This window comes from Mobula birostris, chromosome 13, assembly GCF_030028105.1.
Source record: "Mobula birostris isolate sMobBir1 chromosome 13, sMobBir1.hap1, whole genome shotgun sequence".
Lineage (NCBI taxonomy): Eukaryota > Metazoa > Chordata > Chondrichthyes > Myliobatiformes > Myliobatidae > Mobula > Mobula birostris.
Window position 1 is genome coordinate 55,159,090 of NC_092382.1, and position 72,089 is coordinate 55,231,178.

Sequence of the window (72,089 nt, forward strand, 5' to 3'; positions counted from 1 at the left end):
TTGACCGTAAGCTTGGTGATTTACGGTTGTTGTCGCTGAAAACTGATTCCTATCTCCGAATGCAGTTTAAGAATGTACTGAACTGTTTATTTTATCATCATCGGCGTGGGTATTGTACTGTGAACTCAATTATTTTTCAAAAGTGATAACATATCTGCAAACAGAAAGATTGCGAAAAGGCCAGGAGATTCTCACTGCGATGCATTGATTTGGTTATAAAAGAGGATCATCGGTGCGGGTAAATAATATTTCGTCAGGAATGGGAAAAATGCGTAAGAATGGAGGAAAATGCATTAATAAGGGCCAGTGTTTCTGAAGGGGAAAAAATACCAGGAATTATTCCAATGGAATAACTTCTGCATAGTTAACCTTCGGTCTGTGATCACGACATTTGGTGCAGCGAAGTCAGATTGTCCACTCAGCGTGTCCCGGACAGTCCACCACTTTCTTCAAGCTTTAGGTCAGATGTTTCGAATCAGTTAAGGGTCGTGTGAAACTTGATTAGATTCCGCTGCCCTGAGTCACCCGCTCAGTGAATGAATTCAACCGAACTACTGACAGGATGACCAAAGTTAGGATGCCCCAGACCTTTGCACAGTACTGCAGTAATTTCATGCATTGCACTCTAATGCTGCTGTAAACAAAATCGCTGTCTTCTTGACATAAGAGAGTGATGATAAACCTGATTCCGATATGAGTGTCTTTTGTGGACTGAGAGAGAGAAGGAGGCAGCGAGAGGGGAATGGTAGTTGAGAAAACGAGAAGGGAGAGTGGAGGGAGCGGGAAGCACTAGGGAGGCATTTTGTAATGATCAATAAAACAATGGTTTGGTATCAAATTACCTTGCCTGGTGACTCAGGGTTTGGGGTGTCTTCACCGCGCCAACCCGCCCCGGCACTCCTTCTCTGTCACCCGGCCCACATCTGCACCCTCTCCTTTACCTACATCGCTTGCTACCGCCATATTTGGAAACACGCTATCTGCTCCACGTTGACAAATATAGTCGTGGTCAAAAGTCTTGGGCACCCCAGCTATATTACATATGTTTAAGACTTCTGCACATTACTTTATCACGATCCGGGACGAGAGACTGTCTTTGATTTTAACAGAGTCAGTATTGCGGATATTTATTTAATGCAAATACGCTTCTGCGGAGTAGGCATTTAATGTCCCGGCTATCTCTTTTCCGTCATTTGTACGGAACTGGCCAATAATCAGTGATCGCTATCTGTGTTATTCAATGCTGTTTTTTGGGGAAATATTCGCAAATATTCCGCTCGATTTTTCACTGAACGAATTTTTGATTTATTTCTAATAATTAATTTTGTCTACGAATTGATCTTGTCTTCCTGAGATGCAATGATTTTCCAACATGACTAAGCACAGTTTCAAATGAGATGAATTATATGTCCATTGAACAGCGAACGCTTCCCGATGTGTATCTACGCATTATTTTCTGCTCTTTACAGTGAATCTGGTGACGATTTTAATCTTGTACCGAGGAAAATGCGGTCTGTCCAGGGTTGTCACACGCTACCTGCTTGCCATGGCAGCGGCGGATCTCCTGGTAGTTGTCCTGGACCTGATAATGAGCAAGATTCCGAATACTTCCGCGCCACTCGAAGTTTACTTCTGGTCTCTGGCTACACCGGTGTGTAATATCCATACCGTCCTGTTTTACGCCGCCACAGACTGTTCAGTCTGTTCCACCGTTACGTTCACATTTGATCGTTTTGTGGCAATTTGTTGTCAAAAGCTGAAAGCAAAATATTGTACAGGGAAAACCGCGACTAGGATTCTGGGGTCAGTGACAGTGATCAGCTGTTTAAGGAATATTTACTGGTATTTTCGGCTCTCAGGGTATTATGCCCTGATGATTGCTCCACTTATTTGTTTGGGAAACGGGTATTGTTTCTCCTTATCTATCATGATGTCTTTAGATTTATTGAATTATATCCTCACCCCTGTAATCCCATTCCTGCTGGTTCTCTTGACGAATGGCTTAACCGTCAGGCACGTTTTAGTCTCCAGCAGAGGACGCAGGAGACTCCGGCGTGCTGACAAGGGGCAAAGTGCCAGGGACTTGGAGATGGAGAGCCGCAGGAAATTCCTCGTTTTACTGCTGATCATCTCTGGCGATTTCATTCTGCTGTGGACACTGTACGCTGTGTATTCTGCGTGGAACCTGCTGTTAGGTTACTATAAATCGACTCCTCCTCCCGAATATCTGCCAGATCTGGGCTCGATGCTGCAGCTTCTGAGCTGCTGCACAAACACGGCTCTTTACGCCGTCTCCCAGACCAAGTTCAGGGAGTAACTGAGGGTCGGATTAAAATACCCAGTGGTTCTCATTGCTGCGACATTAAAGCGTCAGCGATGCCTAATTTGGAGTCCAGTGTGCAAATTTGTCATTTACCGTTAATTAAATCGATGAAGTGCAGACAAAAAGTTCAAGTATGCTACCAGGAAAGATTAGATGTTTAATTTATAAGGAACAATTGAATAGGTTATTCATTTATTGCTTATTACGTCGATGATTGACGGGACATTCGAAAGAGGTTTACAATTATGTGGGGCATAGATAGTGTAAATGCAACCAGACTTTATTCTGCTGGTGTGTGGGGGACTACAACTGGAGGTCATAGGTTAAGGGTGAAAGGTGGAGTAGGGGGCGAGCGTGTGGAACGAGCTGCCAGCGGAACTGATGTATGTGATTTCGATTTCAAACTTTAAGAGAAGTTTGCATAGGTACATAGACTGGAGGGCTGCATGGATTAGTCTGGCCTTGTACGATAAATTCTTCCCACATTGCAGGCAACTCCTGCACCAATGGAGCCGGAAATATCCCTTGTTCGACTGAATACTCATCCGCTTCACTGTGATCCGTCACTCTGTTTCGTGAATGTTCCTTGTAATCAAGATCGGGAAAATATTGTTAAAAGTACTAAAATATAGCAAATTCAGCTCCAGGGTGGTCAGAAACTACTCCATATTACCCTATAACCATATAGCAATTACAGCACGGAAACAGGCCTTCTCGGCCCTTCTAGTCCGTGCCGAACTCTTACTCTCAGATAGTCCCACCGACCTGCAATCAGCCTATAACCCTCCATTCCTTTCCTGTCCAGTTTAACTTTAAAAGACAACATCGAACCTGTCTCAACCACGTCAGCTGGAAGCTGGTTCCACACAGCCATCACTCTCTGAGTAAAGAAGTTCCCCCTCATATTACCCTTAAACTTTTGCCCTTTAATTCCGAACTCATGTCCTCTTGTTTGAATCTCCCCTAATTTCAATGGAAAAAGCCTATCCACGTTCACTCTATCTAACCCTATCATTATTTTAAATACCTCTATCAAGTTCCCACTCAACCCTGAACGTTCCAAAGAATAAAGACCCAACTGGTTCAACCTTTCTTTGTAACTTAGGTAATGAAACCTAGGTAAAATCATAGTAAACCGTCTCTGTACCCTCTCTATTTTGTTGACATCTTTCCCATAATTTGGTGACCAAAACTGTGCAAAATACTCCAAATTTGGCCTCCCCGATACCTTGTACAATTTCAACAATACATCCCAACTCCTATACTCAATGTTCTGAATTATAAAGGCCAGCATACCAAAAGCTTTCTTCACCACCCAATCCACATGAGATTCTACCTTCAGGGAACTATACACAACTATTCCTAGATCCCTCTGTTCTGCTGCATGCTTCAATGCCCTATCATTTACCATGTATGTTCTATTTTGATTCGTCCTACCAAAGTGTAGCACCTCACATTAAACTCCATCTGCCATCTTTCAGCCCACTCTTCTAACTGGCTTAAATCTCTCTGCAAGCTTTGAAAACCTACCTCATTATCCACAACGTAAACACGAGGAATTCTGCAGATGCTGGAAATTCAAGCAACACACACCAAAGTTGCTGGTGAACGCAGCAGGCCAGGCAGCATCTCTAGGAAGAGGTACAGTCGACGTTTCGGGCAAACGGATGTAGAAACTGCGGCCCAAGCTGTTAGTACCATCGAAGATATCCTCATTTCCTCCCTTCTTGACCTCATCCCGTTAAAGCACTCCTATCCATGGTCTGTCCAGTTACATTTTGAATGTTCTGAAACACACCCTCGGGCAGCTCGTCCCATACACTTACCCACTTCATTGGTCAAAAGTGGTCCCTCCACTTCCTATTAATGCTCTCTCGTCACTTTAAATCAGTGCCCGTTAATAAATCATTCTCACTGGTACGTCTGCAGACACAACTTTAGTATTAGTCTGGTCAGTGATGGGCCTGGATTACCAATGTCGTCATCATCATGGTCAGCAATGCCATTGTCAGTGTGTGTAGTCATCGTTCTGTAAAACAGCAATTAAAATATTCTTCACGACACGAAACCGCATTAAAGTTTAGTTGTACAATATAAAGCTCTACACAGCATTGTACAGTAAGTGATTCAGTGAAAACACTTCTCAATTCCCAGATCAGAACCATTACCTCTAGTCACTGAATACAAGTGGCACATGTTCATACAACGCCCGTTTCTGTTTCCACTGATATGCGGATGAGTCCAGATTTCAATTAAAACTGATAGGTCACAATAATGAATGTGAGAGGACTTCAGTGTAAATGTACCATATTGCGTTTAGTCTTACGAATGAAAATATGTGTCTGAAGTTGCGAAATGACAGCAGAAGAACTCAAAGAGTTGAACAAGAAGGAGATCTCTCACACCTGTTTTGATCTCTCACCTTCTAGAGCTTGTGCATATTCATGCAGTTGTGTTTCGGGTTACTGGCCTTCCTGCAGAGACCTCCTTATTGTCTTCTTTGTAGGATCTGTCTCATTATTTCAAAATCTTTCAAAAACTGTCTCAATTTTATGTACACAAACATACAACTGAGCGTTTCTCGTAAGTCTCCAAGTGCCAAACTATAACGGGTTAGCTACATCTCACCTTGACTGTAGTTCATCTGGTTGGTGGTGTGAAATAATTTTCTCTTGTTGTTCTACAGCGCCTCCTTGAAACAACAAAAACATACACATTTATTCGCAGCATTCAGCACATTGTTTTCAAAGGTTAAGTACACCTAACGAATGTTTACATGTATACAAGTCATTTTAGCTATTATATTCACTATTTTATTCCTGGTATTAGACATCAGAGGAAATATCGGTTGTGTAAAGGTGCAGCTGATGAAGACTAGACATTCTTATGCCCCCGGTGTTTCCATTATCTGAACCGACCTATTTTCGTCATTGCGGGTCTTTATCTGCGAACCCACTGAACAATGTCAGGATCTTTTTTTTTTTCTCCCCCGTGTAAGTATGTAACAGGACTTGCAAATAAATAACGCCGAATTTCATTTAGACATACGAAAATAATAATTTAAAAAAAGTGCCGGTTTCTTGAAATAGAAACACAGCTGAATCTGATGATGGAAAAGAAGAGTGAATATTTATCATTATCGGCGGGGTCACAGCTGAGATGAGTTCGAAAGTAACAACAAAAGCCGAGTTTAAATGTTATCATGTCCACTGATGTTTCGGTCACTCTTTGGTGCATTGATCGTACAACTCTTTCCTCTGAACGATAAGTTGCATGGAAATTCTGTCGACAACACATAACCATCTCCAGCTGTGCAGGGTACTGAGCCGTTAGTAATCCAATGCTGGTTGTAGTTGATGATATTTAGCATTATGAATGTTTGCGATATTTTATGACCAGTACAAAATCCACATGTTCAGGGTGACAAGGACAGTAATTGTATTCGCCGGAGAGACAGTATTTGGAATTCTGTTGCAGGGTTGGCAGAACAACACTTTCTAGCCGGTTATTATTACGTCGGCCTGTGTTCTCAGACACTTCCTATTGAAGATCCAGAAAAAAAACATCCTCACACGCTTGAAATGTAGTGCATTCTCATTTACTTCAGAGAGTAATCATCCTAATTCTGCAGGGTTCATTGTTGTTTTTTGCACAATATTTGCCTGACCATCGACTAACTGAACAACATTATCACCCTGAAACGTGTGAGAATTTCTCGGTATCTATGTCTCACCTTCTGGAGAATTTACACTTACCTTCTCCAACGTCATAGGAACATAGAAAACCTGCCGCTCAATACAGGCCCTCCGGTCCACAGATCTGTGCCGAACATGTCATTATCTGAGAAATTACCTACAGCTACCCATTGCCCTCTATTTTTCTAAGCTCCATGTACCTGTCCAGGATTATCTTAAAAGACGCTATCGTATCCGCCTCCACCACAGTCGCCGGCAGCCCATTCCATGCATTCACCAAGCTCTGCGTAAAAAATAAATACCCCTGACATCTCCTCTCAACCTACTTCCAAACACATTATAACTGTGCCCACCCGTGCTAGTCATTTCAGCCCTGGGAAAAAGCCTCTGAGTGTACCCACGATCAATGCCTGTCATCATTAATATTACTGGTTTTTCAACTGAACCCACAAACATTCTTCAAATCCCTCGCCCTCCTTCTTTCTTCAGTCCTGACGAAGGGTTCCGGCCCAAAACGTCGACTCATCGTTTCCACTGATGCTGCCCGACCTGCTGAGTTCCTGCAGCGTGCTGTGACTGTTGCTCCTGTCATCATTATATCAGGTCACCTCTCATCCTCTGTCGCTCGAATTAAAAAAAAAGCCAAGTTCACTCAACCTATTCCCATAAGGCATGCTCCCTAATCTAGGCAAATCTTTGTAAATCTCCTCTGCACCCTTTCTGTGATTTTCACGTTCTCCCTATACCTGGAGAGAAAAAAAATCTTCATGTTGTTACCTAACACGCCTCCATCATTCGTCCTCCGTTACTTCCTCCGTCTTCAACGGGAATCTTACCACGATAAAATCCCCTACACGGCCCCCAGCCCCTTCTGCAGTTTCTGCAGGTATCACGTCACTCCCTTGTCCACTATCCCTCCCGACTAATCTCCTTCCTGGCACTTATCACTGCAAGCGTTACAAGTACCCTAACTACATCTACACGTTCTCCCTCATTCCACATTGGTGAGACCCAATATAGATTCCGGTGCCGCATTGTGGAACACTATCGCTTCGCATTCACCCTCTAAATATTAGCCTCCTTTTACATTGGCGAATGAACGTGTAAACATTCCCCGGTGTTCCTATCCAGATGGATCTGCGACCGGTCTATAAGAATGGAGCCCACTGAATCCCAGGTAGATTGGCAAAATGAATTTCAAACTGTCTTGAAACAGGATGCATAGATTCACGGTGGAATCTTGCTCTGTGACTCTCCTCCTAAACTATCCTACTTTTTGTCCACAGGTGACAAGGATGAAGAGTATGATGGAGCATTCCACACTTAAATCTTCAGCAGGTCAATACGGATGTTGATGCCATCCAGCAAAGCACCCGCTTCATCACATTTCATTCTGCTGTGCGTACCGTGTTCAGTGCTCACCCAGGCAACTGGACCAATGACCCCAGTTACAGGGCAACTCGCCACCTCAGAGTACCCGTGTGAGTCAGAAACCTGCTTTGCAAAGAAATATATCTCCTCACGTCACTGTTATTCTCTGCCTCTTCCCATTCGCCACTGGAAAGGCTGCAATCCTATAAAAGATAAGTGAATCATTGCCATCGGAGGAGCAATTGGAGACAGACAATAAATGATGCCTTGGTAACAACACAAATATCGCAGAAATCAACAAAACTAGAGCGAGCGTTGATGTATTGATCAATGGACAGGATGCATTGATTAATGGCCCAGTGAACAATGAAATAGCTGAGTAGGAATTGAAATGAATTTCTGTCGCAACAAATGGTAACTGTTTCCGAGTTACTGATAGAAAGCAATTTACAAGAAAAGGTGCATCACACTGTGGGACCAGCGCAGTCAGCCTCACAAATCGAATTCAAAGTGTGAGAGGAAAAAGCGTGTTATCAGCGCTGAGATATTCTCAAAGAATCCGAGGGCCACGCATCGGTACCAGTCCCACAATGGATACAGAGTGGCGAGTCAGCCCACAGTGCTAATACCAGTTCCGCACATCGCGCATCGATACCAGCTCCACGATAGATGCACACGTGAGACTTTCTCCAGGCTGCCGAAGGCTGTACATTTGTACAAGTTCCACACTGAATGTAGAATGGTCAGACTTTACTTTTCCAATAAGCCGAAGGCTTCTCATCGGTCCGAGTTTCACAATAGGCACAGAGTAGTTTAGTTTGTACTACAAAAGCAGAAGGAAATGAGCTTGAAAGGTGAGCTTGACGACATCCTCTGTTCTGCACATACTTAGGTTTTCGACGAAAATGAATCATAAATAGTCGTGAAGTTGCAGATTATTACTACAGAGAAATAGGCACTTCCGTTCATCTGGTCATCCCTCTGTGATCATCCATATATCTGCACCCTCTGTCCCACTCTCATCCACGTACCTACGCAAACTTCACTGAAATGATACAATTGAATCCGCATCTACCAGTTACGCTTGGAGTTCCTTCCACACTCGCTCGACCCTCTGATTGAATAAGTTCTAATTCACATGCTTCTTGCATATTTCAAATTTCTGCCCAAGCCTATGAACTCCAGTTGTAGATTCACTCAAAGGATGGAACATAGAACATAGAAATCTACAGCATATTAAAAGGCTCTTCGGTCCACAATGTTGTGCCTAATATGTAACCTACTCTAGAAACTCCTTAGACTTTCCCGAGCGCATAGCCCTCTAATTTTCTAAGCTTCATGTACCTGCCTAAAAGACTCTTAAAGACTCTATTCCATCCGCTTCCACCACCGCCGCCGGCACTGCATTCCATTAAAACTCCACTCTCTGTGTGAAAAAAAAACTTGACCCCTGTATCCCTTGTGCACCTATTTCCAAGCACTTTAAAGCTATGCCCTCTTGTGTTAGCCAATTCGGCCCTGGGGGAGAAAAATCTCTGACTATTCAAGCGATCAATGACTCCCTTCATCTTATACACCTCGATCAGGTCACCTCTCATCCTCCGTCACTACAAAGAGAAAAGGACAAGTGCACTCGAGCTGTTCACCTAAGGGACGACCTCCATTCCAGGCAACACCCTTGTAGATCTCCTCTGCACTCCCTCCCTAGTATCCACGCACCCTCTCTATAGTGTCTATCGTATAGAACCTGGATGGGGAATCACTGTTCATTTCCCGAACTCTTCCTTTCAAATTATCGCTGGACATTCTGAAGCTTGTTGAGATTTCCAAACTGTAAGCAGGTGGCCAGAACAGCCCACGATATTCTATCTACGGCCTCACCAACGTGTTGTACAGCTTCAGCAAAACGTCCCAACTCCTGTACTCAGTGAACTGATTGTGAAGGACACTGTGATCAGAGCTCAATACGAGCCGATCTGCGCGTGACACCCGATTTCCTGGAATTATCGATCTGTATCGCCAGGTCTCTTTTTAAATACTGCGCAGTAACTCCACATATTCAATACGTGTGTCGAAACCTATTGTATCTTTCCTCACAAAGCAATCCATCTCACATTTGTCTGTATTAAATGCTATCTGCCATTTTTCAGCCCATTTCCTAGCCAGTCAACATCAAGCTGCAGCTTGGATAGAGTTCCTGGCTGGAACAACGCCTATTACTTCGGAGTCGGCCGCAATCCTTCTGATTCAGTTTTCTACATCAACACCTGAGTCATTAACATGCATGGTTAAATAAATAAAAAAATCCCTGCACTACACTACACTGAGTGAAAGAATCAACCATCCACTCTCTGCTAATCAAGAAAAGACCGCTCATCAATCCGTCCACAAGCCGCGTCTAAATTCGTGTGGGCGCGGAACATTTTATTATCAAAGGTCCCTGGAATATTGCACTCGATCTCTTTTATATGCTCAGAAGAACATACGTACAACGTCTTTTATTGTGATATATATCATTAGCTATTACTGTGACTTTCTTGATTCAAATAACGCGAAATGACAAAAACAGGCGACAGTAAAAAAATGATCCTGTCTCCCCCCTCAATAAATTGTAACCTATTTCACCTGCCGAGGTAATGTCCCGCCCTCAGTGACAGAAGGGAATGTGCTCCGCTGAATGGGACAAAATAAATGTGTTTGAAGTTGATTGTTCAGGATGATTGTCTATGTTAGAAACAACACTGATCAGAAAATATCCCATTTTAGCAGCTGACGTCAGATGTCTTGGAAAGTACATTGGTAACGTTCGCATTATCTTTTATTTACAAGTTAATAACCTGTAGCATCCCTTGGGGATATGAATTCATGGCACGGTGCCAGAGTGAGAAGAAAACTTTAATGTCAGTGTTTGTGTAGCTGGTTGTCCCTCATGCGGCTGATGTCATTACCACACTAATTGCCTCAGTGGAATTACTCTGAATTGCATATAACTCTGTAAAACCTGCCACCAGTCTGTATAAGCGTTTGGAAGGTTCCGTGCATCTGAACGCTGCCTCAGACGGAATATGGGATATCCAGCGATTTACTACATCGCGGGCATTTTCTATCCTGCAATTGTAGCGATCGGGATCCCTGGTAAGATACTGGAGCTGGTCACTCTGTGTACGGTGCCGTCGACATCTTGATTTTGTTCCGCTGCACTGTTTCTACTTTCCCTGAGCACAGGTGCTACCTTCGTCTGAAATGTGTTTCCAGAATTGAGGTTTCAAGCACTTGATAGATTTGTTATTTAGAATCGATATTGTTTCTATGTGATGCTTTGCATTTCTTTTGTCAACGACGTTGGTGCCGATATTGCCATAGTTCCGTAGTTTCATCTTGCTCAGCTTTCTGAACCGACAGTGGTCGCATTTCCAGTTCAGAGGCTTTTTCATCTGACCGATCAGTCAAATATCGACACTCAGGTCTGTTCTACCCTAAAACGGTAAATTATAACTTATGCATTAAGTCTCATGATCTCAGCTATTTCACCTCAAATAATGGAAACTGGTGTTGTTTATGGAGCGATCGAACTTCACCGGTACGTGAGTGGTGGAAATCAGACGCCCGTTTCTAATCTTTCGGAAGGTCGCCAACCCACTGCTAATTCTGTCCATTATTGTCCAGCCGGAGTGCACGGACCGAGTCCGCACAAATTGAATTTCTGCTTTTCACTTCCAAAAAAAGCATTCCCTGCGGATCTTTGGAAAAATGGTAGCCATTCAGATATTTGCAGCTAACGGTAATTCTGTGTTGATTTTTATTCTCTCCAAATTTCTTCTAGTTAATTTAACGGCGATTGTGATCCTATCTCGGGGAAAATGCGGACTTTCCAAATGCATCACCCGTTACCTGGTTGGAATGGCAACAGCGGATGTTATGGTGGTTATAGTTTTCGCTTTAGTGGAACAGACCAACAACATCTACATTTATTCCAGATCCCTGCTCATCACTCCTGTGTGCGCTGTGACAATTATATTATTTGTTGTGACGAGGGACTGTTCTGTTTGGTTTACGGTCAGTTTTACCTTCGATCGTTTCATCGCAATATGTTGTCGAAAGATCGAAAAACGATACTGCACTGAGAGAACAGCAACAGTGGTCATGCTGGCCGTGGTGTTAGTGAGTTGCGGAAGAAGCGTCCCGTTTTATTTTACAGTTGAACCTTACGCCATCATTGACAACGTGCCGTGGCGTTGTGTCCTCACAAATGAATACGCTACTTCACCCGTGTGGAAAGGAATCGAATTACTAGATAGCATTTTAACACCCTTCCTACCAGTCGGCTTAATTCTTATCTTCAATGGATTAACAGTAAGACATATAATTGCGGCAAATAGAGTCCGCAGAGGACTTTGGACGAGCAGCGATAAACAGAAAGATACCGAGGTGGAAAACCGCAGAAAATCGATTATTTTATTGGTTGCAATTTCAGCTAATTTCATATTATTCTGGATGCCCTATGCAGCTCATTCCCTGAAATGGCAAAGGGAAAATTACTATTACTTGGACAGATATTTGAGTTCTCCGGTATACATACTGCAGCAATTTGGGTACATGTTGCAATCTCTCAGTGTGTGCACCAATACTTGTATCTATACACTGACCCAGAGGAAATTCAGACGAGAACTGAAGGGGGGAATGAAGTATGTGTTTACGTTAAATGGCCGTCTGTGTAAATAACGCCCACTTCAATTGCAATTCAGAGGAGTTTTAAAATAAAACAGTTCAAAAAATCATTAGACTTGAGAAATATGTCATAAATTCAAACAAGCATGCGCCTGGTTATCCTGAAATGAATTAATTCCAAAATATCGTAGAGACTTGACAATCATCCAGGAAACGGTACCGCAGCATAAAAGCCAGGGCCAACAGGCTCCGGGACAGCGTCACCCACCAGGCCATCAGAGTGATTAACTCACGCTGATTTGAGTGTTTTTCGATCTTGCATTGACAGTTCTATTTATTCTAAATTATTATAAATTACTGGGATTGCACATTGCACATTTAGACGGAGACGCAACCTAAAGATTTGTATTCCTCGTTTATGTGAAGGATGTAAGAAACAAAGTCCATTCAATCACAAGGGGAGAAATGACATCCGGATTTACCGGGGTTCAAATGTTTCAAAATGTTCATAGTCCGGTGAAAGAGAGTAAAGGGAGAGCCTTTTAAACACAGGGCGAGTGTGATGGTATCACAGCTGCGGAAAGAGAGGACATTGTGGTGGGATTGCATGTTAATAGATAGTGAGTGGAACTCAGAAGTGAGAAGGTAAGAAACACTCGTTTGAGAGTATTCCGTACAGAGCTCCCATCACCAAAACGAAAACAACACACAGAGACAGTGACAGATCGGGAGACAGATTTTGCACAGGTGCTTAGATAAACACGGCTGTTGTCACAGGTAACTGAAACTTCACTGATATTCATCGGCAATTCCTCAGTTTAAAAGGTTTAGGTGTGACAGAATTTCTCAGTTGTGTACAGGAAGGAGACCTGGCACAAGTAGCGAGCAGGAGGACTAGTGAACAGTCCATCTTGTGCTAATACTAGAAAGTGAAATGGGTCAGGTAACTGATCTCTCCGCGTGTCAGCATTTCAGAACGATAGAGCACAGCGATTCGACATACCTTACACCGGGATAGCAGCAGACAATATGGAATGTACTTATTGATACTATTGGGTAGGAACGTGGGAGCAGATTTAGGGAAGCGATTTGTTCTTTCAAGTGCACAAGAGAAATATGGAGATTGTTAATGGAGCACTTGATTGGAGTTCAGCATTGGCTTGTTTCATTGAGGCGGGAATCGGATGGCTCCGTAAAGTGACCCTGGTTGATAAGAGATATGGAACATCTCTTCAAGAAGAAAGAAACATACTTATGGTTTTGGGAGAAAGGATCAGGCAGGACTATGGAAAGTCACAATGTAGCAGGGAGGGATTTAACAATGACATTAGAAGAATTAAAAGGGGACATCAGAAGTCTTGGGAGAACCGCATTAAGGTAGGTGAAAAACAGGAAGATGACGAGAGAGAATGGGAGAGATCAGCGACAAAAGAGGAAACATGTGTCTGGACTGCAAGGACGCAGTGAAACTATTTTATGATACTTTGCTTCGGTAGTGACCAATGAGTGAGATCTTGAATGTGGACACAGCGAAAAAAGGCAGGTGAGCTGAGGCATGCAGAAGCTTAGAATTACGACCTGGAAACTGGGAATACATGAATATAAACCATTTCCCGGTCCTAGAATGTATGCAATCCAGGTTATTAGAGAAAGTGAGAAAAGATATTGCTCAAGAAATATAATAAGGATAGTCTTGAGAAGTACAGGCCAGTGAGACTTCGGTCAGTAGTGGGTAAGGTATTGGAGAGGCTTCTTAAGTCGGAATTTACAGAGAAACCTATTCTGGTTGGGGATAGTCAGAATGGTTTGTGTCCCTCATGAGCCAGAATAAATTCCATGAAAAAGTGAAAAATAAGGCTGATGAAGCAGAAGAGTCAATGTGGAGTATATTGATTCTGTAAGGTGTTAGACTGGGTTCCCTATGGTGCACGCATTCAGAAAGTCAGGTGGCCTGGTATCTAGTGAAACCCGGCTGCATAGATTCAGAACTGGCAAACCAAGGGAAGCCGATGGGGTAGTGGATGGAGTGTATTCTGCCTGGAGGACAGTGGCTGGTGATGTTCCGCAAGGAGGGTATAATCTTTACTACACTTTACAAACTATATCAAGACACTGCTATTATAGTGTTTTGGGAGGCAGGCTTTAATTTGACCATCCTGCAGGACGTGGATAATTTACGGAGTTAGGGGGGATTTGAAAAGCAAACTATTAAAATCGGACTGAACAACAGGAATTCTGCAGATGCTGGAAATTCAGGCAACACACATCAAAGTTAATGGTTCACCAGCAACTTTGAAATTCGGACTGAAATTGCACGCTATCTAAACTGAAATCACGTTTACCTATTACAGGGCAGATGCCACGAATACATCAAAACATTTTTTTTTCCAGTGGAACTTTGCAAATCAAGATCAGCATTTCAAAATATTCAGCAGCACCCCTTGTTGCATTCCAAACGAACCAGCTTCCAAGAAAGCGAATTTAAAATTCCCAATTCAAGTACACACGAATTTGTCTTATGTCAATTCACCTTTGAACAGTGGGTTTATCGTACCCGGAATAGATACACTCATACCTCGGTCCATTTAACCTTGATTTCACGTGGCCAGTGTGGAATCCGTGTCTCCCTCTGAAATCAATACCACAGCAAACAAGCCCAAGAAAGCAATCGAAATACGCAGGTAAGGCAAAGCAATAATCTAAGCTCCAACGTTTCTTCCTTCAAAACTCTCGCTGGTAACTGGCGTATATAGAATAAACAGTTAATTCCTGGAGTGAAAATCCTTATCAAATATTCTAAAGAACAAAGGGAAAGCAGATGTGTGTGATTGTGGCCCCCATACACTGAGACTTTATACAATTTCGGAAACAAAAGCGGTCTCTGATATTCACATGTTCCTGCAAATTTATTTCAACCAATGAAACAGACATTTGCAGACAGTGAGATCCTCTTGTGAATAAAAAGAGCAATTCAAACATCCTTTCAGTACGGTGCTAACAATCACATGGCTGCCTTCCGTTCACTCACGCACACATTATCTCTGTTTCTCTTTCAACTGAACTCACAAATGTCCAGTCATTGTGCAATATTTTACATATTCAATGGATTCACACTTTAAGCAGAAGTTTTAAGTGTTGAACAGTCTACAAATAATCTATAATTAGAATCATACAGCATTTAAGAAATCCTTTCGAGTCTAAAGCAAAGGGACGCTGAAAGTTATGCATCATCCGCAAATTATAATTCAACATATCTGAAAGATGACGTCACGACGTCACCAAATCTCCAACGACTGAAACGTTTTCTCACCTCCAATCACGGATCAAAGATACGATTGAGATGGAATGAAAGATTTGTTGTGTATTATCAGGTTTAATAATCCCTATCACCACCGTTAAAGTAACAGATTTGTACACTGTACTGGCGCCTTTGCCACACACCCCCACATCCCAATCAAGAACTATGTCCTTTACTGCTTTAATGATGGAGTGAAGGTATATTCTTTCAGTGTGTTACCTCCCTTATCATCGGAGGGTGAAGCTTCGGATGATGGCGCCTCATGGAGACTCGTTTGCTTGCATCTTCTGATTCAGCTCTATTTCTATCTTTAATATCTCTTCTCCTTCCCTTTTTGAGTTCTTTTGAAGGCTGCGGCCTGGAGTTACACGATATAGAAACATATAAAACTATGAAAGGACTGGATTAGATTAGATTAGATTATGAGGACACTCAGTTCTCGTTTGTTGTCATTTAGAAATGCATGCATTATAATTGACACAATGTTCCTCCAGAAAGCTATCATAGAAACACAGGACAAACCAAGACTAAAACTGACAAAACCACATAATTATACCATATAGTTACAACAGTGCAAACAATACCGTAATTTGATAAAGAGCAAACCATGAGCACGGTAAAAAAAAAAATCTCAAGTCCCGATAGCCCCATCATCTCACGCAGTCGGTAGAATGGAGAAACTCTCCCTGCCATGAACCTCCAAGCGCCGCAAACTTGCCGATGGATTGGAAGCACCCGACCGCAGCCGACTCTGAGTCCAGCCGAAAACTTCGAAGCTCCGACCTTCCTTCCGACACCGAGCACCGAGCACCATCCTCTGCCCGGCGCTTCGACCATGCCCCGGCCAAGCCAACAAGCCAAGCCAAGGACTCGGGGCCTTCCCCTCCGGAGATTCTGGATCGCACAGTGGCAGCGGCAGCGAAGCAGGCATTTCAGAAGTTTCACAAGATGTTCCTCCGTGCTCTCACGTCTGTCTCCATCAAATCAGGATTGTGCACGGCACCCTTATTGACAGATAACGGATAAGGTCGAGGCTAGAACTTGGGGCATAGCCTCAACTGACGGCAATGTAGATTTTGGACCGAGATAAGGAGGAAACGTTTTCCCAGACAGTGTTGAATCTGCAGGATTCTCTGCCCAATGAAACAGTGCAGGCTACCCCAGGAAATACATTTAAGACTAGGTCGGATAGATTTTTGCAAGTAGGGGAATTAGGGGTTACGGGGAAAAGACAAGTCGGTGGAGATGAGTCCATGGTCGGATTTGCCATGACCTTACTAAACGGCGGACCCGGCTCGATGGGCCAAATGCCCTACCCCTGTTCCTATTTCTTAAGTTCTTCTGTTTTTTATGCTTGCTGCTCGTATGGTTACATTTGGTTAGCACATCCAGCGGTGTCTTCTGCTAATACCCAAAAGTAACTTAACGGCTTCATTAATTCTTCACTTGGTCCTCTATCCTTGTATTTTCGGAAAAGTCGAATGTTACGAATGTAAACCTGAGACTTTATAAAACTGCGATGTGTTGTGCTCTTTTGATATGTTCGCATAGGAACACAGTCCAATCAATTTCCTTTCTCCTGCCGTACCTTGACATTACACGGCTCTCTAGTGATCAGTTGCCTCTAACAGCTCACTATGATTATCCGCGGGCAGCAATGTCCCATTATCATGATCAATATTTCTCAGATGCTGAAGTACAAAGGACGTAGTGCATGTTATAGTCTTCATTCAGATTCCTGCCCCTATTTCCTTCGATTGTGAGCTTCTTTTTAGTCGCAAGTGGGGAAGGGAGTCGGAGTAGTGACAATAGTACTGGTTTCTTTGGTTGTATGCTGGCAGGAGATGTTGGAAACAGGCTGACTTTCATTGTCATAACCATACGGAGCTGTGTCGCTACGTGCACCACCAACCTCGTGTTTCATATGCAGCCCCTGTTTATTATTTCTCTGTGAATGGGGATGTTGGCTCAGCAAATTTCCTATCGGCTGCAGACACTTCATTTCATCTCCAGTGTTACGTTCCTTTTCTGAAAATAATTTCGACATTACATTCAAAATGTGTTAAAATCAGCATACATTTTACTCTTACTTCCACTTCGCTGCAAACGGAAGTGCTTCTTTTCACTCACTCTTTTTCACAAGCATTCTAAAACTGATTCAAATGCATTATTTACACGCTCCTCGCAACCACCTTCCTCGCAAATATGTTGCCTTCTAATTAAGTTCAACAGCTTCTCTTCAAGACGGGTCCCCAGATCATGTAAAACATGATTGCTTCATCTAATCAGTCCCCCTGTACTCCATTTTGCTGCCGCAATTCTACTAAATTCTCAATTAAGCTTCCTTTTGCTCCAGCTTCGTTTAAATTCCCTGCCTCACATCGTCCCATGGGTAATCATCGAGAGCCTCATCACAGGCACTTAATATCCTTGGTACATCCGTGACCAGCGATGTCCCCACACTGAGGAGAGTTCCACGTTACCGTGTAACAATCAGGGTAGAATTCTCAGTACGGAAGATGTTGAGCCTGTCGGAGCAGGTTCTCATTTCATTGTTAATCCAAGGGACTATATCAATAAAAAATACAGTAGATGTCATAAAGGAAAATGTGTGCAGATGCGGCTGAGACTTCAGAAATTAAACTGAAGGGAAATGCTGGATGTTGAGTCAGTTTCAGAACAACGGGGTCGATTTAAAATGTTTATTCACGCTGTGCAGGGAGCTTCCGAACCCAAGGTCGTCAGAAGCACAATAAAAACAATAGATTAATGTTGAAAGTTCAAAGTAAAATTTATTATCGAAGTATGCAAAAGTTACAACCTGAGATCCTTTATTTTCTGCAGGCATCTTTAGCAAATCTATAGACGAGTATATGGATCAATAAATGTATAGGTAAAATATTGAAGAAAACGACAGCTATGAAAAAGAATAGAGAAAAGATAGTAATGATGTTAACCGTACGGCATATGAAATGTGAGAGCAACAGTCAAGAGTTATATTCGGACTCCCAAACTGCAGGTTGAGAAGTAAATTGCCGATAATGCTAAGACTGAGGAGAATAGAGGTTCTTCCTTATCGGACAAATATTAGGAACTGCACTCAGACAGGGAGGAGATCGCTTCAACCAATCTTTATTCGTGATATCACGGTGATCTCTTCCCTAAGAGCGGGGTGTCAGAGTTCCGGAAACAGCTTCAAGTACAGCTTCATTGATACAGTTGAGTACATATCAGTAAGCTCTACAAGCAGGGGTTATCGGTTAGTTATCAGCTGTTCACGCACTCATGTTCACAGCACGGTCCATTGTAGGATGCAGGCCTTGGGGTTTAAATCAACATTAAAGGACAACATTCACAGTCAGGTCCTGATACTTGACATTAGTGCAGCCACACAATACATTCTGTTGCCGTTTGATCACGATAAGGAAGCCGCTCTAGCAAAAATATGCTGATGTGTGATAAAGAATTACAAAAACAGGGACAGACTGGTGCGTTGCCCGCACCCCCCCCCCGGCCCCCAACTCTCGCCTTCACAGGTTTCAGGCATTTATTTGGTTTAGTCCATTTTAACCCTTTGACACTTGAAAATTCCTCCACAAGTCCCTCCTTGTTGATCTGTCTTCCAGATCAATATCCTAGTACGTTGTTTTCTTCTTCGTCCTGAAAAGAGGGTTCGTATCCTTCAGGGAAGGGACAGTCGCTTCTCGGATACACTTTCACCCCCAGCCAATGCTCTTCACTGGCTATGGACCCCAACATCTGGGGAACTACTGGGGTGCCTAAAGGATTTACAATATGTTTGATCCACTGATAACAACACGGCCTTAATGCTCCACATATACAGCACCCGAGAAGACATAACACTACAATTATTATAACTCCATGGATGATTCACAACCTCCAGCTGGAGAACCAGCCAGTAAGCCAGTCCCACCAGCTCGCCGGCCCCTGCGTGAAGCCATCCATGCAATCACATATTTCACCTATAGCATAGGAAATAATATACCACTCGTTCCTGACATGGGTGGTAGATTTATCTCCTGCTATGGCACAGACCCCTCCTTGTTGGGCAAGTTCATAGTCAACGGCATAGCGAGTCTGTTGAGCATACAGCAGCAGCTCTGCCAGTTCTCGGTTGAGAGCATTAAACCCATCTGTTGTACTGTTGCCTAAGATAGTCAGCCCACACATGAGATAGTTTCGATTCTTTGCAGCTATGGTACGATACAGAGAAGATTAGCATGGCCCCTGCGCAAGGATGACACGCAAATTCTCAAAAGTGAACTCAGGCATAGGCATATGGTCGTCTGTGGCCGGACCTGGGGCCTTAGTATTTTGCCCAGATGGCACATCTTTTCACAACCTCAGCAATGACTGGTGTTATTCCTGGCGCATACCATTGCTGTTCTATTGCATGTGGCATCCCTCCTCTGCCCATGTGGGCCGCACATCGATACCAGTTCCAAGATAGATACAGACATGAGACTTTCTCCGGCAACCGAGGGCCACACATTGGTACAAGTTCCACTCTGGAAGCAGAGTGCTGAGGGTTTCGGTTATCTAATAAGCCGAGGGCCGCTGTTCGGTACCAGTTTCACAATAGGCACGCAATAGTTTGTACTACAAAAGCAGAAGGAAATGAGATTGAAAGGTCAGCTTGAACACGCCCTCTAGTGGTGACGAAGTGGAAAATGAGAAGACACTGAATGGGGAAATGGGACAGAGATAGTCATGACGTCACAGATTATTACTATAGAAAATAGGTTCTTCATTCAATCTAGGCCATCCCTCTGTGATCTTCCGCCTCGCTCCATTTTTCTGCACCCTCCGTCCCTCTCTCATACACGTCCCTACACAACCTCCACTAAAATGATACAATTGAATCCGCATCAACCAGTTACGCTTGGAGTTCCTTCCACGCTCGCTCGACCCTCTGAGTGAATAAATTCTATTACATATACTTCTTGCATATTTCAACTTTCTCCCCAAGCTATAAACTTTAGTTGTAGATGTTCTGAAAGGATATGACATAGAACATAGAAATCTACATTATATTACAGACCTTCCGGTCCACAACGTTGTGCCGAATATGTAACCTACTCTAAAAACTCCTTAGACTTTCCCTAGCGCATAGCCCTCTGGTTTTCTAAGCTCAATGTCCCTGTCTAAAGGGCTCTTCAAAGACCCTATTGTACCCGTTTCCACCACCGCCGCCGGCAGTGCTTTCCAGGCACTCACCATTCTCCGTGTGAAAAACGTACCTCTGGTATCCTCTCTGTACCTATTTCCAAGCACCTTAAAACTATATCCCCCTTGTGTTAACCTGGGGACAAAAAAAAACCCTCTGACTATCCACATGATCAATGCCTCTCTTCATCTTGTACATCTCTGTCTAGTCACCTCTCATTCTCCGTCAGTACGAGGAGGAAAGGCCAAGCACACTCAACCTGTTCTCCTAAGGTACGCCCTCCAATCCAGGCAACATCCTTGTAAATCGCCTATGCACTCTCTCTCTCTCTCTCTTCAGTATCCACACAGCCTCTCTATAGTATTGACCCTGGATGGAGAAGATCTGCGCGCATTCACACTGTTCATTTCCCGATTTCTTCCTTTCAAATTATCGCTGCACACTTTGAAGTTTATTGATATTTCAAAACTGTAAGTAGATGGCCAGAACAGCCCACGATATTCTATGTACGGTCTCACCAACGTGTTGTACAGCTTCAACAAAACGTCCTGATTCGTGTACACAGTGATCTGATTGTGAAGGCCTCTGTGATTCGAGCTCAATACGACCCGATTTGCCCGTGACGCCGCTTTCCTGGAGTTATCAATCTGTATCGCCTTGTCTCTTTTTAAATACTGCGCACTAAAGTCCACATATTCAATATGTGCGTCGAAACCCGTTGCACCGTTCCTCACAACGCAGACCGTCGCACACTGTCTGTATTAAATGCCATCTGCCAGTTTTCAAGCCAGCTGACATCAAGCTGCAAGCTTGGATGGAGATTCTGGCCGGAACAGCGGCCCCAACCTTAGAGTCGTCCGTAATTCTTCTGATTCAGTTTTCTACATGGACATCTGAGTCAGTAACATACATGATAAATAGCAGTGGGACTAACACCAATCCCTGCAGTAGACTTGTCACAGTTAAAACATCAACAACCCACTCTCTGCTAATCCGGACATGAACGCTCATCAATCCGGCCCTAAACCGCAGCTAAATTCCTCTGGGCGGGTAACTTTTTATTACCAAAGGTCCCTGGAACATTGCTCTCCATCTCTCTTATATGCTCAGAAGAACATACGTACAACGTGTTTTATTGTGACACATGTCATCAGCTGTTACTGTGACCTTCTTGTTCAAATGACTCGAAATGACTAGAAGAAGCGACAGAAAAGAATGATCCTATCTCCCCGTTCAATAAGGTATACTCCATTTCACCTGCCGAGCTGATGTCCCGCCCTCAATGTCAGAAGCGAATGTGCTCCGCTGAACGGGATAAAATAAATCTGTTTCTCTCTCTCCAAATTTCTTGTAGTTAATTTAACGGCGATTGTGATCCTATCTCAGGGAAAGTGCGGACTCTCCAAATGCATCACCCGTTACCTGGTTGGAATGGCAACAACGGAACTGATAGTGGTTATAGTTTTCGCTTTAGTGGACCAGACCAACAATATCTACATTTATTCCAGATCCCTGCTGATCACTCCTGTATGCGCTCTGACAAATGTATTATTTGGTGTGACGAGAGACTGTTCTGTGTGGTTTACGGTCAGTTTCACATTCGACCGTTTCATCGCAATATGTTGTGAAAAGCTGCGGGACCGATACTGCACTGAGAGAACAGCAACGGTCATCATGGTGACCGTGGTTATAGTGAGTTGCGGGAGAAGTGTCCCGTTTTACTTTGCGCTTGAACCTTACGTCATCATTGACAACATGCCGTGGCGTTGCTCCTGCACACATGAATACACTACTTCACCCGAGTGGAAAGGACTCGAATTACTAGATAGCATTTTAACACCATTGCTACCAATCGGCTTAATTCTTATCTTCAATGGGTTAACAGTAAGACATATAATTGCGGCAAATAGAGCCCGCAGAGGGCTTCGGAAGAGCAGCGATAAACAGAAAGATACCAATGTGGAAAACCGCAGAAAATCGATGATCTTATTGTTTGCAATTTCAACTAATTTCATATTGTTTTGGATGCCCTATATAGCTCATTCTCTGAAATGGCAACCGGAAAATTACTATTACCAGGACAGATATTTCAGTTCCCCGGTATATATACTGCAGCAAACTGGATTAATGTTTCAAATTCTTAGTGTGTGCACCAATACTTGTATCTACACACTGACACAAAGGAAATTCAGACAACAGCTGAAGGATGGAATGAAATATGTGTTTACGTTAAATGGCCTTCTGTGTAGAAAACGCCAACTCCAATTCCAATTCAGAGAAGTTTTTGAATAAAGCAGTTTAAAATTCAGTAGTTTTGGCAAGTACGTCATAAATTCAAACAATCATGTGCCTGGTCATCCTGAAATGAATAAATTCCAAACTATTACAGAGACGTGACAATAATCCGGGAAACTTTACCGCAGCATAAAAGCCAGGACCAACAGGTTCCAGGACAGCGTCATCCACCAGACCATTAAACTGACTAACTCAAGTTGGTTTGAATGTTTTTCTATGTTCCATTGCCTGTTCCATTTATTATAAATTATTATAAATTACTAGGATGGCATATTGCACATTTAGACAGAAACGTAACCTAAAGATGTTTTATTCCTCATGTATGTGAAGGATGTAAGAAATAAAGTCAATTCAATCACAAGGGAAGGAATGATTTCCGTACTTCTACAGGTTCAGGTGTTTCAAGATTCTCATAGTCGGGTAAAAGAGAGTAAAGGGAAAGCCTTTTAAACACAAGGAGAGCATTATAGTAGCACAGCGCGGAAAGCGGGGACAATGTGGTGGGATTGTATGCTAATGGACTGTGAGTGGAACTCAGAAGTAGGAAGGGAACAAACACTCGTTTGAGAGTATTCTGTACAGAGCTCCCATCACCAAATCTAAAACAACACACAGAGACAGTGACAGATCAGGAGATAGATTTTGCACAGCTGCTTTTATTAACACGGCTGTTGTCAGAGGTAACTTAAACTTCACTGATATTCATCGGCAATTCCTCTGTTTAAAAGGTTTAGATGTGACAGAATTTCTCAGTTGTGTACAGGCAGAAGAATTGGTACAAGTAACGGGCAGGTGGACTAGTGAACAGTCGATCCTGTGCTAGGATCACCAGAAAGTGAAATGGATCAGGTAACTGATCTCTCCGCGTGTCAGCAGTTCAGATGGATAGAGCACAGCGATTCGACATACCTTACACTGGGATAGCAGCAGACAATATGGAATCACTTAATTGATACTATTGGGTAGGAACGTTGGAGCCGATTTTGGGAAGCGATTTGTACCTTCAAATGCACAAGAGAAATATGGAGATCGTTAATGCAGCATTGATTGGGATTCAGTATTAGCTTCTTTCATTGAGGTGGGGATCGGATGACTCCGTAAAGTAACCCTGGTTGATAAGAGATATGGAACACGTCTTCAAGAAAAAGAAATAAATATACTTAAGGTTTTGGAAGAAAGGATCAGACAGTGCTATGGAAAGTCACAATGTAGCCAGGAGGGATTTAACAATGGACTTAGAAAAATTAAAAGGAGGTATGAGAAGGCATGAGAGAGCCGCATTAAGATAGGTGAAAAACAGGAGGATGACGAGAGAGAGTGGGAGAGATCAGAGATAAAAGAGGAGACTTGTTTGTAGTCCAAGGAGGCAGTGAGGATGGGAGAATGGCAAATGTTACTTCTTTGTGCAGAAAATGTAATAGGGATAGTCTTGGATAGGACCCTGGTCAGACCCTACTTGGAGTACTGTGCTTGGTTCTGGTCACCTGACTACAGGAAGGATGTGGAGCGATTTAACATCTTAAAGTAGTTTTGAAATTTTGCAGGACACGGTATTTGCTCCTGATGTTTGTCTGGATGGGAACATTTGAGATGTCCGCTCCGGTGAAAACACAACACATCCTCCGCTCTGCGACAATAGCTTCGAACCGCTAATTCTCCCGTTGCGACGTCTACGTCATCCACGAACCGCCTTATGTTTAAATCCGTTTATGGTTTCCTGGAAATTATATATCATTTTTATTATTTTTTCTTTCTTTACTTTACCATTGTCAGGTTTGAAATACAATGTGCTACTGCTGGAAAAGCGGATGTTCATTGTACTTACACCCTGGATGCCCACGACAGTAAACCTGAACACGAACTGAAAAGTTCAGTTTCAAGTTCATCCCAAACACTGGAGCCCAAACGATGTTTCTGCCCAGGATTGAACTGGGGACCTTTCGCGTGTGAAGCGAACGTGATAACCACTACACCACAGAAACTGTGCAAAGCGCTCAATACTCTGCGCTATTGAGCAATGACCCGAGGCACCCCCTCCCCACCCTGCTCTGCAATACAGCGATAAGAACAAGTCATTGCCCACCGTTCCTCTTCGCTTTCAATGACAATTATTGCATTTATGTGACATATACGGTTACATGCATTAACAATTTCCTGTGGGGTGCTGGTCAGGGCGCGACATGTAACAGGTAACTGAACTATGTTGCTTATATACAGCAAGGAATTCAAACAGCAAACACGAGGAAATCTGTAGATGTTGGAATTTCGAGCAACACACATAAAAGTTGCTGGTGAACTTAGCAGGCCAGGCAGCATCTGTAGGAAGAGGTACAGTCGACGTTTCAGGCCGAGACCCTTCGTCAGGACTAACTGAAGGAAGAGTTAGTAAGAGATTTGAAAGTGGGAGGAGAAGGGGGAGATCCAAAATGATAGGAGAAGACAGGAGGGGGATGGATGGAGCCAAGAGCTGGACACGTGATTGGTAAAGGGATATGAGAGGATCATGGGACAGGAGGCCCAGGGAGAAAGGAAAGGGGGAGGGTGAAGCCCATGGGCGAAGGGTATAGTGAGAGGGACAGAGGGAGAAAAAGGAGAGGGAGAAAAAGAATACACACACACACACACACACACACACACACACACATATATGTGTGTGTGTGTGTGTGTGTGTGCATGTACTTTTCTCTCTCTCTTTTTTCTCCCTCGCCCTCCTGTCTTCTCCTATCATTTTGGATCTCCCCCTTCCCCTCCCACGAGGTTGCGCTCCAGCTCACGAACTAAATTCAACGGCGCCTTTAAGATTTCTCACCCTGTCTCTCTCGTCCGTTCTCATCACCTCAGATTACAAGTTAATTGAAAGTGACTGAACAACGTGCCGATACACTTATAGACAACAGGACGCGTTACAAGCCGGAGTTACTTGTGAGATGATACCAGCTGTAGAGTAATGAATCACGGCCAATCGTCACACTGAATCCACACTAACACCAGACACACCATCACACTGATATCTCACTGATGATCATGTTCCAATCTAATCCGTCGGATCGCAACCAGACAAAGACATGAAAGGCCAGTTATACGACCGATTGTGAAGGAAATTTATATTGGGAACAACAACCTTCAGGCAAATAGACCAAATCAAAGGTCGCAGTGGAGGGATCGCATTGCAGCTAGAGGGATCTGACCATTGGAAACGGAATCTCAGCAAGTCAGTAGAATCGGGGGAGGTGTCCTCTCTTTCACAGAGGCTTAGTGAACACGGGACATGTGAGAATTATTTTATAATTCTGTCCTGAAATACTGGAGCTTCATGTTGAGAGAGGGGGACAGAGATATCAGCATCTCGATACCATTTCTGGCCATTGAGGCCACGATTAATATCTCTTTTGTTCGCGTGGGCCTGAAACAATTCGCCGTTGTAAGCGAACATTGAGCTTAATCGACAGCACAGCGAACCAAGGTGAGGTGCAATTACAGCGTTTCTGAGGCATGGCTTCAGGAAAGGTCGGGTTCGTTGTTTCACTGTTTGGTTAATTGAATTGAGAAGACAGGAATATGTGTGGGCTTGTGATGTCCTGATTCAACAAAGAAACCGCCTGTTCAGGCACGTTCAACAAAGGGAAGTGAGGCTACGCGTGTTGAGCGAGAGAAGCAAACACGGAGAATGTTTGCAGCCCCGCGGGCACATGCCTTTTAGTGTATAAGGTCAAAGGTGCATCGCTTCGAAGTTAAATGCAAGTAATAAACAGGGTGCTCAGCTTGAAAAACGCGCAGTCACCTGGGCGTTGCAAGCATTAAAATCACAAGTGCTCTAGGTGAGGCTCGAACTCACAGCCTCGGCATTTCTCCGCCGTGTACTGCCATATAAGTACCGCGCGCTAACCGATTGCGCCACTAGAGCCCAGCGCTGCAAACACTTGGCTGTAAATATCTGGAAAGGAAAACTGGAAGAAATTCCAATATCATGGAGCAAACAGCACAGAAATATACGTGAAAAGGCAGTTCGGCCCACAGTGTATTGCCGTGACATCTAAACAGCAAATCAAAGATACTCAAACTCTAATCCCTCCTTCCTACCTTGTCCATATCCCTCGATCTTCCTGACATCCATGAGGATATCGAGTAATCAAAAGTGCACATCAAATGCCACCTATAAATTTGCTGATGATGCAAACATTGTAGGTAGAATCTCAGATGGAGAAGAGAGGGCCTACAGGACTGAGATATGCCAACTAGCGGAGTGGTGTCGCAGCAACAACCTGGCACTGAACATCAACAAGACGAAAGAGCTGAGTGTGGACTTCAGGAAGGGTAAGACGAAGGAACACATTCCAATCCTCATAGAGGGATCAGAAGTGGAGACAGTGAGCAGTTTCAGATTCCTGGGTGTGAAGATCTCTGAGGACTTATCCTGGTCACCACAGATCGATGCAGTTCTAAAGAAGACAAGAAAACGTCTGTACTTCATCGGGAGTTTGAAGAGATTCGGTATGTCAACCAATGCACTGAAAAGCTTCTATAGATGTACATTGGGAAGCATTCTGACAGGCTGCATCGCTGTCTGGTACGGGGAGTGGGGCTACTGCACACAACCGAAAGAAGCTGCAGAGGTTTGTAAAATTTGCTCCTCTCCATTGTGGATACTAGCCTACGAAGTACCCAGGACATCTTCCAGGAGTGGTGCCTCAGAAAGCGTCCACTATTAAGGACCTCCAGTACCCAGGACATGCCTTTTTCCCGCTGTTACCATCAGATAGGAGGCACAGAAGCCTGAAGGTACACACTCAGCGATTCAGAAACAGGCTCTTCCTCTCTGTCATCCGATTCTTAAATAGACATTGAACCCATGAACACTACCTCAATTTTCAAATATATATTATTTCTGCTTTTTTACACAATTTTTAATCTATTCGATATACGTATACTATCATTGATTTACTTATTTATTATTATTTATTTTCTTCTTCGATATTATGTTTTACTTTGAAATGCTGCTGCTGAGTTACAAAATTTCACGACACATGCCGGCGATAATAAACCCGATTCTTTTTCTGAATTCTGATTCTGCTCTCTTTAAAGCCTCTAATGTTTTTGTTTCTACCACCGTGCCGGGCAGTGCACTCCAGGCATCCACCACTCTGATCAAAAAAGCTTGACCTTGACATCTCCCCAGAATCTACCTCCTCCCATCCTCAATGCATGGCATCTGGTATTATTTACTTCAACCCTGGGAAACCGACACACCCTGTCTACTCTAACTCTTCACCTCATAATCTTCTAAACCTCTACTAGATCTCCTCTCAGCTCCCGGTGCTCCAGAGAAAACAAACCATGTTAATCCAACCTTCCATAAACACGCATACCCTTTAAACCCGGCCGCATCCAGGTAAAACTCCTCTTCAACCTCTTCAAAGCCTGAACTTCCTTCCTACAGTAGGGTGACGAGAATTGTATGCAATACTCCAGAAATAGCCTAATCAGAGTTTTATAAATTTGCAACATAACCCCTTCACTTTTGAACTTAAGGCTTCGACTAATAAGAGCAAGTTTTATCTTATAAAAGCAAGGTTGATCGATGAACCTCCTTATCGATCTTCGCTTTCAGCTCAAGCGGGTATAACTTCAGGTTAAAAGGTACATCTATTATCAATTTATACAAATCGTCTTCTAATTCGGGTGGAAATGAAACCTAGAGGGAAACGAAAGGCAGCAGGATGATCAAAGCACATATCCCCTACCGCAGACGGAGATTAAATTCCTGATATCAGTGGATTCAGCATTAATCGGGAACTCGGGATCATCCGCGTAGACGAGTGTTCCGTAGATTGAGCAGCCAGACTCAGTGTGTTTATTGTTACAATGTTTCTCGTTGTGAACAATGAAAGTACAGTAGCCTCGGCCGGCAAATGTCCAATTAAATCGTCGCGTCATTGCATTACGTCAGAATGAAACAAAGAAAGTCAACACATTACGCGACATCCTCTGAAACCTACACTTCCACTAAACCTGTGTCCATCGTGTTAGATGCAGCTGATATAGAAACATAGAAACATAGAAAATAGGTGCAGGAGTCGGCCATTCGGCCCTTCGAGCCTGCACCGCCATTCAGTACGATCATGGCTGATCGTTCAACTCAGACCCCTGTACCCGCCTTCCCTCCATATCCCCTGATCCCTTTAGCCACAAGGGCCTTTTCTAAGTCCCTCTTAAATATAGCCAATGAACTGTTTCCTGTGGCAGAGAATTCCACAGATTCACTACTCTCTGTGTGAAGAAGTTTTTCCTCATGTCGGTCCTAAAAGGCTTCCACTTTATCCTCAAACTGTGACCCCTCATTCTGGACTTCCCCAACATCGGCAACAATATTCCTACATCTAGCCTATCCAATCCCTTTAGAATTTTATACGTTTCAATAAGATCCCCTCTCAATCTTCTAAATTCATAGCGTATAAGCCTAGCCGAGCCAGTCTTTCATCATATGAAACTCCCGCCATCCCAGGAATCAATCTGGTGAACCTTCTTTGTTGTTGTTGTTGTTGTTCGTCCTTCGTAGTCGGAGATGACCATGGCTTCAAAGTCAAATGGGAGATTGGTGGCTGTGGGTCCGGAGGTGACTGATGAGGCCAATCCGGGCCCTGAAGGCTCGCCCACATGTGGGACACAAGTGGGTGGGTGCTGTCATGGCAGTGGACGCTCCTTGGGCCTTGCTCACAGCACGCTTTCGTTGTGCCTCGATGGTGCGCCTGACTTCAGCTGCACGGGCTCCTGTGGTGATCTTGCTGCGCCAAGCTGGACGGTGGAGGGCAAGCGTCTCCCACGTGTTGATGTCGACACCCAGGCCTTTGAGGGACGCTTTGAGGCAGTCTTTGTAACGTTTCTTCTGCCCCCCCCCCGACTGAGCGCTTGCCCTGACACAGTTCTCCGTACAGTAGCTGCTTAGGCAATTGGCTGTCTGGCATTCTGACCACATGTCCAGCCCACCTGGCTTGGGCTTTCAGCAGGAGGGTGTAGACGCTGCAGAGCCCAGCTCGTTCCAGGATTTCCGTGTCGGGGACTTTGTCCTGCCACCTGATGTGGAGGAGTCTGCGGAGACAGCTCAGGTGAAAGTGGTTGAGCTGTTTGGCGTGTCTGCTGTAGACAGTCCAGGTCTCGCTGGCGTAAAGGAGGGTGGTAAGGACCACTGCACAGTGGACCTTCAGCTTGGTGGTAAGGCTGAGTCCTCTCCGCTCCCAGACGTTCTCACGGAGTCTCCCAAAGGCGGCGCTGGCTTTGGCAATCATGTTGTTGATCTCAGCGTCTATGTTCACTGCGCGAGAGAGTATGCTGCCCAGGTAGGTGAAGTTGTCGACTGCCTGGAGGTTCTGGCCCTTCACCGTGATGTGCGACTCCTGGTATGGCTTTCCTGGGGCAGGCTGGTACATAATTTCGGTCTTTTTGGTGCTGATAGTGAGACCGAAGTTGTCGCAGGCTTGTGAGAAGCAGTCCGTTTCACGCTGCATCTTCTGATCTGTGCTGGCGTTGAGTGCGCAGTCATCAGCAAACAAGAAGTCTCTGATGACAGTCTCTTGCACCTTTGTAACTGCCTGCAGGCGCCTAAGGTTGAACAACCTGCCGTCAGTCCTGTACCTGACGTGGATTCCTTCTTCGTAGTTACGGAAGACATCTGTCAGCATGGCAGAGAATACCATACTGAACAGAGTCGGGGCAAGAACGCAGCCTTGTTTGACGCTATTTGTCACTGGGAAGGCCTCCAACTCGTCGCCATCATCCAGAACTTTCACCATCATACCGTCGTGGAACTGCCGGACGATTGTGATGAACTTGCTGGGGCAGCCAAACTTCTCCATGATCTTCCACAAGCCTTCTCTGCTGACCGTATCGAAAGCCTTGGTTAGATCGACAAAGGTCACGAAGAGGTCGTTGTGTTGCTCCTGGCATTTTTCCTCGAGTTGGCACGCAGCAAAAATCATGTCCGCCGTCCCAAGTTCAGCACGGAAGCCGCACTGGCTTTCTGGGAGCAGAACTTGCTCAAGATGTTGGAGAAGGTGGTTGAGCAGGACGCGGGCCAGAATCTTCCCCGCAATGGACAAGAGGGAGATGCCTCGGTGGTTGTCGCAAGACTAGCCGTTGCCTTTCCTCTTGTAGATGTGGACTATGCTGGCATCTTTCAGCTGTTGCGGGACCTGTCCCTTTTTCCACATGGACTGGAAGAGAACAGTCAGCTTTTGCATCATGACAGGGCCTCCTGCTGTGTATACCTCAGCAGGGATTGCATCGGGTCCTGGCACTTTGCCACAGGAGAGTTGCTTCACTGCCTTCCTGACTTCATCTGCTGTGGGGAAAGTGTCGAGGTTTTTGTTGATCTCTACCTGGGGCAGGCGGGCAATGGCCTCGTCGTTGATGTCGGCAGGGCGGTTAAGGACGTTGTTAAAGTGCTCAGCCCACCGATCCAGAATCTGCTTCTTCTCTGTCCGCAGCTGCGTCTCATCTGCGTTGAGGAGAGGTGAGGAGCCGGAGGATCGGGGTCCGTATACAGCCTTAAGCGCATCGTAGAAGCGCTTTACTCGTGGCTGTCTGCATAGCCCTGGATTTCATCGGCCTTCTTGCTGAACCAGCTGTCCTGCATCTCGCGAAGTTTTTTCTGCACCTTTCTTCTTGCGTTGGTAAAGGCATCTTCCTTGGCTAGCGACGTGGGGTCGTTCTGATGCGCTCTGTAATGTTGATGTTTCTCCGTTAGTAGTGCCTGTATTTCTTCATCATTCTCATCAAACCAGTCTTGGTGGATACAGGTTCTCCTGGAGCGGTCGCAGCAGCGCTGAACGACGAGAAGCAGGCGTGGGATTTGCCATCAATTCTAACCTCGCCCGTAAATTCACCAAGCACCCAGAGAGCATCAACGACCGCCTGATGACACTTCAGCTCCCACTTGCAAACAAGAAGAGTGCTACGCTGATTAGTGCCTACGCTCCCACCATGACCAACCCAGATGACATTAAAGACAAGTTCTATGAAGAACTCGACGCCCTCATCTCAGCAATCCCACAGTCAGAGAAGCTCATCGTTCTCGGGGACTTCAATGCCAGAGTAGGGACAGACTACCAAACCTGGGAAGGGAACTTTGGAAGACACGGCACTGGCAAGTGTAACAACAACGGCCTTCTGCTCCTCAAGACATGTGCCACACACGACCTTGTCATCACCAACACCCTGTTCCGCCTACCCACCCGCAAGAAGACGTCATGGATGCACCCACGCTCGAAGCACTGGCATCTGATTGACTGCATCATCACCAGGAAGAGGGACAGGATGGGTGTCAGAGTGACGAGAGCCATGTGTGGTGCCGACTGCTGGACCGACCACCGCCTCATTGTGTCCAAGTTCAGGCTTCACATTCTGCCCATGAGAAGACCCCAAGGGCAGAAGATTGCAAAGAGGCTGAATGTCTCCAAGCTGAAAAGTAGCAGGGTTGCAGAAGAACTCGTCGATGACCTTGAAGGCAGACTGCCAGACACACCACAGGATGACGGGACCAGCGTTGAGGAACAGTGGACGGCCTTCAGTGACGCTGTCTACACCACCACCCTCGAACACCTCGGATCAGCAACCCGAAGAAAGCAAACTAAGTCTCCATTAATTCCCACGTGGCAGACCAAATGCAAAGATTACTCGCATTGGCAGTCTTAAGACACAAAATGATTCCCAGAGACACAGGATCTACTTTTTACGATCGCAAGTGACCCTCAGAGCGTTATATTCGGGTTACCTTACTTCATAATTTCCATTTGCGCTCACCCCGCCATGTCCCCCCGCCCCATCTATCCCTCTTGCTGACAACTCCCCCTACCTGTCACTTTTCCACCTGGTTTTCACTGCTTTCCATGCGTGTGTTTTTTTCTTCTGTTGGGAACTTCAATACATGGACCGTGTGCAATCAATTTCAGATCATCATGTAATCTGCTCACGGGTAGTGTAGCCGAGTGGTTTCTGTCTCCAGTCTTTAAAGTGAAGGGGCTTCGAATCACAACACAGCCACGGCTCGAATGTCCCCCTGTGCTTTTTCGAGAAGCTGTCGTTGGGCGGATGGTCGCAACCGACATTCACCAACCTACAGTTGTAACAGAAATCTCTCATACCTCTGATGATCCCGTACATCGATTCTCCTTCCACCCCAGCGCAGTAAAACAGTGGCTAAGATTGTGTCACTAAATTGAACGTAGATTGTTTTTTACAAGTGGAGTCCTCATGTTGTAATTAATTTTGGAAAGAGCTGACCATCCACTCTCCAAACAGACTGGCCGGAGCTCTCATCATTGAAGCCAATCTGTTCTTTACATAGGTGAACCCAACGTAAAAGAACAGGTCGAGGAGAGAATCTCTCTGCCCACCAAAGTCCGCCCCTCATTGAAACATGCGATAGAAACACCATTACAGTTTCTCCACGTTGCTAAAATTACCTCTGCATTGAACGGAGTCACGTCCACGTTTCACTCACGTAATAAATATGTGCACTGATCTGCCAGCGTAAATTAAAACAATATACTATCCATAATCCCGATAAAACTGTTCCTGCTGTACATGACATTAAATCAAAGGTGGAGTCCCGGCCGATATGCAAGCTATCAGTTACCCAGCGAAACCGCGCGACATGCGATGTACCCAGCATACGCGCCGCGCCGCAAATGCTTGGAGGACAGTATCAAACTCCACCTTCCAGCACCCTGACATGGGGTTAAACTGGAGGAATTATCCATGTCATTGCGGCTGTCGTTACAAGACAAGGTGAGCGCACGGAATGAAAACTGAAAGGTCCGGAAATGGGCAGTTCCTTGGTTACTTTTCACACTAAACTGTTGAAACCTGAAGTTGAGACGATTCCATTCTGGAACAGAATTATAAATCAGTTCTTCCATGTCCAGTGTAATCCGATTTCTGACTTGCTTTACCAAGCTGCTGTTAAAGAATGGAGCCCTCCACCAAATCTACTGACATGCCGATTATCAGATCCTTCAGGCTCTCTGTGACCTGCGACCTCTGATGTGACCGACTCAGCACTGCTGTAAAATGCTCACATTCCCGCTCTCCTGTCACACGGGCCTCGCTTCCTGATGGTTATTGTGATTAATATAATTTTCCATCCAAAAGAGGTTGTTTGATTATCCGCAGATGAGTGGGTCTGGTTCAGATACGACGGAACAGATTGGAAAATGAAGATTAAGATGGAATTAATGAAACATTAGTGTGATTGTGTGTTTAGTAATAGCTCGCGTGTGCACTAGGCGGGGCTAAAAAGACATTGGTTTCTGACTCTACAGATGCTATTTCCTCTTGTTTTCACTACTTCCGTTGTCTATGAATTATTTCCTTCAATTAACGTTCCGGCGAAAGTGACGAGAACGGAAAATTGGCGAAGACTGGCGAAGAACTAATCGATAGCGAGAAATGTCAAAATTACAGCTGAATTATCCTTGAGAGGCGGGGAGCCACCATGTGGTGACTGAAGGACATTGCAGCGGCCGATACGTTTTTTGTTGCAACACACATAAAAGTTGCTGGTGAACGCAGCAGGCCAGGCAGCATCTCTAGGAAGAGAACCAGTCGGATGTTGTTGGATGTTGCGCCCTGACCAAAACATCACAGCAAATTCGTCGTGAATTTAATAAATATGCCCTATAAAGTTGGCCCTTGTTCCTGAAGTGGGAACGAAGAGTGGGCAAAATTTCGTTTTCTATTGCTTGCGGGCAGAAAAAAATTGTCCTTAAGAGCAGAATGAATAAATAGAGAGTCGGAGGTGCAGGGTGTCTGGTCAGTGCTCAAAAGCGTAGAACATTGAGCTCCTGACAGCGTTTCTGTGGTGTAGTGGTTATCACGTTCGCTTTACACGCGAAAGGTCTCCAGTTCAATCCTGGACAGAAACACTCCTTAGGCTCCAGGATTTAGGAGGCATGTGATCTCAAAGATCCCGGGAACTTTTACGTTCGTATTTACATTTATTATCATGGGAATACCCCTGCGGGAAATTGAAAAGGAATGCTCAAAAATCTCGTGCATAATCTACAGAGCAAGGGAATTGGGAACCGTTTTGTTTCGAGACAAGATGATGATGCGAGATCGTATATCGGTATAGAGTTATAGTCAGTATATTTTAATATGTCGGTCTTGCTGAGTACTGATGCAACATGTAACTACTTACGGAATATCCCACGCGTGCATGCAGATGAGTAATTAACCAGTGATGTTTTTCTTTTCTTCGTCGTTAACGTCACGAATAAGTTTATATTTCGGTTTACACTTTGCCCTGTGACTCAACACATAGCTCCCGATGTTCCCTCGGCACCCTGTTACCTCTATTACATTATTAAAACATAAGGGTCAGTTATCCTCATCAAACCGGCCACTGTTACGTACATTATTCAATGTCTTGATGGCGGATTTACCACTGATGTTCCAGTCTGCCCACAGTCGATATAAAATATGTATCACTGAAGTTGCAGAAATGTCAGTCAAAATGTATCCGGAGGTATCAGCAGAATGGAAGGGAGAAAACATAAAACTGTACATCGGAAGTAAAGAGACAGATGGGTGGGGAAATCACGGTTTAATCGGTGCCGCCCACAGTATTCATGCGCTGTATGGAAATTCCTTCAGTTTGTGTCTTACTTGTAGATTCCTCGCCTGCGTGGCCGCGGTTGATGCATTTCACTTACTCGGTCCGGACGTTGTGCCGCTCTTCTGCTGTCTCCGGAATCGGATGACGAGAACATACTCCGCTCGATCTGTCTTTGATATCAGTTCGGTACACTCGAGTATTAATCGACACCGCGCTGTGTTTAAACGTTTCTGACGCGTGTTCTGCAGGAAGGTTTGAAAATCACCTGCTTCGGGATCTGTGCGCTCAACTCCCAGTTCAGAATTTCCGCATGCACCTCCATCCGCCCTTCATCGTTGCGAAGAGACGTAGGCTGAATGGGGAAACTGATAAACATCGCAACTTATAGTGACACTCACACATTTTCCCCTGTAGGCGCATTTGTACTGATCGTTCAAGGAACAGCAGACTTTGGAACAGTTCAGGAGAACTGGAAAATTGGAAATGTCTCTCCACTCTTTAAAGGGAGAGAAACAAAAGACAAGAAATTTTATTCCCATTCCCATTCTGAACACATCTTAATTCCACGTCCCATTCCCATTCTCATGTGTCTATCGACGCCCTCCTCTACTGTCAAGATGAAGCCACACTCAGGTTGGAGGAACAAAACCTTATATTCTGTCCGGGAAGCCTCCAACCTAATTGCATGAACATTGACTTCTCTAACTTCTGCTGACACTCTATCTCCCCCTCTAACCCCATCCGTTATTTATTTTTATACACACATTCTTTCTCTCACTCTCCTTTTTCTCCCTCTGTCCCCCTCACTGTACTCCTTGCCCATCCTCTGTTTCCCCCATCCCCTTTTTTCTTTCTGCCTAGGTCTCCTGTCCCATTATCCTCTCATATCTCTTTTGCCAATCACCCGTCCAGCTCCTGGCTCTATCCCTCCCCCTCCTGTCTTCTCCTATCATTTTGGATCTCCCTCTCCCCCTCCCACTTTCAAATCTCTTACTAGCTCTTCCTTCAGTTAGTCCTGACGAAGGTTCTCGGCCTGAAACGTCGACTGCACCTCTTCCTAGAGATGCTGCCTAGCCTGCTGCGTTCACCAGCAACTTTTATCTGTGTTACAGGAAATGTTAGGCCCGTTAGTCTTCTTCCGTGTTTAGGACGATGTTGCCCATTATTAAGGATGAAATTTCGGGGCACTTCGAGGCACATATTAAAATAGGGCAAAGTCAGCATGGTGTTCCTCAGGGGAAATTTAACCTGACAAATCTGTTGGAATTCCTCGAGGAAATAACAGACAGGATAAATGGAGAAGGGTCAGTGGATGTTGCTGGCCTAGAAAATCAGAAAGAATGTCACAGGGTGCAACTCTTGAGGTTTCTTAACAAGAGGAGAGCCGATGGTATTACGGGAGTTATACTAGCATGGATCGAAGATTGGCTGAATGGCCGGAGGCAGCGAGTGGAATTAAATGGAGCGTTTTTCTTGTCGGCTGCCGGTGACCAGTAGTTGTTTGGACCACTTATTTTCACGTTATATGTCAATAATCTGAATAAGGGGATTGATAGTTTTCTGGCCAGTTTGCAAACGGTATAAATATAGGTTGATGGTTATGTTGTGTGAGTGTTGATCAACAGGAACTTGGCAGAAGGAACTGAACTGATTAGGAGAGAGATGTAAAATTATATTGGGATGTGTATGGTCGTTCACTTAGGCAGAAGCTATAAAGGCGTGGTCTATTTTCTAAACGGTGAGCATGTTCAGAAAACAGATGTGTAGAAGGAAGCGGGAGACCTGGTACAGGATTCCCGAAAGATCAACTTGCAGGTTGGCTCAGTATTAACGAAGGGAAATGCAGTGACAGTTTACATTTCGAGAGAACTGGAAAAGGAAAACAAGGATGTAATGCTGAGTCTTTATAAGGCATTGGTCAGACCGCAGTTGGAATCTATTGAGCAGCGTGTGTTCCTTAACCAAAAGCGGGCGTGCTGGCATTGGAAAGCGCCCAGGAGACATTCGCGAGAATGATCCTGGGAATTACAAGGCGAAATATGCAGAGCGTTTAATGACTTTGGGACTATACTTGCTGTAGTTTCGGAGAATGACGCGGGTATCCCATTGAAACTTATCGAATAATGAAAGGTCTGGAGATAGTGGACATGGAGAGGATGCTTCTTGTCGTGGAGAAGTCTAAGAATAGAGGGAACTAACCCAGAATATAAGGAAGTCATTTTCGAACTGGGGTAAGGAGAGATTTCTGTAGCCTGATGGTTGTGAATTTGTGGAATTTATTGCTACAGATAGCTGTGGAGGCCACTTCATTCGATATATTAACAGTTTCATGATCAGTAAGGGGGTCACATGTGACGAGGAGAAGGCAGGAGAATAGGGTTGAAAGGGATAGTATATCAGCCTGCTGGAATGGCAGAGCAGACCCGATGGGCGGAATGGCCTAATTCCTCTCCAAATGACCAAATTTGGAGACAAATTCCAATTGTGAACATTATTTTTCATGACTCACAAAGCAAACTATCTGGCAAATATTGGAGACTTGGAAGCTTTAAAGTACAGTAATAGTTCAACAGATGGCCCCTCACATAAAGAGGTCTCGACGAGGATGGGATTCGAACCCACGCGTGCTGAGCACAATGGATTAGCAGTCCATCGCCTTAACCTCTCGGCCACCTCGTCTGTTCTTCTGTCTCTTGTGTTACAAAATTCTGAATTTCTTCACAGCACTTAGAAACTCCGCTTATGTTCGAAATATTTGTTTTCAGATACCATTTCTATTTACTTCGTCTGTAATGCTTACCAGAATTTCTGGATATTCGGAAGAAAGACTTAGTGGGATAGGTGCTAACCATAGGGAAAAACAGAACTCGCTATTACTGGCATTTCAGACACCACCGCCGTGCTATGCCGAATTGACCGATTCCGTGTGCTGTTGCTCTAAGAAATAGTGTGTTTTGGGTAGTGCAGTGAGATAAAATTATATCGAATTTAGTAAACGTCTAGTAACTTGTTTATCAAATTGTTTGATTTCAAGAAACACGTATTATTGTAAATTATCATCTGGCTCCAAAACAACGGCGTTTCGTGTATTGGCAATTATGAGAACCCGATAGCTATTAAATTACAGAAACGCTGAAGAGCACTTAGCTCTGTCTGCGGCAGCAGATCTGAATATCCCAACCTTAACCGACACAATGCGTGGCTGCTCGGTTCTGGTATATGCATATGATATATAAAAAGAAATCACGCCCGATGATGTTTTGAATGAACTGGACCGTTTTGCTGATTCCACTCCCAGAATTTAGGGCCGCCTCAAAAGTCAGAGGCGCGTGCCTTTAAGGATGGCTTTTTATGTAAGAGAAACAGAGATACAGAATATTAAATCGTTGTAAATGAAAGTCACAAAATGTAGTGATATGAACAACATTGGCCGAACGTTCATCTGGACGTGTGTAGCAGCATTGGGCCGGTACCGAATTTAAACGAGAGCCGATGGTGGTACGGCCTGGGGGAAGTATCTGAGGGTGAGACCCTCTTAGTGGAAGCTCCAAAATACCACGAGGGAGGGGAGTTGACCGCTGAAGACACCTCGGTGAGAGAGAGGTCGCGGCGACTGGCCCCTGCAGCCGTGAAGGACGTGTGTGTGGATTATAGGACTCTGACAAGGCGCACTGTCATTGACCTGAATACGGGTCTGACGGCCGAAGACGCGATGGTCTGTCTGAATGGTGCGATGTGGTTTAATGTGCTGGATCTGAGGAGTGGATGTTGCCAGATCCCGATGAGTGAGGCCAATGAGGAGAAGACGGCAGTTATAGGTCCCCTAGGATTCTTCCAGTCCGAAAAGATGCCACAGGGCATATCCGGAGCCCTTGCAACCTTCCCGCGGGGGACGGGGGATGTGGACTTGTTTGGAGTTTTGGTGTATTTGGATGATCTCCTAGCATTGGGATTCACCATGGAAAGCTATGAATTGAGGCGAGTGAGGGATCCCGGGCGACTAGGGATAAACTAAGTAAAACTTTCTTTGGACGAATGCCAGCTCTGGAGAAGGACGCAGATCCTGAGTGTTTGGCTGAGAGAGGAGATTTGTACCGCTGAACTGAACGCTCAGAAATGCAGGATGGAGACTGAGTGCTGCAATTTTGGGACAACCATTGAAGGATTGGAGTCCACGCTCATCAAACTGGAAACGGGGAAACGGTATTCCGAGCCGAAACTGCGGTCATTACTGATGAATTAATCCAAAGAGACGCTGCAATGACCAACCTTCGAAAGGATCAGCAGAAGCTCAAGAAATCGACCCAGAACAGATTGGAAGAAGCTGGTGGTGTAATTGCGTCCCAGATAGAGATGGACACGGAGCGTGGGTCAGAACTGCTGCGACTGCGGGTGGAGGTCGAGGAGTCAAAGAGTCAGAGGACGTCTCGATTGCCGGAGGTTGAAGAGGCCGCAGTGGCAGCCCAGGCTAAGTGCTTCCGTTTGGAGAGCATCAAACAGCATTTACCAATCGAGGAAATGGGGAAGAATATGGATTCGAAGGATGGTGTGCTGGTTGTGTGGCACATACTAGGTGAGAGTAAGCGTTCGGCACGGACTAGAAGGGCCGAGATGGACTGGTTCCGTGCTGTAATTGTTATATGGTTAAATGGTTATAGAAGGAGGTGGGACCATGAGGGAGGTGGTAGGCAGCAGGGGGAGGGAGCAGAGTAAAACTGGGATAGGGGAAAGGCTGGGGCAGGAATTTCGGGAAGGTGGGGAATTCAATGTTCATACCAAGGGGCTGGAGACTACCCAGACGGTGTATGAGGTGTTGCTCCTCCAACCTGAGTTTAGCCTCATCATGGCAGTAGAGGTGGCCATGTATGGACATATCCGAATGGGAATGTGAAGCAAAGTTGAAGTGGGTGGCAACCAGGGGATCCTGTCTATTGTGCTCGACGAAGCAGTCCCCCAATCTGCATCGGGTTTCACCGATGTAGAGAAGGCCGCATCGGGAGCACTGGATGCAATAGTTGACCTCTCATGGTATTTTCTAATTCAAATCAGCCCTGTGTTAAATGTTTAACCATCACGGTGACTGAAGGCAGCTGCAGGTTCATGAGGGACTGTTACTGTCAGATTCTGCAGTTCTTGCGGCTGCTTATCGCACCCAGGAGTGAACCCTGGTCACTGAGCATTGGAGGAGTCTGTTCTGCTGATGTTAGCCTTAAACTAGACTGATGTTTAATATTGTGGATCTGTGAAAGATAAATCAGTTCTGTATGAAATCCCGTGTCTCAGGTACTTACTGTATCTACCACACTCACAATGTACACTAGAGAGGTCAGTCGGCCCATCTGGTCCCTGCCCAGGTTTCTGTTCCATATCAGTATATGAAAATCTATCCCTGCCGTTCCCCTCTCACTCTCCCTGTGATGACAGGTTGCAACTAGTTACTACTCCGTGGGATAGGAGATTTTCTTTGAATTTCATGGAATCATAGAAATCTACAGCACATTACAGACCCTTTGGCCCACAATATTGAGTCGACCATGTAACTTACTCTAGAAACTGTCTAGAATTACCCTACTGCATAACCCTCTATTTTCCTAACCTCCATGTATCTATCTAAGAATCTCTTAAAAGACCCTATTGTATCCGCCTCTACCACCATCGCTGGCTGTGCTTTCCACACACACACCACTCTTTGTGTAAAAACTTAGCTCTGACATCTCCTCTGTACCTACTTCCAAGCAGCTTAAACCTATGCCCCCTCGTGTTAGCCGTTTCAGCCCTGGGAAAAGCCTCTGGCTATCCACACGACCAGTGCCTCTCATCATCCTATACACCTGCATGAATTTCCTGCATGCTTCTCTCCAGGCTGAATAAGAAGATGAGCTCACTGTGGTTTTGATGTCCTTTAGAGCTCTGAACTAAGGTGGTTAAACTCCTCCTTCCCCGCTCTTTTCAACGTTTTCTGTCATTTTCACTCATTTCAAAGGACTGTGCCATAGACAGCTGGGTTGCTGCAATGCACCTCTAAAGTCTGACAGCAGACCAGCGAGTGAATTTTCGATGGAGCAGAGACAGAAACCAAAGAGTTTCCAGCCTGAGTCAGGGCTTTGGGGCTCCAGAAAGAGATGGGGTCTAGAGTTTATGAGGAGGAGGAAGAAGAGGAATCAGACCAGCAGGATGTGGCTACAGAAACATTTGGAAGCTGATTGATTTTTAAAAAGGTGGTTAATGTCTGCAAAATACTGGAGAAAATCAACAGATGAGGCCGCAAATGTGGAGAGGAATAAATAGATAACGATTAGGCCGAGCCCCTTCGGCATGGCTAGACTGTGTACTCCTCTGCTTAGTTGCTGCCCGAACTGCAGAGTTCATCCAGAATAGTGTGTGTGTGTGTGTGTGTGGGTGTGTGTGTGTGTGTGTGTGTCTACATTTCCAGCAACAGCAGAATCTCTTGTGTTTTATATCTGCATTTTGTAAGAGGATTGTACCTTGGCTCCTGACACGCGAAATGCCTGTTGATATTGAGTATATTATTTATGGAAGCTGCTTTCTGCGTGAAAACAGCTGCTGAGTTTTCTACACACAAAACACAGTGAGGCATGGACATGGAACCGGTGCCTGCAGAAACCTAAAGTCACCGTGATCACCCAGAAAGCGGTGCCTTAAAAATAACGCCCGCGCTGCAGCACCGATTAAATGCGCAGGCGTCAGGGTTGTTGACGTTCCCGAATATCACGCATGCGCGCAGTACACAAAAGGCCGCGGAACAATCAGCTACAGGTAAGAGTATATACCGGGCGGGGGGTTTCGACTCTGACTGAGGGGCAATTGCTCCTGCCACCGTGGCCCGCAATCCCGGGGCAGTCCTGTTCTCTTCCCTCTCTCTCTCTCTCAGCCCCAGCATCCGTACACGGGCCCCGGGGATCTTCCGGCTGATGAGGGAGTGGGAACCGATGGATCTCTCAGACAGAACTGAGCTCCAGCTATCTAAATGCAAGGATTGGGAACTCGGGGAAAGGGAACAAAATCTTTTATATCAGTAGTTGAGAAAATCACCTTTGTTCTACCTTCAACCACAAACAAGAGAAAAGCTGCAGATGCTGGAAATCCAAGCAACACACACAAAATAAGTAAAACAGAATTATTTTCCATAGATGCTGCCTGGCCTGCTGAGTTCCTCCAGCATTTTGTGTGTGTTGCTTGTTCCACCTCCTCTTGTTCTGGATGTTTCTACCCGTGGGAACATATTTTGACCCGTTCTCTCCGGGTACACAATGATATCAAACACCTTTGTCCTGGGCAACATACTTTGACATAACAAACGTGCCAGACTCCAAAGAGACAGACTGCTGCCCTTCCCTTCATATTCATTGGCATTGCCATCAATGAGTTCACCACCGTCAGTCACCCGGAGGGTTCAGGAGAAATATTTATGTACAATACAGAAAATGGTGTTACCTGTGTGTATTGTGGCAATGCAAAAGTTGCTGGAGAATTTGCAAGTGGGAAGAAGTGGAGTGATATTGGGAAATCTGACTTTTTAAAGTATCATTTTGCAAGCAAATCAGATATAGACAGCGTGCAAAATTTCTGTTGAGAAGATCCTTCATTATCCGCTACAGGCCTGCTACATAGGTTGTGTGAGAGTGCAGATGAACATGATCAAACCTAGGGGAGATCAAAGTTCTTATTGATTGTGATTTGCTAGCTGTTAAAATCAATACCTCTCTATATAAAATTCAGTGTGCACATTTTTGTTACTGTTAACAATTGCACAGCACAAGATATTTGCACACACTTGTCATTACAAATTTGAGGGGGCATTGGTGGGAAGGTGGGGAGACCTCCAGTGTCCCTGACACCCTCACCTACAAGATGTGTATCCAGCTACACTTTAAGGAGTTGGAACTCAAAATCGATGAATTCCGGATCATCTGGGACTCGGAAGGGTTGATAGATATGACATGAAGAGAGGTGATTTACACCCAAGGTACAGGACAGAGGAAACTGGGTGAGAGTCAGGAAGGGGAATGAGGTTAAATAGCCATCGCAGAGTGCTCTTGTTGCCATCCCTCACAACAGCAGGTAGACCACTTTAGAAACTTATTGGGTGGGGAGGGGGGAATTACCTTGCAGAGGAAAGTCAAAGTGGTGATAGGGGATTCGTTAGTTAGGGAAATAAAACTAGCAGAGGTCTAATATCCTAGTGGTAAGGCTTGCTAGTGCTAGTGTGGGGGTGGGAGTGTTGGTTAAAGTTGCAGGGGGGTGGAGGGGGTGGGAGCCAGAATGATAGAACAGATAGTGGAGAGGGTGAATTGAATTGAATTGATATGATTACATACATCCTTCATATACATGAGGAGTAGAAATCTTTACGTTACGTCTCCGTGTAAATGTGCAATGTGTAATTTATAGTAATTTATAATAAATAGTTTGTACATAGGACAGTCTATATAACATAGAAATACAGTTCTATCAGCATGAATTAATCAGTCTGAAGGCCTGCTGGAAGAAGCTGTCCCGGAGCCTGTTGATCCTGGCATTTACACTGTGGTACCATTTCCCGGATGGTAGCAGCTGCAACAGTTGGTGGCTGTTTCTGTAAATGTCCTGTCAGTGGAAAGTTCACATCTGCAGATTCGCTGTGCTGTCCGCACCACTCTCTGCAGAGTCCTGCAATTAAGGGAAGTACAGTTCCAAACCAGGCAGTGATGCAGCCAATTAGATTGCTCTCAATATTGCCCCTATAGAGTGTTCTTAGGATTTGGTGGCCCATAACAAACTTCTTCAACTGTCTGAGGTGAAAGAGGCGCTGTTGTGCCTTTTCCACCACACAGCCGGTATGTACAGACCACATGAGAGCCTTGGTCCCATGATCCTCTCATATCCCCTTTTGCCAATCACATGTCCAGCTCTTGGCTCCATCCCTCCCCCTCCTGTCTTCTCCTATCATTTTAGATCTTCCCCTCCCCCTCTCAAATCTCTTACTCACTCTTCCTTCAGTTAGTCCTGACGAAGGATCTCGGCCTGAAACGTCGACTGTACCTCTTCCTAGAGGTGCTGCCTGGCCTGCTGCGTTCACCAGCAACTTGGATGTGTGTTGCTTGAATTTCCAGCATCTGCAGAATTCCTGTTGTTTGAGATCCTCGGTGATGTTTATGCCGAGGAACTCAAAGCTGTTCACCCTCTCAACACCAGATCCATTGGTATCAACAGGGGTTAACCTGTCTCCATTCCTCCTGTAGTCCACAATCAGCTCCTTTGTTTTTCTGACATTGAGGGAGAGGTTGTTTTCTTGACATCAGACAGATGTTGTTCAGACCTATGACAAAGTCAGCAATCAGAAGGTTGAGCATGGTGCGATGGATGTGCTGAGCTGTGTATATCGCAATGCAAGAAGCATCGTAGGAAAGCCAGATGAGCCCAGGGCATGGAATTATGATATTGTAGGCATTACTGGGAGCTGGTTGCACCCAACAGTCTGAGGGATTTAGAGGAACAAATTTGTAGAGAGTTCACAGACTATACCAAGAAACAAAAGTTGATATTGTAAGTGATTATAACTTCCCATATGTAGCCCCCGGGTAAGCCTCAGGCTCCCTCAACTCACTTACATCTAGGGGAAGCGGCCTTCAGCCCCGCCAAACTGGGTTTGTGTGGATGCTGTGGCCAGTTAGAAGATGAGGTTTTGTTCCTTCAAATTAATCACGGAAATGGGCACGTGACCAGGCTCTTCTTGTAGCGTATGGTGCGCTGTCTTCTCCAGCATCTCCACCTCCACATTCAAGGATCAGTGGCATTCCCGCAAAATAACAGACAATACACCATATGCCATTAAATGATTACGATTTATAGATATTACTGGAACTATGTAATTAATAGAGATAAAATAAAAAAGGAAATAAAAGGCACCAAACTTATCAAAGTTCAATCCCTTCATGCACAACAGTTGGGGCTCAAGTAGCGGGGTCTTCTTTCCACCATTCAATTCCCTCTGACCACCTCGACGCACTGCCCGGGACCAACCACAGTGGTCGACCAGACGCTCCACACGAGTCTATCTTCATCTCCTCTCCTCGCTGAAGACCCTGGGCCTCGAACTCTGGCTCGGGGTCCATCCTATCAGCCAGCTCACAGCATCGTGTCCACTCTCTCTGACCCCATTGTGCCTTCTGTGCCAAAGCCCGCGCATCACAATAGCTTACAGACACACAAGAAAGAATAACATCTATCCCAATTGGTTAGCAACTGAATACAACTCTCTTTATAACCCAAACAAGCTGCTAGAGAGAGAACTTTCTCAGCAGTTAACATAACAAAGAAGCCATTTTGATTAGCCTACATAGTAACATAAAAGAAGAAACCCCTTACACATATATTGACTGGGACTCCCATACTGTAAAAGGACTAGTTGAGGTAGAGTTCATCAAATGTGCATTAATCAGTACGTAAAATTTCTGATGTTGAAGTGTGCAGTAAGCTATTAGGAAATGGTCCAGGGTTGGTGACAGAAATTAGTGTATGGGAACATGTTGTGTCTAGTGATCATAGTGCCACGAGATTCCAAGTAAATACGGAAAAACAGAGGTATGGACCAGGGGTTGAGATTCTAAATTGGAGAAAGTCAATTTTTATGGTATTTGCAAGGATTTGACAAGTGTGGATAGGGACAGGCTGTTTTCTGGCAAAGGAGTACTTGGTAAGTGGGAGTTCTTCAGAAGTGAAATTTTGAGGGTGTAGAGTTTGTATGTGCCTGCCAAAATAAAAGTTGAATTGTAACTAGTGCAGGGAACCTTGGTTTTCAAGAGATATTGAAGCCCCAGATATCTTGTTCCCGTAAATGCCTCAGGCTGTTGGGTGCTACCAAAACACATTAATGACTACAATATCATATTTCCACACCCTGAGCTCACCTTTCTTTAGTTGTCTTCTGTTGGTTTCTGAAAGCTTCTCAATCTTTTTTACTCATTATTTGCCCTCTCTTTGTTTTTTATGTTGGCTTTGGCTTCTCATTTCAGCCATGGTTGTGGCCTCCTGCCTTTCCAATGCTTCCACTTCTTTGGGATGTGTCTATCACTCAGCTCCCGACTTGCTCCCAGAAACTCCAGCCATTGCTGCTCCATCGTCATTCCTGCCAGTTTCCCTTCCAAACAAGTTTGGCCAGCTTCTGTGTCACAGAAACATGGAGAAAGTCAGTGCAGAAACATGCCCACTCTGGAAGATCCGAATGGTAATTTATATGAGGAGACAAAATAGAAGTGGGAGATTTTACATAGTATTTTTGCATCTGTATTTACTCAGGAGATGGACACAGAGTCTATAGAAGTGAGGCAAAGCAGCATCAACTTCATGGAATCTGTGTTTGCTGTCTTAAGGCAAATAAGCGTGGATAAATCACCAGGGCCTGACAAGTTGTTCTCCTGGGACCCTGCGGAAGACAAGTGCAGAAATTGTTTGAGCCCAAGCAGAGATATTTAAATCGTCCTTAGGGACAGGTGAGGGACTGGAGGATTGGAGGACAGCCAATGTTGTTCTGCTGTTCAAGAAAGGCTTTAAAAATAAATAGGAAATTCTACATTGGTAAGCTTGACATCAGTTGTGGGGAAGTTATTGGAACGTATGTGCAGGAAATCAATATCTAAGTATATGGATAGATGTGGACTGATTAAGGATAGGCAGCATGGCTTTGTGCACGGTAGGTCATGTCTAACCAATCTTATAGACTCTCTCGAGGAAGTTATCAGGAAAGTGGATGAAGGCAAGGCAGTGGATGTTGTCCACATGGACTTTAGCAAGGCACTTGACAAAGTCTCATCTGGGAGGTTGGTCAAGAAGGTTCAGTCACTCAGCATTCAAGATGAGATAGTAAACTGGATGAGACACTGTCTTTGGGAGAAGCCAGACTGTGGCAGCAGATGGTTGCCTCTCCGACTGGAGGCCTGTGACTAGTGGTGTGCCACAGGGATCACTGCTGGATCTGTTGCTGTTTGTCATCTATGTCAGATATCTGGGTGATAACATGGTTAGCTGTATCAGCAAATTTGTGGATGACACCAAGATTGGGGTGTAGTGGACAGTGAGGAAGACTATCATGGCTTGCAGTGTGATCTGGACCAGCTGGGAAAATAGTTTGAGAAACGGAAAAAGGAATTTAATGCAGACAAGTGTGAAGTGTTGCACGTTGGTAGGAACAAGGTCTTACACAGTGACTGGTCGGGCTCTGAGGAGTGATGTAGAAGCAAGGGATCTGGGACTACAGGTCCATAATTCACTGAAAGTGGTGTCACAGTTAGATAGGGATGGAGAGAAAGATTTTGGCACATTGGCCTTCATCAGCCAAAGTACTGAGTACAGGAGATGGATGTTATGTTGACATAGTACAAGGCATTGGTGAAGCCTAATTTGGAGTATCGTGTACAGTTTTGGTCACCTACCTACAGGAAAGATGAAAGAGGTTGAAAGAGTTCAGGGAAAAATCATAAGGATGTTGCTAGGTCTGGAGGACTTGGGTTATAAGGAAAGCTTGAACAGGTTAGGTGTTTATTCCTTGGAATGTAAAAGATTGAGGGGAGATTTGATGGAGGTGTACCACAATTATGAGGGGCAAAGATAGGGTAAATGAAAGCTGGCCTTATCCACTGAGATGGGGTGGGACAACAACACGAGGCCATGGGTTAAGTGTGAAAGGTGGAATGTTAAGGGGAACGTGACGAGAAACTTCTTCACACAGACGGTCATCCGGGTGTGGAATGAGCAGACAGCACAAGTGGTGAATGTGACCTCAATTTCAACATTTAAGAGGTTTGTGTCAGTACCTGGATAGTAGGGATATAGGAGTAGAAAGTTCAAATAGTTCAGCACAAACTAGATGGGCTGAAGGGTCTTGTTCTGTGTTGTACTTTTCTATGACTGTGACAAAAACCTTAAATAGTATTAATATTCACTCTAATTCCTTTTATCAGACCGACCGTTCATCTCAGCAGCAAATTTTTATATGGCGTTAAAACTGTGGCACTTTAATCTAACAGTGCATAAAAAAAAGTCCCAGCTGCAGGTCAACAAAGGCTATTTGTGTGAGAGTGCTTCAGTCACTGTGGAACGAGACACCCATGTAGCTCGGTGGGAAGAGGGAATAATACCAATGGAGAGACTCAAACTGAGGCAAAGAACAGATTGGAGATGGCAGAAATGCCCCATTCTTATAGAGACAGGAAAGGCATCAGGGAGATTGATTCCAGTTAACATTTAATCCTAGATACCAGCACTGTGCCAGTTCGAAGATGAATTCTCTCTCCAACTTGGGTTGACCCTCACTGTAACAGTGTGATGTCAGATCACAGCTTGCTGACTAAAGTGATCTCATCTGAAATGTTGTCCTTCAGCCATTGATGGATTTTGTAAATGTTTTCACAGGTTAAAAACGACAAGGAATTTATCTGCAGGAATCTCGAACACAACACGCCAGATTTTCTGACACTGTCCAGATATTTAAGAATTGGAGCAAGGGCTTCACTCGATCGTCCTTCCTACTCAGACTGGGCAGGGATTCACTCGATCATCTGACCGACTGGCATGCCAGTCATTTTACACTGGGGAGAGGCTGTTCATCTGCTCAGACAGCAGGAATGGATTCACTCGGTCATCTCAACTGAAGGTACTTCAGCAAGTTCACACTGGGACAAGGCCATTCACCTGTTCTGTGGGTGAGAAGGGATTCAGTCGGTCTTCCCACCTGTGGACGCACCAGTCAGTTCGCACTGGGCAGAGGCTGGTCATCTGCTGAATTTGTGGGGAAGGATTCACTCAGTCATCTGACCTAATGGCTGATCAGCGAGTTCACACCAGGGAGAGACCGTTCACCTGCTCAGACTGTGGGAAGGGATTCCATCAGTCATCCACCCTACTGGTACACAAGTCAGTTCACACTGGGGAGAGGCCGTTCACCTGCATCAACTGTGGGAAGGGATTCACTCAGTCATCCAATTTAATAGTGCACCAGCGGGTTCACATCAGGGAGAAGCCATTCACCTGCTCAGACTGCGGGAAGGGGTTCACTCGGTCATCTGACCTACTGGTGCACCAGCGAGTTCACACTGGGGAGAGGCCATTCACCTGCTCAGACTGTGGGATGGGATTCACTCAGTCATCTAAACTGAAGGAACATCAGAGAGTTCACACCGGGGAATGGCCATTCACCTGCTCAGACTGCGGGAAGGGATTCACTTGTTTATCTAAACTGAAGGTACATCAGCGAGTTCACACTGGAGAGAGGCCGTTCACCTGCTCAGACTGTGGGAAGGGATTCTCTCGGTCATCCAAGCTACTGGCACACCAGTCAGTTCACACTGGAGAGAGACCATTCACCTGTTCAGACTGCGAGAAGGGATTCATTTGCTCATCTAATCTGAAGGCACATCAGCGAGTTCACACTGGAAAGAGGCTGTTCACCTGCTCAGACTGTGGAAAGGGATTCAGTCGGTCACCCGACCTACTGGTACACCAGCGAGTTCACACTGCGGAGAGGCCGTTCATCTGCTCAGACTGTGGGAAGGGATTCACTCGGTCACCCGACCTACTGGCACACCAGAGAGTTCACACTGGAGAGAGGCCGTTCAGCTGCTCAGACTGTGGGAAGGGGTTCAGTCGGTCACCCGACCTACTGGTACACCAGCGAGTTCACACTGGGGAGAGGCCGTTCACCTGTTCAGATTGTGGGAGGAGGTTCACTCAGTCCTCCACTTTACAGAGACACCAGTCAGTTCACACAGGGGAGAGGCCGTTCAGCTGCTCAGTCTGTGGGAAGAGATTCACTCGGTCATCCAACCTAGAGAGTCATCAGCGAGTTCACACTGGGGAGAAGCCATTCACCTGCTCAGAATGTGGGAAGGGATTCACTCATTCATTCACCCTACTCAGACATCAGCGAGTTCACACTGGGGAGAAGCCGTTCACCTGCTCAGAATGTGGGAAGGGATTCACTCGGTCATCCAGCCTAGAGAGTCATCAGCGAGTTCACACAGGGGAGAAGCCGTTCACCTGCTCAGAATGTGGGAAAAGATTCACTTGGTCATCCCAACTACTGGCACACCAGTCAGTTCATACGGGAGAGGCTGTTCCCCTGCTATGAATGTGGGAAAGCATTCACTCAGTAATCTAACCTTGTAACACATCACCGGGTTCACACTGGGGATAAAGTTTCAATAAGCTTCATGCTGGATATTTGTCCATCATTGTTTCTCAATGCAATTTTGAGAGCGACTGTCGGTGCTGAACTCTGCAATTATTGCTGCTGCTCACCACACCCAGTTCTGCACCCTGGTCACTGGGCATGGGAGGAGTTTCTTCTGCTGCACATTCACCTTTAATGGGACTGGAATTTAATATTCTGGATCTGACACAAATAAATCAGTTCTATTTTGAAGTCTGTCTCCGGTACTTAGTGAATTTATAACACACCTAATATAGAGTAAAGAGGCAACTCAGGCCGGCTGGACCCTGCCAGTGATTCTGTTCCACGACGGTCCTTTTAAATCCTCCCCTGTTGTTCATCTCTCGCTCTCCCTGTGGTGATGGGTTCCAAACAGTCACCACTCTGTGGATGAAGAGGTTTCCCTTGAATTTTCTGCAGACTGACGAAATCGAGCTGACTGCAGTTGGATGTTCAACGAAGCAGGGTCAGAAACCAGAGGCAGGTCTGCATCACATTGAATTAAACTGCTGCAGGATCCTGGAATGTATTGGATTGTGTCTGGTTTCTCTTGGCATTTTCTGTACTTTCTGCCTTGTTTGTTTGTATTTCATGTATTTTCGATTTTCCCCCCCTTTTTTTAAACCACCTTGTCCTGTATTTCTGCAAAGAACCCCTCATGGAGGGTCATACTCATTCCACTGGTTAATGTTTTCTTCCATAGTGGTGATTCATTTTTCTGAGTTGGCCTCTCATTTAACTTTTCTGGTCTGTATTTCTTATCACGATTGCATAGACACACATGGAGTGCTGAATTCTGTTCATTTTTGATGAAAATATATACTTTCTGTTGCGTGATTTTTTTTTTCAAGTGTGTTATTTCTCTACCTTATTCTGTCCAAGGTAGTGTTAATCTAAGTGTGTTTGAGTGTAAATAGTCTTTTCTAAAGTTTTCTAGAGTTATTTATCTTTGTAAAATTTACTGATTGAAATGGGGCAAAGATATTTTTATATAAAAAAGTCAATGTCGGTATTGATACAAGTGTTTATTGCCTTTGTTGTATTTGCTAACTTTGAACTTTGTTTGGCAGGTTTTTTAAAGCCTTGAATGAAATTTTGTCAAAGGTTTTCCCTATTTTGCACTACTTTCTATTTTCTTTGCTTGTTGATATTCCAGATACATGGATATCAAGAGTCCCGATGAAGGGTCTTGGCCCGAACTGATGATTCCCATCCATAGATGCTGCCTGACATGCTGAGCTCCTCCAGCACTTTGTGTGTAGTTCTCTAGATTTCTAGCATCTGCAGATCCTCTTGTTTCCCAGATACCTACATGCTTCTTGAAAGAACAAACTGGTAGTGGCTTTCTTTGGCTGTGTTTGTAAAATATTAAATAGAATCATTAGAAAGAGGTGGCATAGGGTTGGAAGGTGTAGAACCTGTGGGTAGAATTAAGGAACAGCAAATGTAAAAAAAAATCCCTGATGGGAATTGTATAGAGACCTCCAAACAGTAGTGAGTATGTGGTCCACAAATTACAATGGGAGATAGAAAGTGCGTGCCAAAAGGGCAATGTTACAATAGTCATGGGGGATTGTCATGCAGGTGATTAGGAAAATTAGGACGGTGTTGGTCTCAAGAGGAGGAATTCCTAGAATGCGTACAAGATGCTTTTTTAGAGCAGCTCGTGATTGAGCCCAGTTGGGGATCAGCTATTCTGGATTGGGTGTTGTAATGAACCGGATTTAATTAGGTCACTTCAGTTCAAAGAACCCTTAGGGGCAAGTGATCTTAATATGATCAAATTCACCCTGACATTAGAGAAAGAGAAGCTAATGTCAGATGTGCAATAAGCAGAATTAGAGAGGCATGAGAGAAGAAAAGATCAAAGTTGATTTGAAAAGAACACGGGCAGGGATGAAAACAGAGCAGCAATGGCTGGAATTTCTGGAAGCAATTTGAAAGGCCCAGGATATATAAATCACAAAGAGAAAGTAGTATTCTAAAGGTGAGGTGACAAAACAGTGACTGATAAGAGAAATCAGAGACAACATAAATACCAAAGAGAGGGCATGGAGCAAAAATTACTAGGAAGTTAAAGGATTAGAAAGCTTTTAAAAACCAACAGAATGCAACTAAAATAAATAAGTAGGGATAGATGGAATACATAGGTGAGCTAGCCAGTAATATTAAAGAGGATACCACATTTTTCTTCAGGTACATATAGTGTACAAGAGAGGCAGAAGTGAATATCAGACCACTGGGAAATGATGCTGGAGAGGTAGTAATGGGGTGGGGGTGCAAGGTGATGGCAGGTGAACTGAATAAGTATTGTACATCACTCTTATCTGTCGGAGACACTGGCAGGAATATGAAAGTCCCAGATGTCAGTGGTCAGAATGTGTAAAGTTACGTTACTCAGGAGAAGGTTCTTGGGAAACAGAGATGGTCTGAAGGTAAGTAGGTCACCTGGACCAGATGGTGTACACCCCAGAGATCTGAAAGAGGTGGCTGAAGAGATGTAGAATCATTGGCAATGATCTTTCGAGAATCGTCAAGGAAATGATATCCTAGAAAGTTTTTCCCTTCACTACTCCCCCTCTCCCAGTTTCACCTATCACCTACCACTTTTTCAACCCCTCTCACCCCCACACTTCTTCCTCTGACATCTCATCTTTTTTCTCCCCCAGTCCTGATAAAGGGTCTCGGCCCGAAACATTGTCTGTTTACTGTTTCCCATATATGCTGCCTGGCCCGCTAGATTCCTCCTGCATTTTGTGTATGTGTTGCTTGGATTTCCAGCATCCACAGATTTTCTCCTGTTTTTGATAATAAATGCAAAAGCGGGGTCATATGGTATAGCAAGAAAATAGTGGGAAGTTAGAGGATTGGAAACTTTTACATAACCAACAGGAGACAACAAAAAAAGACACACAGGAGAGACAAGATGAAAAATTAAGATAAGTGAGCCAATAATATCAAGTATAAAAATTTCTTTTTCAGATATATAAAGAGGAAAAGAGAGGCAAGTATGGATATTGTGCTGCTGGAAGGTGATGCTGGCAAGTTAGTAATAGAGCAAAGAAATAGCGGCCGAATGTAATAAGTATTTTGTGTCAATCTTCACTCTGTAGGACACCAGCAGTATCAGACCATAAGTCATAGGAGCAGAATTAGGCCATTCAGCCCCATCAAGTCTGCTCCGCCGTTCTATCACGGCTGATCCCGGTTCTTACTCAACCCCATGCACCTGCCTCCTCGGCATATCCTGTACTGCCCTGACTGATCAGGCAATATTTCCCTGCACAGAAGCTATGCTGGCTTTGACTTATTTCATCATAAGTCTCCTAGTACCCCAAAACCTCATCTGTTATAATAGACTCCAACCCTTCCCCAGCCACTGACGTTAGGCTAACAGGACTATACATTGCTTTCTTTTGCCTTCCTCCCTTCTCAAAGAGTGGATTGACATTTGCAATCTTCCTGACCTCCGGGACCATGCCAGAATCAAGTGATTCTTGACAGGTCATGACCAATGCATCTGTTATCTCTTCAGCAACCTCTACCAGGACTCTGGGATGTAGTCCATCTGGTCCAGGTGACTTATCCATGTTAAGAACCTGAGTTTGCCTAGCACGTTTTCCTTTGTAATAGCAATGGCACTCACTCCTGCTCCCTGACACTCACGGATCACTGGCACACTGCTAGTGTCTTCCACAGAGGAGACGGATGCAAAGTCCCTATCAAGTTCATCTACCATCTCTTCCCCATTTCTATCTCATGAGCATCATTTTCCAGCAGTCCAATGTCAACTGTCGCCTCCCTTTCACATTTTTATAACTAGTTTATATTATTGTCTAGTTTCCCCTCTTATTTTACCTTTAGCATTCTTATCTATTTTTCATTGCCTGTTTTGGATTTTAAAAGCTACCCAATTATCTAACTTCCTACTCACTTTTGCTACCTTATATGCACTTTACTTCACATTTATACAGTCCTTAACTTCCTTTGTCAGCCACAGTAGCCTAGCCCCGCTGTTTGAGAGCTACTTCGTCGGGACATATCTATCCTGTACATTATGAACTATTCTCAGAAACGTCAGCCATTTCTGCTCTGGCGTCATCCCCACCAGTGTCCTTCTCCAATCCACTTGGGAAATCACCTCTCTCATGCCTCTGTAATTCCCTTTGTTCCATTGCGATACTACACATGTGACCTATGCTTCTTCCTCAGAAATTGCAGTAGGAATTGAATCATATTATTGTCCCTGCCTTCTAATGGTTCCTTTACATTAACCTTCCTAATAAGATCTGGGTTATTACACAATACCCAATCAAAGATTGTAGTTCCCCGAGTAGGCTCCACCATCAGCTGCTCTAAAAAGCCCTTTTGTAGGAATTCAATACATTCCCTCTCTTGCGATCTGACACAAATCTGACTTTCTCAATTGTCCTGCAGATTGAAGTCACGCACTACAATTGTGTCATTAAATTTATTACATAAATGCCAACTATTCGGGAGTATCTGTGGCAGAAGTGAGGATACATGCTTTTTACCAAGGAGCGAAGGTGTTTTGGAAGCTGAAAGGTCTGAAGGTAGATAAGACTCCTGGACCAGAAGGTGAACACCCCAGGATTCAGAAAGAGGTAGCTGAAGAGATTGTGAAGGCATTAGAGTCATAGAACACCACAACATAGGAAAATGCCATTCGGCCAATCTAGTCCATGCCAAAGCATTAATCTGCCAAGTTCCAACAACTTCCACCTGGACCATAGCCCTCCATATCCTTCTCATCCATGGACCAAAGCAAACTTCTCTTAAAGGTTGAAATCGTCCCTGCCACTTGCTCTGGCAGCTCGTTGCACACTCTCCCCGCCTCTGAACAAATAATTCCCCCCTTAGTTTTCTCTTAAAGTAATGAGTAATGATGTATCACCAATCACCAGATTTTGGAATGGTTCTGGTGGACTAGTAAGTACAAATGAGAGGGAGACAAAAGAAAGAAAATTATAGGACAGTTCGGCTGACCACAGTGGTCAAGAAGGTGTTTGTGTGTATTAAGGGTGAGTTTTTTGGGTACTGTAATTGGGGACGCCTGATGAAGTAGGCCAAGGTCAGCATGAATCCTTTAGACGAAATTATGTCTGACAAATCACTTGGAATTCTTTGAGGAAATAGCAGGTAGGATAGATAAAGCAGAGCCAGTGGATGTTGTTTGCCTGGATTTTCAGATGATCTTTAACAAGGTACCCCATGAAAGGCTCACTGAGAAAGTAAGGAGGCAGGAGATCCAAGGTGACATTGTTTTGTGGATCCAGAACTGGCTCTCCCACAGAAGGCAAAGAGTGGTTGAAGATGGGTCATATTCTGCATGGAGGTCGGTGACCAGTGGTGTGCCTCAGGGATCTGTTCTGGTACCCCTATTCTTTTTATAAATGACCTGGATGAGGAAGTTAGTAAATTTGCTTATGACAAAAAAGGTTGGGGGTGTTGTGAACAGTGTGGAGGCCTGTCAGAGGTTACATTGGGACATTGATAGGATGCAAAACCGGGCTGAGAAGTGGCAGATGGAATTAACCCCAGATAAGTGTGAAGTGGCTCATTTTAGTAGGTCAAATATGATAGCAGAATATAGTATTAATGGTAAGACTCTTGGCAGTGTCGAGGATCAGAGGGACCTTGGGGTCCGAGTCTATAGGACACTCAAAACTGCTACGCACTTTGACTCTGTGGTTAAAAAGGCATATGGTGCATTGGCCTTTATCAATCGTGGAATTGAATTTAGGAGCTGAGAGGTAATATTGCAGCTATATAGGACCCCGGTCAGACCCCACTTGGAGTACTGTGCTCAGTTCTGGTTGCCTGACAACAGGAAGGATGTGTAAACCATAGAAAGGCTGCAGAGGAGATTTACAAAGATGTTGCCTGGATTGGGGTGCATGCTCTATGAGAATAGGTTGAGGGAACTCGGCCTTTTCTCCTTGGAGCGACGGAGGAGAGGTTACAGCGGGACTTTGACAGGGTGCAAAACTTGGCTGTGAAGTGACAGGTGGAGTTCAAGCTGGAGGATGAGAGGTGACCTGATAGGGGTGTACAAGATGATGAGAGGCATTGATCATGTGGATAGTCAGAGGTTTTTCCGAGGGCTGAAATTGCTATCACAAGAGTACACAGGTTTAAGGTGCTGGGGAGTAGGGACAGAGGAGATTGTCAGGGGTAAGTATTTTACTCAGAGAGTGGTGAGTGTGTGGAATGGGCTGCCGGCAATGGTGGTGGAGGCGGATACAAAAGGGTCTTTAAAGAGACTTTTGGATAGGTACATGGAGCTGAGCAAATTAGAGGGCTATAGGTAAACCTAGTGATTTTAAGGTAAGGACATGTTTGGCACAGCTTTGTGGGCTGAAGGGTCTGAATTGTGCTGTAGGTTTTCTATGTTTCTATGAACACACATTTTGTGTCAGTAACAGATTTGGAAATGTTGGATTTGGTCTCTCAGCCAAATAGTTGACACAGTTTGGGAACAACTGGGTTCGAAGCACCGGTCCCAACAACACCGACTGGGACATCCTGCAGGCCCGGGGAGGGTCTGGTTATTCCTTGTATTTAGACACCAGGAACAGGAGCAGACCACTCGGCCCCTCCACACCGTCCTGTCATTCAATAAAACCTCGGACCGGTCCACCCGGGCCCCCAATGCGACTCCCATCCCCACTTTGCCCGGACCATTGGCCCCGCTTGCAGGGCAACAGTCTGCCGGTGTTTGCCCCCCAATGTGGTGAATCGCCACCACCGTGGGCTCAGACATTTCCACAGATGAGCCCCTCCTGTCCCCACCGGGACAAACATCCTGTCCGCCCCCTCTCTCACCGTCTTCATCCTCTCCCTCCCCGGGGAACCGGCATCAAACCGACGGGCCGAGCGGTCTCCTCCTACCTGTCAGCGATACATCAGACTCCGGCCGCAGGAGACGCTTCACAAACGCCCCAACTTCCCTCGGAGGGAAATGGAAATAAATCAGAAAGCGGACATTTACTTTGGGATTTGTTCCTCTTTGAGAAGAGATGTCAGCGGGGTAACGCCCTCTCGGCTGCTCCGCCTCCGCTATTGGGCGGAAACAATGATTGACATCGCCTCGGGCCAATGACTACAGCGCAGCGGAGGAGCTGGGTGGAGGGGTCTCGTGGTGGGTAGCTCAGCCGTTAAACCGCCTCAGCGCGAGCAGAACAGCGCGTGTGTGACGTCAGGTACGCGCGAGGGGAAACCATGTGTGACGTCAGGCGCGTGAGCGTGAACGTATTTAAAAACACCTTAATGGACGTTTCTTATGATTTCAGTGGGACAACAACATTAATCACGGGTTTCATCACTGAATCCAGTGTTGTGAGATGTAAAGTCCCCTGTTATGTGTCCGGCTGTGCCGTGTTGTTGGTGGAGTGGGCAGCGTGGTGTTTGTCTCGATTCGGGTCACAACACCAGAATTGCCAGCGGGGTCCACACACAGTGTATTAGTGACCAGAAAACCTCCCGTCCCTGCAGTCTTTGTCTCCTGGTAAACTCAACACCCTGACAATGTGGATCATAGACACCCCTTCCTCTCAGAGTCAGGGAATCATTCAGATAGCTGATCAAAGAGAGGAATTATATTTATTGGTCATTAAAGTTATCGATGTTATTTTTCCCATTTGTGGGAGGGGTGGGTTTTGGGGGGGTTGATGATCGGGATGCCGTTCTTTTTTATACGGGGGTGGGGTGGGAGTCCGATTTTTTTCGCTCTGAAAGCCTTTTTCTTTCTTTGTTTCGTGACTCTCTGGAGGAGAAAAAAAACTCAGAGTTGTTTATGGATACCTGCTTTGATAATGAATTAACCTTTGAACTATCCGTCCCGAGCGGGACTTCCCGTGTCCAAACATTTTCATTCCCCTTCCCATTCCGACGTGTCAACCCATCGTCTCCTCTTGTGCCAAGATGTGGCCACCCTCAGGGTCCAGGATCAGCACCTTATATTCTGTCTGGGTTCTCTCTCTCTCCCCGACTGCCTGTCTGCAGATATATATATATATATATCTCCAACTTCCCGACTTTTCAGCTCAGTGCTTCAACTAATAAAGACAACCACGCCATTTGCCTTCTTAACCGCCCGATCAATCTGTGCAGTCTCTTTCAGGGAGCATTGAACTTGGAGTCTAAGATCCTTCTGATCATCAACACTGTTCAGGGTTTTGCATTTAACAGTGTACTGTCCAATACATTCGACCTACCAAGCTGCCAAGATGATCATCACTAATCAAAACTCACTGAGATTTCTCAGGTCGTCTTGAATTTATTGCCAAGTGCACAAGTACGGGAAGGTGCAGGTACAGAGAAACACTGACTTGTGGCAGCATCACAGGCAAATACATTCAGATAACACACGGAACACAAATTATACGATTCTCTGTCAGTCACAATCTATAAATACGTTTTATGTCATTAAAAGTATATAAAATACATTGTGTCGTGATCAATATTAAAATGTGCATTTTGTGTCAATAACAGACTTGGAAATGTTGAATTTTGGTCCCTGTCTCCATTCCTCCTGTAATCCACAACCAGCTCCTTTGGTTTTGTGACAATGAGGGAGAGGTTGTTTTCTGGACACCACTGTGTCGGGGTGATGACTTCTTCTCTGCAGGCTGCCTCGTTATTATTTGCGATTAGGCCAATCAATGTAGTGTCGTAAGCAAATTTAATTAGCAGATTGGAGCTGTGGGTGGCGACACAAGTCATGGGAATACAGAGAGTAAAGGAGGGGGCCAAGGAGACAACCCTGTGGGGTATGAGTGCTGAGGGTCAGAGAGACAGAGGTGAGGGAGCCCACTCTTTCCACCTGCCGGCGATCTGACAGGAAGTCCAGGATCCAGCTACACAAGGCAGGGTGAAGGCCGAGGTCTCTGAGCTCCTTGTTGATACCTCACGCCTTCGTATGGCTACTGCTCTGCCCGTGACTGCAAGGAACTGCAGAGAACTTTGGAGAGCAGAGAACATCAGAGAAACAAGCCTCCCCTCCATGGACTCCCCCTGCCTTGGAAAAGCCAGTCATATACTCAAAGATCCTCACAACCCGGACATTCTTGCTGCAAACCTGCTCCCCCATCGGGGAAGAGATACAAAAGCCTTAAAGCGCATACAACCAGGCTCAAGGACGGCTTCCTGTCTGCGGTTATAAGCCAAATGAATGGTCTCCAGTCCGATAAAATGGACTTGATCTCACAATGTAATTCGACATGACCCTGCACCATATGTCTATCTGCACTGCACTTTCTCTGCAGCCATAATGCTTTGTTACAGTTATTGTTTTGTCGTATATCAGATCAATGTACTGCCGTAATGTATAGATCTGTGTGGATGGTACGTCAGGCAAGATTTTCACTGTAGCTCAGTACATGATAATGATAAACAAATTCACCATTTTAATTGTGTGTAAATATTAGACAGACCGAGCTTCTGCTTTGGAATCACAGAAGGAAACTTAACTGAACTATTGTTATTTCTGAGGAATGCAGATAAATAGAAAAGGCTTCAATCTCGCATTACGATCTGCGGTAACAACTATGAATTGCAATAATGTACATATTAAATTGTTAAATTATATAACTGTTGTAAAACTAGAAATAAAAGATGTAATAAACTCTTTTAATTGTGTGGAAATTCTGGAGCAGAACTTAACTAAACTGTACACATTTATGAGAAGCTCAGAAAAATAGAAATGTCTAAATTCTCAACTGCATGGCTTTGTGTTAAATGTTTAACCATCACGGTGACTGAAGGCAGCTGCAGGTTCATGAGGGACTGTTACTGTCAGATTCTGCAGTTCTTGTGGCTGCTTATCGCACCCAGGACTGAACCCTGGTCACTGAGCATTGGAAGAGTCTGTTCTGCTGATGTTAGCCTTAAACTGGACTGATGTTTAATATTGTGGATCTGTGAAAGATAAATCAGTTCTGTATCAAATCCCGTGTCTCAAGTACTTACTGTCTCTACCACACTCACAATGCACACTAGAGAGGCCACTCGGCCCATCTGGTCCCTGCCCATGTTTCTGTTCCATATCAGTATATCAAAATCTATCCCTGCCGTTCCCCTCTCACTCTCCTTGTGATAACAGGTTGTAACTAGTCACCACTCCTTGGGATAGGAGATTTTCCTTGAATTTCATAGAATCATAGAAATCTACAGCTCATTACAGACCCTTTGGCCCACAGCGTTGTGCCGACCACGTAACTTACTTTAGAAACTGCCTAGAGTTACCCTACCACATAGCCCTCTATTTTCCCGAGCTCCATGTACCTATCTACAAGTCTCTTAAAAGACCCGATTGTCTCCACCTCTGCCACCGTCGCTGGCAGTGCATTCCACACACACACACACACCAAACACTTTGTTTATAAAACTTAGCTCTTCCACCTTCTCTGCACCTATTTCTAGGCAGCTTAAACCTGTGCCCCCTCGTGTTAGCCGTTTCAGCCCTGGAAAAAAAGCCTCTGGCTATCCACACGACCAATGCCTCTCATCATCCTATACACCTGCATGAATTTCCTGCATGCTTCTCTCCAGGCTGAATAACGCGATGAGCTCACTGTGGTTTTGACGTTCTTCAGGGCTCTGGACTAAGGTGGTTAAGCTCCTTCTTCCCTGCTCTTTTCAAAGTTTTCTGTCATTTTCACTCATTTCAAAGGTCTGTGCCTCAGACAGCTGGGTTGTTGCAATGCGCCTCTAAAGTCTGACAGTAGACTAGTGAGTGAATCTTCTATGGTGCAGAGTCAGAAACCAAAGAGTTACCACCCTGAATCAGGGCTTTGGGGCGCCAGAAAGGAAATGGGGCCTAGAATTTACAAGGAGGAGGAGGGAGAGGAATCAGACCACCAGGATGTGGCCACAAATGAAAGATCAGAAACATTTTGAAATTGTTCGATTGAAAAAAAAGGTGGTTAACCTGTGCAAAATACTGTAGGAAATCAACAGATCGGGCCGCAAATGTGGAGAGGAATAAATAGACAACATTTAGGCCGAGCCCCTTCAGTATGCCTAGACTGTGTACTCCTCTGCTTAGTTGCTGCCTGAACTGCAGAGTTCCTCCAGCATTTTATGTGCATGTGTCTACAGTTCCAGCAGCAGCAGAATCTCTTGTGTTTCATATCTGCATTTGTAAGAAGATTCTACTTCGGCATTAAACACGCGGAAAGTTTGCTGATATTAAGTGCATTGTTTATGAAAGCTGCTTTCTCCATTAAAAGAGCTGCTGAATTCCGCACCCCAAAAAAAAAACTGAGGTATGAACATGGAACCGGTGTTTGCAGAAATGTTTAATGGCACCGTGATTACCCAGAAAGCTCTGCGTAGGAATTGTCGCTGTCGCTGAAGCGCCGATCGAATGCGCATGCGTCAGGGTTGCGGATGGTCCCGAATGTCACGCATGCGCGCAGTACATAAAGGCCTCGGAAAATCAGCTCCAGGTAAGAGATATTCCCCGGTTGCCGGATTCGGAACAATTGCTGTGAGCTCCGGATACCGTGGCCCGCAATCCCGGGACAGTCGTGCTCTCTTCCCTCTCTCTCAGCCACACGATCCGTACACGGGCCCCGGGCAGCTTCCGGCTGATGAGGGAATGGGAGCCGATGGATCTCTCAGACAGAGCTGAGCTCCAGCTGTCTAAATGCAAGGATTAGGAACTCGGAGAAAGGGAACAAAATCTTTTACATCAGCTGTTGAGAAATTCACTTTTGTTCTGCCTCCAATCACAAATAAGATAAAATCTATAGATATTGAAAATCCAAGCAACACACACAAAATGCTGGAGGAATTCAGCATTTGTACTGTTTTCCATAATGCTGGCTGGCCTGCTGAGTTCCTCCATCATTTTGTGTGTGTTGGTTGTTCTACCTCCTCTTGTTCTGGACCTTTCTACCCGTGGGGACATGTTTTGACCCATTCTCTCTGAGGACACAATGATATCAAGCACCTTTGTCCTTGGCAACAAGTGCCAGACTCCAATGAGACAGACTACTGCCCTTCCCTTCATATTCACTGGCCGCCAGTCACCTGGGGGAGGGTTCAGGGGAAATATTTATGTACAATACAGAAACTGGTGTTACCTGTGTGTATTGTGACGATGCAAACGTTGCTGGAGAACTTGCAAGTGGGAGGAAGTGGAGTGATATTTGGAAATCTGACTTTTTAAAGTGTCATTTAGCAAGCAAATCAGATATGGACGGTGTGCAAAAGCTGGTGTGAGAAAATCCTTCATAACCCTCTACAGGCCTGCAACACAGATTGTGTGAGAGTGCAGATTAACTTGATGAAACCCAGAGGATATCAAAGTTCTTATTAATAGTGATTTGCTAGCTGTTAAAATAAATCCCTCTCTATTTAAAGTTCAGTGTGCACATGTTGTTGTCACTGGGTAAAAATTGCACAGCACAAGATTTTTTGGCACACTGGTCATTACAAATTAGAGAGGACATTGGTGGGAAGGTGGGGAGACCTCCAGTGTCCCTGATGCCCTCACCTGCAAGATGTGCATCTAGCTGCAGCTTCGACATACCCACCCCACAGAATCCACAGCCTCCCGTAACTTCCTGTCGTCTATCACGCAGGTCTTAGACGACGGCAAGCAGGAGAGTCTGGATCCGCCACTGACCCTGGACGAGCTGACAGGCTCCATCCGTTCCTTTGGGTCGGGTAAGACTCCCGGAAGCGACGGCCTACCGGCTGAGTTGTACTCGGCTCTGTGGAACTGGATGGGCCCAGACCTGCTGGAAGTGTACAACGCTATGCTTCTGGCCGGCAGTATGTCTGAGTCCATGAGGAAGGGCATCATCACCCTCATCTGCAAGCAGAACGGGGAAAGGGAGGACATTAGAAATTGGAGACCCATCTCTCTCCTGAATGTGGGCTACAAGATCCTGTCCAAGGCTATCGCCAACAGGGTCGAGTCTGCTCTGGGACCGGTGATTCACCCGGACCAAACCTGTGCTGTACTGGGCAGGAAAATCTCAGACAACCTCGCGCTGCTGAGGGACACCATCGCCTACGTGCAGGACAGTGGGGTGGACACCTGCCTGGTCAACTTGGACCAGGAGAAAGCCTTCAACAGGATATCACACACGTACATGGCGGACGTGCTTTCCAAAATGGGATTTGGGGAGGGAATCCGGAATTGGATTAGACTGCTCTACACAGACATCCGTAGTGCAGTCCAGGTCAACTGGTGGGAAACAAACAGCTTCCCCATCAGGTCGGGAGTCAGGCAGGGCTGTCCCCTCTCCCCTGTCTTGTTTGTCTGCTGCATAGAACCCTTTGCGGAAGCCATCGGGAGGGATGAGGGCATAAGAGGGGTGACGCTGCCAGGCAGTGGAGGGACCCAAGTGAGAACCTCCCTGTGCATGGACGACGTCACCGTCTTCTGCTCTGATCCGAGGTCAGTTCACAGGTTGATTGGCACCTGCGAACAGTTCGAGCTAGCGTCGGGGGCCAGGGTCAACCGCACGAAGAGCAAAGCCATGCTCTTCGGCAACTGGCCCGACCGATCCAGCGTCCCCTTCACCATCAGGTCTGACCACGTGAAGGTGTTGGGGATCTGGTTCGGAGGGGCTGAGGCATGCAACAAGAACTGGCAGGAGCGGACTGCCAAGGTGAAACAGAAACTGGGACAGTGGGGAGGGCGCTCCCTGTCAATAACGGGCAAGAACCGGGTCATCAGGTGTGAGGTGCTCTCAGGGCTGCTGCACTTGGCGCAGGTGTGGCCCGTCCCCCGCTCCAACAGCTCGAAAATCACCCGAGCTGTCTTCAGATTCGTCTGGGGATCCAAGATGGAGCGGGTGAGACGGACTGTCATGCACAAGTCCCTGGACAATGGGGGCAAGAACGTCCCCAATGTCGCCCTCACCCTAATGGCCAGCTTCGTATGTGGCTGCATCAGGTTGTGTGTAGAACCCAGGTATGTGGGCACCAAGTACCACTATGTGCCCAGGCTCTACCTGTCGCCCTGGCTACGAAGGATGGGTCTGGCCCCACTCCCGCACAACGCCCCAGTCAGCTGGTTGTTGCTGGCATACCTGTCGTACGTAGCAGAGTTCTTCCAGGAGAACGCCTTTGACCACGGGGCCATCAGGCAGTGGTCGGCACGTAATGTCCTGCAGGCACTGCAGGAGAAGGACGTGATGGACACAGTGGTGTGGTTCCCTAAGCAGACCGTCCAGTTCATCTGGCAAAATGCCTCATCGCCAGATCTCACCAACAGGCACCAAGACCTCGCCTGGCTGGCGGTGAGAGGGGCCCTCCCAGTCAGAGCCCTCCTATATGCCCGGAACGTCGTCTCCGCACCCCACTGCCCACGGGAGGACTGCAGTGAGGAGGAGTCTGTGACAGTTCGCAGAGAGGGTGTGGAGGAGGATGGACGGGCTAGTGTCACGTTTCATCCCCAGCAGCTGCGTAACAGAGGACTCTCTGATCTACGGGCTGTTCCCGGGGACGCACACGGAGACCAACATCCGGTGCTGCTGGCAGATCATCAACTCGGTGAAAGACGCTCTTTGGTCGGCCCGAAACTTGATGATCTACCAGCACATGGAGATGTCCGTGGGAGAATGCTGCCGACTGACACATTCTCGGCTGCAGGAGTACGTGCTGAGGGACGCACTGAAACTTGGTGCAGCCACCGCAAGGGCCCGGTGGGGAAGGACCACAGTATAGAGTTCTTCTCCCGTGGGAGTGGGAGGGGCCGGGTGGCGGGGAGTATACCCCTCAACAGTGATGTGGTAAGGTGAAGAACTGGAGTGCCACGTGGGTGGCTATAAATATGGATATGTACAGACTATAATGGAAACGTATGTAAAGGATGGGAAGTTATTGAATGGTTTATTGTATATATTTATTTTTGAATACAGTATATTTTGAAACATAAAAAAAACGCTGCACTTTCAGGCATTGGATCTGGTGTTTTATAAGGAATAGGATGGGAGGTAGAAAATAGCATTACTGGTCAGGGATAGTATCACGGTTGTAGGAAGGGAGGATGCTGCAGAGGGAGTGTCCACTGAGTCGGTGTGGCTGCAAGTCAGGAATAGGAAGGGATCAATCACTGTGCTGGGAGTAGTCTATAGGCCCCCAAATAGCCCTCGGGACACCGAGGAGCAGATAAATTCCATATCATCCAGGAGTTGGATGGGTGATAGATATGTCACGAAGGGAGGTGATTTAAACCAAAATGCAGGACATAAGAAACTGGGTGACAGTCAGGTAGGGGAATGAGGTTAAATAGCCATTGCAGAGTACTCCTGTGGCCATCCCACACAACGACAGGTAGACCACTTTAGACACAGTTATGGAGGATTACCTAGCAGAGGAATGTCAAAGGGTTGATAGGGGATTTGTTAGTTAGAGAATTAAAACTAGCAGAGGTCTAATATCCTAGTGGTAAGGCTTGCTGGTGCTGGTGTGTGCTGGGGTGGGTGGGGAGGTTAAGCTCAGGTTGCAGGGGGGATTGGAGTCAGAATGCCAGAAAAGGCAGGAAGGAGGTCCCAGTGCAGGTAGTTACATTAGACAGCCTGAATGTTTTTTCACCATTGACTAGGTGGGCCCCTGTTTCTGTACTGAACTTCTCCAAGTTTGGGTACTGTTGATGGGGATGACCTGCCAGGGACAAGTTGTAGTGGTCGCGTCTCTGGCACTGAGACCGGACCCTTACCTCAGAAAGGAAGGAGTGAAAAGAGGAGAGCAGTAGTGATAGGGAATTTGATGCTATGGCATGAGTTGGTGAGGAAGGACAGGCAGGGGACAAAACATAAATGTAGCCAGTTAAAGGGGTTGAAGTGTGTCTATTTCAACAGTAGGCGTGTTAGGAATAAAGGGGATGAACTTGGAGCATGGATCAGTACATGGAACGATGACGTTGTGGCCGTTACTGAAACTTGGCTGGAGGAAGGGCAGGATTGGCTGATGCAGGTGTTTTATAAGGAATAGGGTGGGAGGTAGAAAAGGGGGGGAGTAGCATTACTGGTCAGGGATAGTATCACGGCTATAGAAAGGGAGGATGCTGCAGAGGGAGTGTCCACTGAGTCAGCGTGGGTGGAAGTCAGAAATAGGAAGGGATCAATCACTGTGCTGGGAGTAGTCTATGGCCCCCAAATAGCCCTCAGGACACCGAGGAGCAGATAAGCAGACAGAGTTTAGAATGGTGCAGATTTGTAGTTATGGGTGATTTCAACTTTCCTCGTATTGACTGGCACCTCTTGACTGCAAGGGGGAGAGGTGGGGCTGAATTTGTCAGGTGCATTCAAGAAGGATTCCTGACACAGTACGTGGACTGGCTGATGAGAGGAGAGGCCGTACTGGATCTAGTTCTGGGTAATGAACCTGTTCAGGTGGTAGACCTCTTGGTGGGGGAGCATTTTGGTGAGAGTGACCACAACTCCCTTAGCTTCAGCATAGCTATGGAAAAGGATAAAAACAGACAAAATGGGAAAGTGCTTAACTGGGGAAGGGCTAACTGTGAAGGGATGAGGCAGGAACTAGCGAGAGTAAATTGGAAACAGATGTTCAAGGGTGAAAGCACAGAAGTAATGTGGAGGAAATTTAGGGACCACTTGTGCTGGGTTCAGGATAGGTTTTGTCCCTCTGAGACAAGGAAAAAATGGTAGGAAAAGGGAATCGTGGCTGACGAAACACGTGAGGCAACTCGTCAAGAGGAAGAAGGAAGCATATGTTAGATATAAGAAGCAGGAAGCAGGAGGGGCTTATGAGAAATATAGGGTAGCCAGGAAGGAGCTTAAGGACTTAGGAGAGCTCGAAGGGGGCATGATGAGAAGGCCTTGGCATGTAGGATTAAGGAGAACCCCAAGGCGTTCTATGCGAATGTGAAGAACAGAAGGATGGCAAGAATGAAGGTGGGGCTGCTCAAGGATGAAGAAGACAACATGTGCCTGGAGGTGGGGGAGGTTGGGGAGGTCCTAAATGAATACTTTGCTTCAGTATTTACAATTGAAAAGGATCTTGATCAGGGTGAGGTCAAGTTAGAACAGGCCTGTGTGCTGGACAATGTGGAGTTTAAGGAAGAGGGAGTGTTGGATCTTCTTAGAAACATCAGTAAAGAGCTTTTCCAAATGTTCCCGTTAAATTTTCACTTCCCCACTTATCCATGACCTCTGGTTGTCATCCCACCCAACCTCAGTGGAAAAAGCTGCTTGCATTTACCCTATCTATACCCTTATAATTTTGTATACTTCTCACAAATCCTCAATGCAATGTATAATTTCCTTGTTTATGTTTAAAGCCATTTTTAGGTGTATAAGATGATGAGGGGCATTGATCGTGTGGATAGCCAGAGGTTTCTTCCCAGGGCTGAAGTGGCTAACACAAGGGGGCAGAGTTTTAAGGAGCTTGGAAATAGATACTGAGGGGAAGTCAGGGGTAAGTTTTTTACACAGAGAGTGCTGGGTGCGTGGAATGCACTGCCAGCTATTTGTGTGAGAGTGTTTCAGTTACTGTGGGGCCAGGCACCCATGCAGCTCAATGGGAACAGGGAATAATACCAATGGAGAGAGTCAAACTGAGCCAGGTCACAGATTGGCAGAAGTGCCCCATTCTTATACAGACAGGAAGAGCATCAGAATTTGATGGTCATTCCAGATACCAGCACAGTGCCCAGTTAGAAGATGATTTCTCTCTCCAACTTGGGTTGAACTTCACTGTAACAGTGTGATGGCAGATCACACCTTGACAAATCAAGTGATCTCATCTGAAATGTTGTCCTACACCCATTGATGGATTTTGTAAATCTTTTTACAGGTTAAAAATGACAAGGAATTTGTCTGCGGGAATCTCGAACACAACATGCCAGTTTTGCTGTCTCTGTCCAGATATTTAAGAAGTGGAGCAAGGGATTCACTCGATCATCCTTCCTGCTCAGACAGTGGGAATGGATTCAGTCGGTCATTTCAACTGAAGGTACATCAGCAAGTTCACACTGGGAAAGGCCATTCGTCTATTCTGTGTGTGAGAAGGGATTCAGTCAGTCTTCCCACCCGTGGACACCAGAGGCTGGTCATCTGCTGAATTTGTGGGGTAGGATTCACTTGGTCATCTGACCTAATGGCTCACCAGCGAATTCACACCGGGGAGCGGCCGTTTACCTGCTCAGACTGTGGGAAGGGATTCTCTCGGTCATCTTACCTAATGGTACACCAGCGAATTCACACTGGAGAGTGGCCGTTCTCCTGCTCAGATTGTGGGAAGGGATTCACTTGGTCATCTCAACTGAAGGTACATCAGCGACTTCACACTGGCGAGAGGCCGTTCACCTGCTCAGACTGTGGGAAGGGATTCACTTCGTCATCTCAACTGAAGGTACATGAGCGAGTTCACACTGGAGAGAGGCCGTTCACCTGCTCAGACTGTGGGAAGGGATTCACTCAGTCATCTGACCTAATGGCTCACCAGCGAGTTCACACCGGGGAGAGGCCATTCACCTGCTCGGACTGTGGGAAGGGATTCACTTGCTCATCTCACCTGAAAGTACATCAGCGAGTTCACACCGGGGAGCGGCCATTCACCTGCTCAGACTGCGGGAAGAGATTCACTATGTCATCTGATCTACTAAAACACCAGTCAGTTCACACCAGAGAGAGGCCATTCACCTGCTCAGACTGTGGGAAGGGATTCACTCGGTCATCTTACCTAATAGTACACCAGCGAATTCACACTGGAGAGTGGCCGTTCTCCTGCTCGGATTGTGGGAAGGGATTCACTTGGTCATCTCAACTGAAGGTACATCAGCGACTTCACACTGGCGAGAGGCCATTCGCCTGCTCAGACTGTGGGAAGGGATTCACTTCGTCATCTCAACTGAAGGAACATCAGCGAGTTCATACTGGAGAGAGGCCATTCACCTGCTCAGACTGTGGGAAGGGATTTGCTTCGTCATCTCCACTGAAGGTACATCAGCGACTTCACTCTGGCGAGAGGCCATTCACCTGCTCAGTGTGTGGGAAGAGATTCACTTTGTCAACTGATCTACTGAGACACCAGTCAGTTCACACCAGAGAGTGGCCATTCACCTGCTCAGACTGTGGGAAGGGATTCACTTCGTCATCTAAACTGAAGGTACACCAGCGAGTTCACACTGGGGAGAGGCATTTTTATGCTCAGACTGTGAGAAGGGATTCACATCGTCATCTAAAGTGAAGGTACATCAGAGAGTTCACACTGGGGAGAGGCCTTTCACCTGCTCAGACTTTGATAAGAGATTCTCTCAGCCAAATCAACCAAATGTGCATCATTGAGTTCACACTGGGGAGAGGCCGTTCACCTGCTGTGAATGCGGGAAGGGATTCACTCAGTCATCTATCCTTGTGTAAATCCCGTTTTGGCTAGCAGCTTAATATAGGGGGTGATAGCCCCCCAGCCTGGGAAAACTTAAGAAATCTCATTTGGTTGAATGCTGCGTGATGTGTCCCCTGTTACAAATCAGTACCCCGAAATAACAAAAACAGTACAGAGTATGTGATTATACGATTGAGCTTTATAATTCTTACTTTGACTATAGGGTCAGGAAAGAAAACCAAAAAAAGAAAAGGGGCCCACTCTCTCCATTCGTGTCTTCTCATTTCTCCCCGGCAAAAGACTGGGAAAATCTCTCTTCCAGACTCACATGAAAGAACAACATTTCTCTCACTGGATAACCCCGCATTCCAAAATCCTGTTATCTGTAGTCATAACCTAAACATTGCTGCTACAGAGAAACCATTACCTCAGCAGTGAAACATTACAGAGAGGCCATTACATTAGCAGTGAAACTTACAGCTTATTCAGCATATTACACTTGTGACACACTGCCGGGTTCACACTGGGGAGAAAGTTTCAATCGGCTACATGCTGGATATTTGTCCATCACCATTGCTGAATGCAATTTCGAGGGTGACTGTTGGTGCTGAACTCTGTAATTATTGCTGCTGGTCACCACACCCAGTTCTGCACCCTGGTCACTGGGTACGGGGGGACTTTCTTCTGCTGCATATTCAACTTTAATGGGACTGGAGTTTAATATTCTGGATCTGAGACATATAAATCAGTTCTATTTTAAACTCTGTCTCTGGTACTTAGTGAATTTATGACACACCTAGTGTACAGTAGGGAGTCAACTCAGGCCGGCTGGACCCTGCCAGTGATTCTGTTCCACGACAGTCCTTTTAAATCCACCCCTGTTGTTCATCTCTCACTCTCCCTGTGGGATGGGTTCCAAACAGTCACCACTCGGTGGGTGAAGAGGTTTTGCTTGAATTTTCTGCAGACTGAACAAGTCGAGCTGACTGCAGTTCTGTCTGAGAGGTTCTTTGCCCCTCAAATCTCTGGGCTGAGGAAGAATGTCATTGGGAGTTAACCTCTTTATTCAGGGTTCATTCCCACATTATGGGTCATTTTCTCTGCTTCTGAAGGGTTGTAAGGAAATACCACTGTCCTCTAAAGACTGAAATCAGAATGGGAAACCATCAGTTGGATGCTCAACAGAACAGGGTCAGAAACCAGAGGCGGGTCTGCACAGGGCAGAGTTTGGGGCTCTGGACGATGGTCGGTGTAAGAATGTATGATGAGGAGAAGGGAATCAGCAGTGGGGCATGGCAACGAATGACAGAGTAACAACATTTGGAAGCTGATTGACAGAGAAAATAATTTGTTTGTCTGACTGGTGACACAAACAATGCCCGTGGTGAGGTGCTCCACTGGTCGAGGAACATGTGTGTGTTGGGAATGGTTTTATCTATTGAGGGAGTTGTTCCTGCTTGTTTATCCTGTAATATTATATCCGGATGGTTATTATGGGTTGTCTTATCTGTAATAATGTATTGATTATCATATAATTTGTAAGATTTGGACTCTAAAACTGGATCGGGCTTGAATTTATGGTGCCTTTATGAAGTGATGAAGGGCATTCATGAGTTTGTATTTTACAGCAAGATTTTGGTGAATGATATTTACCACTTGATTGTACCTTTGTAATTAATCAGATTGAGTTAAACTGCTGCAGGATCCTGGAATGTGTTGGATTGTGTCTCGTTTCTCTTGGCATTTTCTACACTTGCTGCCTTGTTTGTTTGTATTTCCTGTATTTTTGATTTTTTTTCCCCCTTTTGTTAACCAGCTTGTCCTGTATTTCTGGAAGGACTCCCTCTGTTTCTGGGAAGAGGTCTCCAACTCTCAGTCAGGTGCTCGATGCTTCCTTGTCACCATCTCATCTGCTCAGATCGTTGGGATGTCTCCCATGGAGGGTCATACTCATTCCACTGGTTAATGTTTTCTTCCATAGTGATGATTCCTTTTTCTGAGCTGGTCTCTCATTTAAGTTTTCCGGTCTGTATTTCTTATTGTGAATGCTGATTGGGTCTCCCATACTGTTAAAGGTCTAGACAGGTTAGAGCTTGTAATA

The 72,089-nt window shown here is 45.5% G+C and overlaps 1 protein-coding gene, 4 non-coding genes and 1 pseudogene across 5 annotated transcripts; 3 read left to right on the forward strand and 3 right to left on the reverse strand.

The window, feature by feature from the left end:
- The first annotated feature begins 19,549 nt into the window (after window positions 1-19,549).
- Window positions 19,550-19,649, forward strand: LOC140208827 (U6 spliceosomal RNA; annotated as a pseudogene).
- A 5,098-nt stretch (window positions 19,650-24,747) lies between these two features.
- Window positions 24,748-24,820, reverse strand: trnav-cac (transfer RNA valine (anticodon CAC)). Its single transcript has one exon. It is a non-coding gene; the product is annotated as a tRNA-Val (tRNA).
- A 1,828-nt stretch (window positions 24,821-26,648) lies between these two features.
- trnai-uau (transfer RNA isoleucine (anticodon UAU)) lies at window positions 26,649-26,742 on the reverse strand. Its single transcript has 2 exons — window positions 26,705-26,742; window positions 26,649-26,684 (listed from the first exon to the last, which is right to left on the reverse strand). It is a non-coding gene; the product is annotated as a tRNA-Ile (tRNA).
- Window positions 26,743-34,683: 7,941 nt separating this feature from the next.
- Window positions 34,684-34,756, forward strand: trnav-uac (transfer RNA valine (anticodon UAC)). Its single transcript has one exon. It is a non-coding gene; the product is annotated as a tRNA-Val (tRNA).
- A 3,289-nt stretch (window positions 34,757-38,045) lies between these two features.
- trnas-gcu (transfer RNA serine (anticodon GCU)) lies at window positions 38,046-38,127 on the reverse strand. The gene has a single exon. It is a non-coding gene; the product is annotated as a tRNA-Ser (tRNA).
- Window positions 38,128-42,203: 4,076 nt separating this feature from the next.
- LOC140207621 (uncharacterized) lies at window positions 42,204-50,792 on the forward strand. Its single transcript, XM_072276167.1, has 2 exons — window positions 42,204-42,225; window positions 48,859-50,792. Exon 2 carries the CDS (start codon window positions 49,265-49,267, stop codon window positions 50,570-50,572), a length of 1,308 nt encoding a protein of 435 aa, XP_072132268.1. The 5' UTR covers window positions 42,204-42,225; window positions 48,859-49,264; the 3' UTR covers window positions 50,573-50,792.
- The last annotated feature ends 21,297 nt before the right edge of the window (window positions 50,793-72,089 follow it).

Bases quoted from the DNA above. Each gene is read 5' to 3' on its own strand.
- LOC140207621 (XM_072276167.1), top strand. From the start codon at position 49,265: ATGGCTGATCAGCGAGTTCACACCAGGGAGAGACCGTTCACCTGCTCA.